Source organism: Phocoena sinus, chromosome 2 (genome assembly GCF_008692025.1).
Source record: "Phocoena sinus isolate mPhoSin1 chromosome 2, mPhoSin1.pri, whole genome shotgun sequence".
Classification (NCBI taxonomy): Eukaryota; Metazoa; Chordata; class Mammalia; order Artiodactyla; family Phocoenidae; genus Phocoena; species Phocoena sinus.
The window spans coordinates 165,699,341-165,766,556 of record NC_045764.1 but is presented as its reverse complement, the minus strand read 5'-3'; the positions used below and the strand labels follow the sequence as shown (position 1 = coordinate 165,766,556).

General features: G+C 37.6%; 1 protein-coding gene across 2 annotated transcripts; it reads left to right on the top strand.

Moving 5' to 3' along the window:
- Window positions 1-27,668: 27,668 nt before the first annotated feature.
- PPP4R3A (protein phosphatase 4 regulatory subunit 3A) lies at window positions 27,669-66,834 on the top strand. Of its 2 annotated transcripts, none has more exons than XM_032621129.1 (15): window positions 27,669-28,414; window positions 40,332-40,387; window positions 43,425-43,523; window positions 47,475-48,092; window positions 51,320-51,397; window positions 51,479-51,595; window positions 52,039-52,155; window positions 54,310-54,441; window positions 54,543-54,645; window positions 55,931-56,089; window positions 61,232-61,401; window positions 62,263-62,405; window positions 63,083-63,273; window positions 63,702-63,928; window positions 64,955-66,834. In XM_032621129.1, exons 1-15 carry the CDS (start codon window positions 28,273-28,275, stop codon window positions 65,063-65,065), a joined length of 2,463 nt encoding a protein of 820 aa, XP_032477020.1. In that variant the 5' UTR covers window positions 27,669-28,272; the 3' UTR covers window positions 65,066-66,834. The 2 variants fall into 2 exon arrangements, with proteins under 2 accessions (XP_032477020.1, XP_032477019.1); XM_032621128.1 differs by having other exon boundaries at window positions 52,039-52,194.
- Window positions 66,835-67,216: the final 382 nt, after the last annotated feature.

Genomic DNA, 67,216 nt, shown 5'->3' with positions numbered 1-67,216 from the left:
ACATACAAATGGCCAAGAAGCACATGAAAAGCTGCTCAACGTCACTAATTATTAGAGAAATGCAAATCAAAACTACAATGAGGTATCACTTCACACTGGTCAGAATGGCTATCATCAGAAAATCTACAAACAATAAATGCTGAAGATGGTGTGGAGAAAAGGGAACACTCTTGCACTGTTGGTAGGAATGTAAATCAATACAGCCACTATGGAGAACAGTATGGAGGTTCCTTAAAAAACTAAAAATAGAATTACCATATGACCCAGCAATCCCACTACTGGGCATATACCCAGAGAAAACCATAATTCAAAAGGACACATGCACCCTAATGTTCACTGCAGCACTATTTACAATAGCCAGGTCATGGAAGCAACGTAAATGCCTGTCAACAGATGAATGGATAAAGAAGATGTGGTACATATATACAATGGAATATTACTCAGCCATAAAAAGGGACGAAATTGGGTCATTTGTAGAGATGTGGCTGGACCTAGAGAGTGTCATACAGAGTGAAGTAAGTCAGAAAGAGAAAAACAAATATTGCATATTAACGTATATATGTGGAATCTAGAAAAGTGGTATGGATGACCCAGCTTGCAAGGCAGAAATAGAGACACAGATATAGAGAACAAACATATGGACACCTAGGGTGGAAAGTGTGGGGGTGGGGATGAACTGGGAGATTGGGATTGACATATATATATACTAATATGCATAAAATAGATAGCTACTAAGAACCTGCTGTATGAAAATAAAATATTTTTTTAAAAAGGAGAAGAAGAAATTCTGCCTATGGATAGCAGCTTCAGACTGTGCAGGAGAGCCCCAGCCTGCCCTTCCTGATGGCCTGCTCTATGTATTAGAAGAGACATGTCCTTTATATGAGAGAGAGAGAGAGAAAGAGTACTTACTTTCTCTTTCTTAGGAAAAGTGCTCTCACCAGAATCTGACCCTGCTGGCACTCTGCTCTGGACTTCCCAGCCTCCAGAACTGTGAATAATTAAAGTTTATTGTTTAAGAAAAAAAAAAAAAAGGGATATTTGAACATTTTGACTATATTAAAGTTAAAATCATGTTTAGGAAAAATACCATAATCAAAGTCTAATAATTTGGAAAAATACTTTTAAATCAGAAAACAAATTTAGGATTTCTGATATATTAGGAACTCTTATATTTCAACAAGAAGGGATTAGACAGAACAGTGGAAAATCAGGTTGTCCTCAGATAAGCAAATCCAAATGAAAACAAACAAAATCTCAGTGGTAGTCAAGGAAATACAAACTAAAATGATAATGAGATAGATTACTCTCTTACTAGCATCCTGGCAAAAATAAAAAAGACATATAACATCTATTCCTTATAGGGACGTGTGTTAAGAGTACTCTCATATGCTGCTGATGGAAATGTCAGCTGTTAGAGACATTTTGGAAAATAATCTGACAACAGCCAGCAGTCCCTTTCCTGATGACATAGCTGACAGAAATAAAGGAATATATGTCCTATGAACTTTATTGCAGCATTATTTGTTCTAGCAAAGTGAATGTTTATCAAGAAGGAAGTAGATACACCCCCCCAACTATGGAATATGACACAGCTATTGTAAAGATTGAAAGATTGGGTTAGAGACACACTAGTTGACTTGGATGAATTTCCATAAGATATTGATGAGTAAGAAAAGCAAGATGGAGATAAGAATGTTTAAGATTCTAGTTTTGTAAAACAATATATGTTTATGTGCATGTGGGTTTTTTAATATGATTAAATAAGCATAAGGAAAAGATGGAATGATGTCAATTAAGTTAGCAACATAAATTACCCTGGGGGAGGGGTGAAAATAGAGGAGTATGTAATAGAGGAGAGGAAGGAGGATGAAAAGGGGAAGGAACCAAAACACTAAAGGAAAAATTGCATTGAAAAAAAGGTACAGGGGCTTCCCTGGTGGCGCAGTGGTTGGGAGTCCGCCTGCCGGTGCAGGGGACACGGGTTCGTGCCCTGGTCCGGGGGGATCCCGCATGCCGCGGAGCGGCTGGGCCCGTGGGCCATGGCTACTGGGCCTGCGCGTCCGGAGCCTGTGCTCTGCAGCGGGAGAGGCCACAGCAGTGAGAGGCCCGCGTACTGCAAAAAAAAAAAAAAAAAAGTACATATGTATTTTTGTAAAATTATGTGTGTGCTTGTAAGTTTACATACAGCCAATCCTCATTATTTGCAGATTCTGTATTTTTTAATTTGCCTACTTACTAAAATTTATTTGTAACCACAAACCACTATTTAGAACACTTTCAGGTCATTCAGACACACAAATGCTCAGACTGGGGAAAATGTTTGAGTCACCGAATGTGCACCTTCCCAGCTAGGGCAGAACAAGGTGACCCTCTGCTTTCTGTGCCACCTCTCAAAATGTCAACAAATGTCCTTTTCACAATCTACTTAGTGCCATGGTTTTCACATTTTTGTGCTTTTCGTGGGTGATTTTGCTGTTTAAAATGGCCCTAAGCAGAAGTGCTGTCTAATATTCCTAAGTGGAAGGCTGTGATTACCTTACAGAGAAAATATGTGTTAGGGAAGCTTCCTACAGGCATGAGTGACAGCTTTTTTTTAAATTAAAAAATTTTTTTTATTTTGGCTGTGCCGGGTCTTAGTTGCAGTGCACGGGATCTTTGCTGTGGCATGTGGACTTCTTAGTTGCGGCGTGCAGGATCTAGTTCCCTGACCAGGGATTGAAACTGGGCCCACTGCATTGGGAGTGTGGAGGCTTAACCACTGCACCAGCAGGGAAGTCCCCTGAGTGACAGTGTTGTTGGCTGTGAGATCAGTGTTAGTGAGTCAACACTATATATTAAATAAAGTGTCTTTAAACAGAAACACACAAAAAGCAAGGTCATATATTGATCAGTCGACAAAAATGTTGTGACCAGAGGCTCACAGAAACCCATCCCTGTGTTCCCCCTAGAAGCAGTGGTTCAGTATTCACTAAGTCAGAGTTCGTGGCAACTTTATAGAACTTAGCTACCACACATAACAAGAACCAACTGTATTTAGCACACATTTTTAAAAAGATGAGGTGAAACTAACACAACGTTGTAAATCAACTATACTGCAATTAAAAAAATAAGATGAGGGGAGGGAGAAATTATCTTGCTGAAATACTAGAGCATTGTTAATAGCTACATTTATCGATTCACAGTCATTTTATTAAATCTTCTGATTAGTTCTGATAGTTTGCTAATTTATTTGGATTTTATACCCTACGATGATGTCACATTTTAGCTTCATCATTTCCAACAGCTGCTTCTTGGTATTTTTTTCATGCCTTCATATATTACCAATACTTTTTAAAAATAGGGGGAAATGGTGAAAATGAGCCTCCTTGTAATATTTCTGAATTGAAAAAGAATACCTGGAGCACAGGTCACAAACTCTAGTGCCCTGTAAGGCCAGGCATGTCATTTGACCCAGTCAAGTGTTCTGGAAGCGCCCCCTTGTGGAGGATGCGCTATAGTATTGCGATTTTCAGTGCTTGCAAATTCAAATTTTTTGAATACAGTGTGTGGGACAGATATAGTAGTAGGGCTACCAGTTTATGGCCTCTGCTCTAGAATTTTGCCACCGAGTATAATGTTGACTTTTTAAAGACGTAGTTTTTCATTATCTTGCCAGGGTAACGTTAATAGTTGTTCTTCGTCACAGCAGTGGTCGCCGACGTGTTGTATGTACCATTTATTCAAGTGTTAGTTGGAAATCTGAATGTGCTTGAAATAAAAATCAAAAATTATCGGGATGATACACACAGCTACACAGTGGAAATAATAGCTTCTAGTAAACTCCAAGCAGGCAACATGCCTGCGTGGTTCACAGTTCAGTATGTTAAATATATATATATATTATTAAGCACTTTAGAAAGAAAAAATAGCCTTGGTAAAGTTTTTATTAGTTTGGTTTAATTCGTAGTTTGTTACATTTTCCAATGTCTTTAGCAAAAGAAAGATAGATATATAGATGATAGATAGATAATAAATTAACTAATGAAAGAATTAAGGAACTTCAAAAGTGATATAAATCACATAACCTAGGGAAATCTTTCTTCTTTTTAAGTCTGTTGAATGTTTGGGACTTAATTTTCTTGCAGTTATACTAAACACACACACACACACACAAACTTTCAAAAACTGTTCCGCCGGCTCGTCTATATAAAATGTAGTTATCTGTCTCCTCGGCAGCAAGGCACTTGCTGATCTGCTAAGAACAGTCAGAGACGTAAGGACCTGCAGGAGCCAGGCATCAGTAAGGAAGCAGGAAAAGTAAAACCTGATGGGCACGGTACACATAGTAGCTGACTGGAGCTGGGATGTCCTCTCCAAAGCCAGTTTCTACTATGTATCACCAACACATTGTTGTCCTGTGGGAATGTAAGCAATGTGGTCAGATTTCCCAATCCCTCAAGAGAAGTCAGAAATCAAGATTTTTATGTAAGTTTTCCCAATTTTTAAACTATCCAGGCAAACTTAATAGGTCAGTGAACTGGATTTGACCCTCAGATTAGCAGTTTGCAACCTCTAATCAGAGGACAAAAAGTAAGGGACCTAAGAGGTTAAGTATGCAGAAATCAGAAGCATGTTGATTACGTGAACGTTAACTGATACTAGTGGTCCAACGCTATGAAATCTCTTTTCCTTTAGAACCATAAAGATAGTCCCAATTTCAAATGTCTTCTAGAAATGCAGCTCTCTGCCAAGCAGTCTCACATGTAGTTTATCAAATGAGCCAATATTCATTTAGTGCTTGTTATATTATTTAATGTTTTAAAATTCAAGAAGTCATTGCCATTATGAATTTTCAAAAAGCTGACTCCCTAATTCCGAAAGAGAACGCTGAACTTCCTGGGTCAGGAAGGGGCGGAGGGGTGACTACCCTAATGAGAACCACCTCCACCTTCTGGCTCAGATGGGAAATGCAACAGAAAACACTATGGAGCCACTTTGGTGCCAAAGCACTCAAGGACTGAAGGCTTTTTGAAATGACTATAAAATTGGAATTTTAGTATGTATACTTTTTGACTTACTGTATACATAAAATGTTCTTAGGTTCATATGTAGGGGACTTATTGTATGTGTATCCTTAGAACTCTATCCCTACTGTGGGAAAGAGGAAACTCTATAATTCATGTCCCACATGGTTCTAATGTTAGTTTGGTAAACACCCAAAAGAAGCAAGAAGAAAACATAAAGGATGGATGCTTGCAGTCTGTAACACGGGAGGGTACTCCATGTATTCTGAATGCATATCCAGTTCTCCCTAGAGCAATCACTGCTATCATTTCAGAGTTAATATGCCCAGTTTCCATGCAGCCTTAGATATTTTTGTATGGAAGACAAACACACATGTAACCACTTTCTTTTTTAGGTAACTGGATGTGAGAGGAGGATATGACTGTCATGACTTAAGTAAGAGACACTAAGGGAAGGTGGAAGAATGAAAAAAGAATAAGTTGGACACTCCAAATTTGACCTGGAGCAATATTCAGATTTATTTCTTAGCAACTATTATTCATCTTAACAAGATTTTATCACAACAATAGCTATATTTAATTTTGTTTTGCATCATAGCACCTGTAGTGGGCTCAGTGGTGGCCCTTAAAAAGATAATCCATGTCCTAATCCCTGGAACCTGTGAATGTGACCTTATGTAGGGAAAAACAAAAGCCTTTGCAGATGTAATTAAGTTAAGGATTTAGGGATGGGGAGATTATCCTAGATTACGTGAATGAGCCCTAATGCCATCACAAGTGTTTTTGTAAGAGAAAGGCAGAGGGAGATTTGATAGACACACAGAAGACTCAGAAGAGGAGGAAGCCACATGACCATGAGGGAGATTGGAGTGAGGCGGCCACAAGCCAGGGACACCTGCAGCCACTAGAAGCTAGAAAAGGCGAGGGACAGATTCTCTCCGGTAGAGCCTCTGGAGGGAGCACCACCCTGCTGACACCTTGATTCCAGACTTCTGGCCTCCAGAACTGTAAGAGATGAGTTTCTGTGGTTCTAAGCCACACAGTTTATGGTAATTTGTTCTTAGCAGCTCTAGGAAACTAATACCTTACCTTAGTTACACTAATTTCTGATGTGTTTCTAGAACTTCAGCTGCTTTTAAATTTTCTAGTCTTCCATTGTTGCTTATCTTTATTTGTTCTACTAATAGAAACTTAAAAGAGCACTCAAGAGAGGACTATTATGTTTTGGACCCAAAGATGTTTTAATCTACGAGGAGAAATCATAATGCTTCCTGATCTTATCAAATAAAGTTTTAATTATGGATTTTTTTTCTTCAGATCCCATTCTTTAACTTTAGAACTTTGTAGCTATTAAGAACTTTATATAACTGATAAAAGAAGATACCATATGTCACCCTGTCATTGAAGGCTAATTTATATGGTGAAAACAACAAAAAGTGTGGGTAAAACATTTTAAAAAATCTTAATAGCATAAAAAAATGATAATACAGTAAGAAATTATGAGGCCAAAAATGAAGAGAAACCATTTATCCAGGATAGAAGGACAGAATCAAGCCCAGGACATTAGCAGGGAGTCTAATAAGACAGGATGAACCAGAAGTACAACAGCCCTCACAGAATTATGGCCAGTTTTCAAATCGCCTGTCTTGACAAGGCTTAAACTTGCTTTAAAGTGATTCTGAATTAGTAGTAACCCAGGAATCTGGCAGAGGCAAGTGCAACTTTTCTCTGAAGTAAAGCCCCTCAAGTCTTGGCCTTAACGTATTTCTACAAATAATTTTTCAAATACAATGTCCAAACTGTAGCCAAAGAATATCAAGAACCTCCCCCCCCCCACATCAGACTCTATAAGCAAAAGGAAGGAGAAATAACAAACCAAACCAGACCCACAGCATCTGCAGGCATTGGATTTAACAGGTACATACTATAAAACAGCTGTGCAAAATAAGTTTAAATAAATGAGAAACAAGTGTGACGATATAGCTAGGAAAAGAAAGGTTTAGTTAACTGGATCATAGGTTGTTATAACTAAGCAATCCAGTTAGAAAGAAAATAGCGTCAGACTAGATTAGGAAGACAAAAAGATAGAAAATACAGAAGATATGGTAGACTTAGAAGAAGCAGTATGAAAATCTAAAATACAATCAGATGGAGTCCCCCAAGGGGAGGATAAGAGGGCAGAGGGCAATACTTGCAGAAAGGATGGTTGATGTTGTCAAGCAAATGATGAAAAACAGGAGTTCTGACTCAAGAAGCTCAACACATCCCAAGCAATACAAATAAAAGTGAAATAGCGAAACTAAAGAAAACCAAAAAATAAAGTGTTAAAAATTGGCCAGAGAAAATGAAATATATTATCCTCAAAAAGGCAACCATTAGTAGCAATAAGAAATTATCTGATTTCTTCATCAGAACAACAGAAGGCAGAAGACAATGGAAAAATACCTTTAATATAGTTAAAAGAAAATAACCATCAACCTAGAATTCTACAGCAACCAAAAATATCTATCAGGGATCAGGAAAAAAATTTTTTTTCAGACAAAAACTAAGAGAGTTTGCCAAGAGCACAGTCTCACTATAGGAAATTATAAAAAGGTGCCTTTTAGGCAAAAAGAAAATGATCCCAGATGGAAAGTCCGAGTTGGGAGAAAAAATAAAGGGTAAAAAGCTAACACGTAGATGGGTAACTCCAAATGTATTAAATAATAAAATGAATGTCTTGTAGGGTTGTGAATAGATATACTATGCAAACGTTAACCGTAAGAAGGCTGTATTAATAGCCTGCTGTATTAATATCAGATGAAATTGACCTTAAGGCAAGAATCAATACTAAATTAATGACAGTCACTTTACAGTAATAAAAGTTCAATTGACCAGGAAGCTATAGCCAGTTAAAATGCGTAAGCCCTTAATAAGATGACCTCAAAAAAAGTGAAAGCTGAGAAATAGAGGAATCCACCAGCATAATGGGAGATTTTTAAGTCTCAGTAATTAAAAGAACAGCAGACAAAAATCTGTAAGAATATATGATTTGAATGGCAAAATGAGAAAAGTTGACCTAATGGTCATATATAAAATACTGACCATAACTACTACCATATTACAAATACTTTTAAAGCACATACAGATAAGTTATGAAAATTGACCATATACTGGCTATAAAGCATTCTCAGCAAATTTAAAAGGATTGTAATTAATCAGACTCTGTTCCCCCACCACACTGCAGTTAAATTAGAAATCAATTACAAAACAACAACATAAAAGTAAATTCTTGTGTGGGAGTCAAAAAAGAAATCATAGGGCTTCCCTAGTGGCGCAGTAGTTGACAGTCCACCTGCCGATGCAGGGGACACGGGTTCGTGCCCCGGTCTGGGAAGATCCCACATGCCGCGGAGCGGCTGGGCCTGTGAGCCATGGCTGCTGAGCCTGCGCGTCTGGAGCCTGTGCTCCGCAATGGGAGAGGCCACGGCAGTGAGAGGCCTGCGTACAGCAAAAAAAAAAAAAAAAATCATAGTGATCTTATAAGATGTTTTTAACACAGTGATAATGAAAATACTTCATATCAAACCTGGTTGGGGATGCAGCTAAAGCAGTATTTAGAGGAAAACATTTCATCTTAAAAGTGTATACTGGCCTTTGAAAAGGACAAAGTCTACAAATAAATGAGATAAGCATTCATCTCTTGAAGTTAGAGAGAGAACAACAATGTAAACTCAAATAAAATAGAAGGAATGAAAAAACTAAAAAATAAACAGAAATAAATAAGCTAGGAAGTAAGCATGCAGTAAACAGAAAAAAAAAAAAACACACAGGAAAAACTGCTATCTTGGAGGATGCAAACTTAGGTGGTAAAACTATAAACATAAGCCAGAAAGTTAGTACCATAAAAAGTCAAAACAGAGGTTACTTTTAGGGGAAGGAGTAATTTTGAATGGGATGAGGTGGGCAGAGGGCTTCTGAGATGCTGGCCAACTATATAGGGTGGTTACACAGTTGTTTGCTTCATAATAATACTATTATTAAAATTTTTATTTTGAGAACACTACGGATTTACATGTAGTTATTATAAATAATACAGAGGGATCCCAAGTACTTTTTACCCAGTTTCCTCTAAGGAAACAACTTGTAAAACTATATATAGTGCAATACCACAGTCGGGATATTGACACGGATACAGTTAAGATACAGAACATTTCCATCGCCACAAGGATGCCTCCTGTTGCTCTTTATAACCACACCCACTTCCTTCCAGCTCCACACATGCCCACCTCCTCAACCCCTGGCAACCACTAATCTGTTTTCCATTTCAATCATTTTATCATTTCAAGAATGTTATGTGAATGGAACCATAGGGTATGCATCCTTTGGCTTTTTTCACTCAGCATAATTCTCTGGATATTTATCCAGGTTGTTGTGTGTATCCACAGTCCATTCCTCTTTATTGTTGCATAGTATTCCATGGTATACCATGGAAGTTTCTAATTTTTCTAGGAAGTTTCTAATTTTGAAGTCCAATTTATAGATTTTTCTCCTATGTCTTTTGCTAGAAGTTTTATAGTTTTACATCTTACATTTAAGTCCCTGATCCATTTTTTTTAAATTTATTTATTTATTAATTTATTAACTTTTTGGCTGCGTTGGGTCTTCGTTGCTGTGTGCGGGCTTTCCCTAGTTGTGGTGAGCGGGGACTACTCCTGGTTGCAGTGTGTGGGCTTCTCATTGCGGTGGCTTCTCTTGTTGCGGAGCACAGGCTCCAGGCACACGGGCTTCAGTAGTTGCAGCACGTGGGCTCAGTAGTTGTGGCTCGCAGGCTCTAGAGCGCAGCTCAGTAGTTGTGGCACACGGGCCTAGTTGCTCCGTGGCATGTGGGATCTTCCCGGACCAAGGCTCGAACCCGTGTCTCCTGCTGCATTGGCAGGCAGATTCTTAACCACTGCGCCACCAGGGAAGTCCCCTGATCCATTTTGAGTTAATTTTTTAATAAGGTATGACTTGGTTTTTAGACAGATTTGAGGGTTTTTTTAAAACTATAGTTTGTTTAACCATTCACCCATAAAAGTTCATCAGGGTTGTTTGAAGTTTTTAGCTATTACAAAGAAACTTCTATAAATATTTGTGTACAGGTTTTGTGTGAACATAGGTTTTCAATTCTGTGGGATAAATGCCCAGGAGTGCAATTGCTGGGTCATATTTCATTTTAGTTTTTTAAGAAAATGGCAAACTATTTTCACTAGTAATATATGAGTGATCCTATTTCTCTGCATCCTCACTAGCATTTGGTGTTGTCACTATTTTTTAATATTAGTCACTGTTAGGTGCACATGATATCTCATTGTGGATTTAATTTGCATTTCCCTAATGGCTAATGGTGTTGAACATCTTTTCGTGTATTTGCCAGCTGTATATCCTCTTTGGTGAATGTCTGTTCATATCTTTGGTCATTTTCTAAGTGGACTGTGTGTGTGTTGTACTGTTGAGTTTTGAGCATTCTTTGTATATTCTAGAAAAAAATCTGTCAGATAACGTGGTATGCAAATAAATCCTCCCAGTCTGTTGCTTATCTTTTCATTCTGTTAACAGGATCTGTCACAGAGGAAGTTCTAATTTTGATAAAGTCTGATTTGTCCATTTTTCCTCTTATAAGCTGTGATTTCGGAGTTGAGTCCAAGAATTCTTTCCTTTCTCCTAGGTCCCAAATAATTTCTCCTATGTTTTTTTGCTAAAAGCTGCATAGTTTTACATTTTAAAGTACAGGATCCATTTTGAGTTAGTTTTTAATAAGATGTGAAACTTGGAGAGAGGTTCTTTTCTCCCCTCATGGATGTTCTAAATCTCCAGCGCTATTTGTTGAAGTGGTTTTCTTGCTTTTTGTATAACATCAGTTGAGCTCATTTGTGTGCATCTGTTTCTGGGTTTTCTGTTCTGTTTCATTGGTCTTTATGTTTATTTCTGCATCAATATCACACATCTTGATTACTATGGCTATAGGTAGTAGGCTGAATGGTGGCTCCTCAAAATATGGCCACATCCTAATCCCCAGAACCCATGAATATCACTTTATATGGCAAAAGGGTGAATATTATCTTATATGCCAAAAGTTGTGATTAAGTTAAGGCTCTTGAGAGGAAGTTTCCAGTGAACCCCTAGTTTCTTGGGTTGAAGATTTCTTTTTGAGGAGATTTTAATTACAAGTTCATAGGGCTTAATAATCATAGAGCTATTCCAATGATCTGTTTCATATTGGGTGACTTTCTACTTTTTCACTTGTACAAGTATGTTTGTAATTGCTAGTTCAGGCATTTTTATGACGGTTACTCTATAATCTTTCTCAGATAATTCTAACATCTCTATCACCTTGGTGTTAGCATCTGTTGAATGTACTTTTTCATTCAACTGGAGCTCTACCTGGTTCTTGGGATGACAATGACTTTTCAATTTAATTTGGGACATTTTGGTTAACATGTTATAGGACTCTGGATATTCTTTAGGCCTTCCCTTTGGCTGCTTTTTTCTGACTCCACTCCGGGAGAAGGAAGGAGTGGTGCCTTGTTACTACCAGGTGGAGGTAAAAGTCCAGGTTCCCACTTGGCCTCCTCTGACATCCAAGCTGGGGTACTCCTCATTACTGCTGGGTGGAGATGGGAGTTCCAGCCTCCCTACAGGCCTCCACTCATACCTTCCTTCCTGGGAGTGATAGGAGTACCTGAAATCTATTCCTTCCCCTCTATATTCACTAGAACTGCTTTAATTCTATAATTTGCCATTTCTTGTCTGGTCTGGGACAGTTACTTTATAAATAGGACCCCCCTTTGGAATTCTTTCATAAGTCCCTGTACCCTTCAGAATAAAATCCAAAACAAATAGAGGCCTTCAGGATTTGGGTCCAACTGAGTTTTCCGGCACCATCTCAGTCCACTATATATCTCTGTACTCCATCCGCAACAAACCATTTTTTCCTGGGATGTGGGCCCTGACAGAACTGAGGCCACGAGGCAATAAGAAAACAAGAGAAAAAATAACACATTCACTTTTGCCTCGCATCTCCTCCCCCTCAACAGTCTCTTGCCATTCCTCCTGCAGACTGAATCCAACCAGAAGCAAGAAGCCAGAGGGCAAGAGAGCCTGGTAAAAAAACTCCATGGAGATCGGCCCCCCAGGCCACAGAGCAGGGAAGGGAAGGGTAAAGAACGGATGTGGCTGGGAGGAGCAGCCAGGTGCAGAGTAACCAGCACACTGGACTTCAAGTCAATCTAAGTTTTAGAGCAGCTATGAGCCAAAAGTCTCAAATTGCCAAAGGCCATTCTTATCCCTCAAGATCATAAAAGTTTCTAACAGAGTTCATCAGTGTGTAAATACCAGCATCCCAGGTCTCAATTCAAATGTAAGGGCTCTATGCAAAATTCCCCTTTCATCATTATTTTGCTCTCTATGCTTTCAAAATTCTTCATATCTCAAAAAAGAATTAAATAATTATACCCATAATCATAATCTGGTTAATATAATACAGTTGGTTAAATATATACCCAACTATTCTCACTGACCAAAACATCTTCTCATGCCGCTTACAATAGCCACTTCCTAGGATGTAGAATGTTTTTTTTATTTTCAGGGAAAACATTATTCTTCAGCAGAATCACTTAAATCCACCCAATGGACTTTTAAACAAATAGATAATCTTGTCATTATATGTGGTTAAATGCTGCACAATAGCTGCTAGAATCCATAAGTAGAACAACTTGTACTACATATTTTGGATACTAAGTGAATATTAAAAATGAATTTTTAAAATGAACTTTAATATTTTAAGAGTGAAGATTAAGCACTTACACTGTCAATAAACTTGAAAGCAATATTTCTTAGACTAATCACAATTGAATAACAGGGGATTCCACCAAATAGACATTTAGTAAATAACTTCACGGGTAATTTCAGATGCCCATTTCTTTTCCCTTAGAGGCAACCACATAAAATTCTTTTAGCTGTGTGAATATTTACCCCCTGTATTTCTAAAAAACCTGCTTTTATTGCCACTGTTTTGTTTTTTTTGACTGCACCCGCAGCTTGTGGGATCTTAGTTCCCTGACCAGGGATTGAACCCAGGCCCTCAGTAGGGAAAGCGCCACGTCCTAACCATGGGACCACCAGGGAATTCCCTATTTCCACTTTTTAAAAAGTTATAATCTATTAACTTTCCACCAGTGGAAAAGGGGGTTTAGCTTTCTCATGAGCCCCACCATGACCACCATATATTAACACTCACCCTTCCCACCCCCCACTATAGTTGTATCAAAATTTAGTCAGATCATTATTCACTGTTTACATTACTTGAACAATGTAAACCACTTTCACAACTAAGCCATGTTTCTTTTCCTTCTCTGAAAATCTTTTTGTTTTTCTTGCTTTTAGTTTTCTTATTTTTTAAGATTTTTTAAAAATTAATTTATTTAATTTATTTTTTATTTTTGGCTGCATTGGGTCTTTGTTGCCGCACACGGGCTTTCTCTAGTTGTGGCGAGTGGGGGCTACTCTTCATTGTGGTGCGCGGGCTTCTCATTGTGGTGGCTTCTTTTGTTGCGGAACACGGGCTGTAGGTGCGCAGGCTTCAGTAGTTGTAGCACATGGGCTCAGTAGTTGTGGCTCGTGGGCTCTAGAGCACAGGCTCAGTAGCTGTGGCACACCGGCTTAGTTGCTCCACTGCCTGTGGGATCTTCCTGGACCAGGGCTTGAACCCATGTCCCCTGCATTGGCAGGCTGATTCTTAACTACTGCACCACCAGGGAAGCCCCTGCTTTTAGTTTTCGATGCACGTTTCACTATTTTATCCCCATAACCTCCCTTTGCTGGATCTTCTGTTTCCTGGCTCCCATATATTCCGCTTTATTAGTTTAATACCTCTTTTTGGTGGGGCACATCTTCCAGTAGCTTCCAGAGAAAAAATATATGGGTGGCCAATTTTCTGAGATCTTGCATGTCTGCAAGTGTCTTTATTTACTTTCCACTTGATTGGCTAGGTATAGTATTCTATATTAGAAACCATTTTTCCTCCAAATTTTGAAAGCATTGCTCTATTTTTCCCCAGTTTGCTGTATTGCTGTTGAGAAGTCGAATGCCATTATTTTTCCTGATTCTTTTGCGTGGGAAGATTTAAATATCTTTCTGTTGTCCCGAGGGCTCTGATATTTTGTAATGATGTCCTTTGGTTTTGCTCTATATGCATGTTATGGGTCAGACACCGTGGTGGGCCTTTCAGTCTGGACACTCATGTCTGTCAATTCTGGGAAATCTTTTTGAATCAATAATCTTAATAATTATTTTCCTTCCATTTTCTCTGTTCTCTCTGTAACTCCTAATATTCACGCTTTGTTCTTTCTGGAAGCTCCTCCGATTTTCTTATCATTTCTTCCTATACACGTTCTTTTGATCTACTTTCAGGAGATAGTCGTAATTTTCTTTCCCACTCATCTATTGAATTTTTGTTATTATACTTTGTTCTCTGAATGTTCCTTTTTAAAAGCACCCGATTTTTGTTTCATAGGTGCCACATCCTCTATCTCTGAGGATATTAATAGGTTTTTAGAAATTTCCTGTTCTAAGAATAGTTCCTGTTTCCTCCAAGTTGCTTTTCCCTGCTTGCTTGTTGCGTCAGCATCCGTATGCCATGTTATGAGCTTTTCTCTTGTGGGCCTAAGATCTCTACTCATATTTAAGAGTAAGAAACTAAAAAGCTGTTTGGAAATTATGCGAATGGGTTGGGTTTGTCAACTGTGGATGCATTGTGGAATGACCTAGCTAGACCATTTTGTTGAAAATCCCAGTGATTTAGCATCTTTAAAATGTTTCCCTTTATGATCAGATTGTGCACAGAAGTCTGCCACCTCTTGCCTAGAAAGGGGGAAAGTCTTCTCAGGGGTCTCATGATTCAATATGAAAACTTCCACTTATTAACTATGTTTTCAGGTTAGTTCCCCCTCCCCCCCGCATACTCTCATACTCACCTCTCTCTTATTTCAGGCACTACTGTGGTGACCAGTGCTGCTTGGGCACTCATCACATTCCCACAGATGCAACTTAACAGCCTCACCATAGCCCTGTATCATATGCTTCTCACCTCCCTCCCCGGGCCTCTCTGATGCTGTAATGTGGGGATGTCTTGATGACCTACTCTATGCTCATGTAGGCAAAACCCAGAAGTGTAGGGGAATTAACACTCCATGGGGTAACGTTTTGACTGAGGGACATGGGAGCTAATGAATAAATGCTTTCCATCTCTCCCCTCAGACTAATGGCCCTGTAGGATCAAGCAATCATCCACGCACAGCAGTGGCCATGTTGGCTAACACCTCCCCATATTGGCTTCTCCTCCTTTTCTGCCTTCATTGCTTTTCTCCGTGAGATCACACTTCCCAACAAAATACTCATTCCCAAGTCTTTGTCTCAGACTCTGCTTTCTGAGATACCTCAGCTAAGACACCTCAGCTTCAACTATCCTTCAACTCTCCCCTTTCCCACACTGATCTTGCTAGCCCGGGCTCTCAGTTTTAATCAGCCTGAGAAAGTAACACTGACTCTTAACTGCCATTCAGAGAAAACACAGTGTTCTCGTTTAGTCATTGATCACAGGAAAGTCCTATTCTCATTCTTTATCATATTTACTCCCTTCATTTTTTTCCTTTGATCCAACTTCAAATAGAAATATAATAATAATACCTGTATAAATAAAAGTTTAACTAAACAAATTTTGAGACCACCTAAGGGGGGAAAAAGATACCACAGAATTTCAGTATAGTATAAAATATCTATACAGTCCCTATAAGGTTGGTTTAATCAGATCTGATCCATATTTCCCAAATCAAATCTCGGAACCAGAGTCAGACGTTTGAGATACAGACTGTGCTCAAAAGTCCGTTTCATACAGTGATTGTATCTACTTAAGTAAAGAGTTCTTCCATAAGAGATAAGAAACATCAGAAGAAAGTTTTTTAAAAATGCAAAACTATTTCAATCCCATCTATTCTATCCTTGGAAAATATACTACTACCCCCATCTCTTTGAGCTTAGAATCCATTACCCAAGCAAATACATGTCCTAGTTACTATTGCTATGTAGCACATTACCTCAAAACTTAGTTGTGCTTCCAGAGAGAAAAAAATACAAAGCATTAGGAATCAAAATGGCTCCAGACTTTGCAACAGTTGCACCAGAAACAAGAAGGCAATGGTGAAACACTCAAAATTCTGAAAGAAAATTACCTCCAACTTGGAATTCGATACTGAACTAAACCTTCAAGTAATATTGAGTCAGATATGCAAAAGTTTCAAAAAAGATTCCCTTCCCATGAACTTTTTCCAAGAAGCTACCAAAGAATATGGTCTACCAAAACCAGAGGGTAAAACAAGAAAGAGAGGGCATGGATACAGGAGGACTAGAGCTAGACCATAGTCTACTTACGAGCAGAAAATGACTGTGCTCATGTCAGGCATCAGTACCTGGCCCCTGCTAAGCCCCACCAGATGCCCCCCAAATGGAAATCTTTCATTTCCCGGAATCATTCACAGCCTTGCTCCCTGAATTCCCCAAAAGGGCCCTTCTGAATTTTCAGGAAACCTGAATGCATTTAATGCCCGCAGACTATGATGACCTTAGTCTGCTCGGGCTGCTGTAACAAAATGCTATAGACTGGGTGGCTTCAACAACAAACATTTATTGCTCACACTTCAGGAGGCTGAGAACTCCAAGATCAAGGTGCCAACAGATCCCTGTCTGGTGAGAGCCTCCTTCCTGGTTTGCAGATGTCTGGTTGTGTCCTCACATGACAGAGAACAGAGAGAGAAAGCAAGCTCTCTCTTGTGTCTTCTTATAATGGCACTAATCCCACCATGAAAGCCTCACTTTAACTACCTAATTACCTCCCAAAGGCCCCAATCTCCAAATACTGTCACACTGTGGAGGTCAGGACTTCAACGTATGAATTTGGGGGGAACACATTTAGTCCATGGCAACGACTGAGTCTAACAGTGGCACTTTTGTCCTCTTTCTTTGCACAGCTAAATTTGCGCTTCTTGCTCAGTTTTCAAATCTAAACAGCATATTGCTTAGAAATCCGTACATTGGAGGTAAAACTAAAAAGAAAAGCAAAGGGACAAGTGATCCTCCTGAGGGAAGATGGAGGGGGAAGGTGACACAGTATTTCTGAGATCATTTTAGGTGGTGGTACAGTTTTTCATTTTATTATTACTCAATAAACTGTATATTATGTTTATACACTTTTCTGTATGTATGATTATCTCATAATTTAAGTAATATAGAATTTAGACTCGTCTGATAAAGCTCTTATCTCTTGTACCTCAGATGTCATGAAATTTAGTGATAGAAAGAACAAAACGTGGCAAAATGCAGTCCAAATCTGGAACCTGGCTCTTAGCCACATTAACGAGCGTTGGTAGTACAAATAAACCAGAACAGAAAGAGTTGACCACACTGCATCTAGATAAAGGGGCAAATGATTGCTTTATATTCCTTTAATTTAAATTGATTTCATATTTTATAAATGACACAAATACCTATCAAATTTTCTCCTGCAATCCCTTTCCTATCTTCTTATTGTCATATGACCTAGAAACCTTGATAATCCATAACTCATCTCCACCTCAGTATTCAGTTAGTGTCTAACTCCTATTGATTGTACATCTAAAATAGCCCTTGTAACTACCCTTCTCTTTCCATTACTCTGCCCTGATGCTGATGTAGACCCTCCTGAGAAACTCTGTTTGTTATTATATAATCTGCAAGCAGGCCTCCCAGACTCCAGTTTTTACCTTCTTCAATCTATCTTCAACAGTGCCACCAGAATTCAGCTTCTAAACTGTAGACTTTTTTTATTGTGGTAAAATAGAGTATCGTAAAATTTTACTATTTTAATCATTTTTAAGCATACGGTTCAGTGGCATTAAGTACATTAATTGTTGTGCAACCATCACCACCATCCATCTCCAGAAATTCTTCATCATCACAAACTGAAACTCTGTACCCAATAAACAATAACTCCCCATTCCCACCTTCCCCAGCCCCTAGTAACCACTACTCTACTTTCCACCTCTATGAATTTGACTATTCTGGGTACCTCATACAAGTGGAATCATACAATATTTGTCCTTTTGTGTTTGGTTTCTTTCACCTAGTATGATGTCCTCAAGGTTCATCTATGTTGTAGCACATGACAAAATTTCTTTCCTTTTTAAGGCTGAATAGTAGTCCATCGTATGTGTACACCACATTTTGTTTATCCATTTATCTGTCAATAGACTTTTGGGTTGTTTCTACCTTTCGGCTATTGTGAATAATGCTGCAACAAACAAGGATGTATAAATAGTTGTTCAAGTCCCTGCTTTCAATTCTCTTGGGTATATACCTAAAGTAGAATTGCTGGATCATATGGTAAATTCTTTGTTTAATTTTTTGAAGGACATGCCATTCTGTTTTCCATAGCAGCTGCACCATTTCATAGTTCCACCAGCAATGCACAAAAGAGTTCCAATTTCTTCACATCCTGGCCAACAATAGCCCTCCTAACGTGTGTGAAGTTGTATCTGATTGTGGTGTTTTTTTTTTTTAACATCTTTATTGGGGTATAATTGTTTTACAATGGTGTGTTAGTTTCTGCTTTATAACAAAGTGAATCAGTTATACATATACATATGTTCCCATATCTCTTCCCTCTTGCATCCCCCTCCCTCCCACCCCCCCATCCCACCCCTCCAGGCGGTCACAAAGCACCGAGCTGATCTCCCTGTGCTATGCAGCTGCTTCCCACTAGCTATCTACCTTACGTTTTGTAGTGTATATATGTCCATACCTCTCTCTCGCTTTGTCACAGCTCACCCTTCCCCCTCCCCATATCCTCAAGTCTGTTCTCCAGTAGGTCTGTGTCTTTATTCCTGTCTTACCCCTAGGTTCTTCATGACATTTTTTTTTTCTTAAATTCCATATATATGTGTTAGCATACGGTATTTGTCTTTCTCTTTCTGACTTACTTCACTCTGTATGAGAGACTCTAGGTCTATCCACCTCATTACAAATAGCTCAATTTCATTTCTTTTTTTGGCTGAGTAATATTCCATTGTATATATGTGCCACATCTTCTTTATCCATTCATCCGATGATGGGCACTTAGGTTGTTTCCATCTCCGGGCTATTGTAAATAGAGCTGCAATGATTTCCAGTTCCCTAATGATTAGTGATGTTAAGCATCTTTTCGTGTGCTTATTGGCCATTTACATATCTTCCTTGGAGAAATATCTGTTCAAACCCTTGCCCATTTTTTTTAATAGCATGTTTTTTGTTATTGTCGTTGAGTTGTAGGAGTTCTTTACATATTTTGGACATTAATCCCTTATCAGATATGATTTGCAAATACTTTGTTTCATTCTATGGGTTGCCTTTTCACTCTCTTGATAGTATCCTTTGCACAAAAGTTTTAAATTTTTATTAAGTCTGATGTATCTATTTTTTCTTTTGTTGTCTATGCTGTCTATGCTTTTGATGTCCCAGAAATCATTGTCAAATCCAACATGTCCTAAGTTCTTTTCCAGGAGTTTCATAGTTTTAGCTCTTATGTTTAGTCTTTGATCTATTTTGAGGTAATTTTTGCATATGGTGTAAGGTAAGGGTCCAACTTCATTCTTTTTACATGTGGATATCTTTTTACATGTCCAACTTCATTCTTCTTCATTTGTTGAAAAGACTGTCTCCCACCCTGCCATCCCCCCAGCCCCCCATTGAATGGTCTTGGCATCCTTGTTGAAAATCACTTGATCATATGTGCAAGAGGTTATTTCTGGGCTCTCTATTCTATTCCGTTGGTCTGGATGTCTGTCTTATGCCAGTACTACACTGTTTTGATTACTGTAGCTTTGTAGTTAGTTTTGAAATAAGGAAGTGTGAATCCTCCTACTTTATTCTTTCTTAAGACTGTTTTGGCTATTCAGAGTCCCTTCAGCTTCCCTATGAATTTTAGGATGGATATTTCAATTTCTGCAACAACAAAAAAGGCATTAGAATTTTGATAGGGCTTGCATTGGATCTGTAGATTGCTTTGGGTAGTATTGTCATATTAACAATATTAAGTCTTCCAACCAATGAACATGAGATATCTTTCCATTTATTTATGTATTTTAAAATTTCTTTCAGTAATATTTTGTAGTTTTCAGTGTACAAGTCTTTCTCCTCCTTGGCTAAGTTTATTCCTATTTTATTCTTTTCAATGCTACTCTAAATGTACTTGTTTTTTCAAAGTGTAGATTTTTATCCTGTCACTTTTCTGCCCCAGAAACTTTTCATGTCTCTCCATTCATCTTCAGAATGGCATCCAAACAAATATCCAAATGACATTTCAGGCTTTCACAATCTTGGCCCAAACTCCCTTTTCTGCCTAATTTCCTACTTTCCCTCAGTTTGGGCTCCCCAGCCATGCTGATCTGCTTACAGTTTCCTGAATTTCCATACATGTTCATATCTCCTTGCTGTAAATATTTTTTCTCTTAATCCTGCAGCCTCAGATGCTATTTTCCCCATTCTTTTGACATCAAACTCTTCAAATCTCATCCCAATGCTGCCTCTCCCACAAAACTCTTCTCTGACCCCTGCAATCATCAATTTTACCACAACTCCTGTGTTCATTCAGCATGACCTTTGCCTTAGTTTAACACTTATTTTCTTGTAGCTAATCTGTGCTCAATTACTAGGTGACCTTCCTAATTAGACAGTTTAGCATTCAGTTCAACAAATATCTACTGAACATTAACCAAATTCCAGGCAATGTACTTGACATTGAGATACATAAGAATAAGAGAAAGTCCTGCCTTCAAGGAGCTTCACAAGCTAGTAGAAGAATCAAGCATGTTAATAAACCAATAGTGCACAGGTGATAGTTTAAATATTGAAAAGACACAGAGTGTTATAAAAGAGAGCATGGCTAAGGCTGTCTGGGATGGAAGCTGTCAGGGGAGGTCTAACAGAGTAGGTGATACCTACACAGGATTGAAAAGGAAACAAGATGGAAAGAACATTCTAGACAGAGGCACAAGGCTTAAGACACAAAACAAAAACTAGTATTTAGGGAACTAGAAGGAGTCAACATCCCTGGAGTGGTGTTAAAATTCAAGGGGCAAGTAACAGATCATGAAGGGAGATGCTGACTCTTTCATCCTTTGAACTTTTAGGCAAAATAGTAACCTGCTGAAGAGTTTCCAGCATATCCCATATCAGCGGTCCCCAACCTTTTTGGCACCAAGGACCGGTTTTGTGGAAGACAGGTTTTCCACGGGCAGGGGTGGGGGAGGGGGGGATGGTTCAGGCGGTAATGCCAGCGATGGGGAGCGACGGGGAGTGGCAGACGAAGTTTCGCTCACTCACCCGCCGCTCACCTCCTGCTGTGCAGCCCGGTTCTATACCGGTCCGCGGCCCAGGGGCTGGGGACCCCTGTTATATATCACTGTATATAGGGATATGTATATCAAACATGTAATTCTGGTAGCAGGGCATTCCCTGGATTGAAGGGGGAAGCTTTGAAATTAAAAAGTACCCAGGACTTCCCTGGTGGCCCAGTAGTTAAGAATCCGCCTGCCAATGCAGGGGACGTGAGTTTGAGCCCTGGTCCGGGAAGATCCCACATGCCGCGGAGCAACTAAGCCTGTGCGCCACAACTACTGAGCCTGCACTCTAGAGCCTGTGTGCCGCAACTACTGAAGCCCGCGCACCTAGAGCTCTTGCTCCATGACAAGAGAAGCCACCACAATGAGAAGCCCGCGTACCACAATGAAGAGTAGCCCCCACTCGCTGCAACTAGATAAAGCCTGCGTGCAGCAACGAAGACCCAACACAGCCAATAAATAGAAATATAAAATTAAAAAAATAAAACGTACCCAAATATTTAAGCTACCCACCTGTTCATTTTAATATACATCATTAGTAAAATAATGACTTCTATTTATCCTGCTTATATTATTATTCACTGGGGCACACACATAAATGACTATTTCTAGGACTAGACTGATACATTTATTGACAATTGAACATGAATGAAGCTCTTGGTTGGTTAATAAAAATTAAGCAACATCACAGATTTTTGCTCCTTTTATTACAGATCTACGTCAATGAAGTACCAATTGGGTTTCCAGCAGGAAAGCTTATCTTGCTACAACAGCTGTACTCCTGGGAGGGCTTGTCTTTATCAAATTTTTGATGGAAAGGAATAACACACACATATGGAATTCATGTTAAAAGCTTTTCAAGAGAGAGGACAAACTACCTTCCTCTTTCTTTCAAGATTTTTTAAGTGATCCCCAAGCATGCTAATTGAATGACAGACTTAGGGAATTTTGTTTTCGATTTAACTTGTTCTTTGTTAATAAATTTAACACTTGTTTTGCTTGTTGTTAACCCATGAAGAGTTGCTATTCAGTATTTTGTAAGGTAGTTTTTATATTTAAAGAAATGAATTGTGGGTGGTAGTGAGTTCTCAGCTGGTCAAAGTCTGTTGTTGCTACAGGGTTTATCTAAAATTACCTTCATTTTCTGATTTGTTCATGATCACATTATGTTGAGGGTAGGATACGAGAAACTAATTTTTTTTCAGAAGTATATAGCAAATTAAATATTTATCTAACTTATGAAAATAGAACAAAAATGGATGACTGATGGAACATTTTTCTGCTGAGTGTTTTTTCTGATTATTTTCAGCTGTTTATATTACATGGTGCTATGTAATAAAATGCTCATGAATGTCATGAAAATGCTTATGTATGCTCATATGAGTATCTGCATTTATGGGGAGAATTTTTAAAAAATTTATTGAAGTATAGTGGATTTATATATTGTATTAATTTCTACTGTACAGCAAAGTGATTCAGTTATATATATATTATTTTTTGTATTCCTTTCCATTATGGTTTAGTACAGGATACTGAATATAGTTCCCTTGTGTTATACAGTAGGACCTTGTTCTTTATCCATTCTATACATAATAGTTTGCATCTGCTAATCCCAGACTCCCAGTCCTTCCCTGTCCCCCCCCCCCCCTTGGTGAACACAAGTCTGTTCTCTATATCTGAGTTGGTTTCTGTTTCATAGGTAAGTTCATTTGTGTCATATTTTAGATTACACATATAAATATCATATGGTATTTGTCTTTCTCTTTCTGACTTACTTCATTTAGTATGATAATCTCTAGGTCCATCCAAGTTGCTGCAAATGACATTATTTCATTCTTTTTTATGGCCGAGTAGTATTCCACTATATATATATATATATACACACACACACACACACACACACACACACACACACACACACACACCACATCTTCTTATTGCCTTTATGCGGAGAATTTAATAATTTCTATTATTCTTACCATCATTGCTCCACACTTATGGAATTTGAAAGCTAGAAGTATCCTTAAAGATCTTCTCATCGGAATTAGAAAACTGAGGCCCAAGGAGGTTAAGTATCTTATCCTAGGCCACCAGTTTATTGGCTGAACCACAATTAGGGTTCAACAATTCCAGCATTGGTGCTGTGCCCTTCCCCCCATACAGACACCATTATCTTCATGGCCTAACATGGGGGTCATCTATAGGGATGGAGCATTCTGGAGTTGGGCAGTGCATAATCCAGCATCCTTGTCCCTGTTCTCTCCAGGGTTTTTAGTTTAAAGGAAGTAACACTATAAAACTAATGACTGTGACATGGATAAAGGTAAGTAACATAGAGCAGGTATAAATATTGTACAATGAATAGACTCCACTGCATATTTTATAAGTTTATGTTATGTATGTAGGTGAAGGTACAGGGTTCAGGGGAAAAGCTTTATATTTAGAGCACAGGAGGAGTCAGTATCTTATTTAATCCATACAACAACCTTAAAAGTTATTATTATTCCTATTTTACAGGTGAAGAAAAGGAGGTAGAGAGGTTTAGAAACTTGCAAATATCACATTGCTACTAACAGGCAGGACCTGGACTCACAACCCAACACCCACATCCTTGACCACTATGATAATGTATCTCAACCTTTTGTGATCTGCAACCTCCCATTAGGAATTTTCTTAAATTGTATCACCATTTGCGCATGGCATATGATTAAGTGATTATAAATTAAGGTATTTATTTATTACTGTGATGGTTAGTTTTGCTGTCAATTTGGCTAGGCTATGGTACCCAGTTATTCAGTCAAACACTAATCTAGGTGTTGCTGTGAGGGTATTTTGTAGAGTGATTAACATCTACAATTAGTCGACTTTAAGTAAAAGAGATTATCCTCAGTAATCTGGGTGAGCCTCATCCAAATCAGTGGAAAGGCCTTAACACCAAAACTGAGGGTTCCCTGAGGAAGAAATTCTGTGGTTTGCACTTGTCAGCTCCTGCCCAAGAACTTCCAGCCTGCTGCTGACCTGCCCTACGTACCTCCAGACTTGCCTAACCAGATCCCACCACCATATAAGCAAATTCCTCGAAATCTCTTTCTCCCTGTAGATGTATCCTACTGGTTGTTTCTCTGGTAGAACCCTAATACAACTCAACTGTTACTTAAGATTATATTAAAAAGTTCATTTAAACATAATTATTATTAGTTGTATATATAATTAAAAATGTTTGCCATTTAATAAACCCTGCTGTTTAATTTACCTTAAAAAGATATTATAAAATAAAGTATGTTTTTTTCCCCCCACAAATTACTTCATGTTTGGTTTGGGGATCGAATAAGTAATAACATGTGAATACATTTAAAGATGTCTGTGTCAAAAGTAGACATAATTGCTGTCATGCCCATATGCTTGAAATTATTGCATCTTACTTTTTAGAAAAAAACAATTACTCTGTTTTTATAATTTTCCAGTTTTTTTTGTAAATGATGAAAGCCTCAGGCTGTTCTTTGTAAGCATTTCTTTGTATTTGACGTAGTAGGGGAGGAAGGTTCCAACTTCTGTCTGAATAGATGGGTATAATTCAAAATACTGTACATTGCAGGTTTGGTGAGATTTATGATAATATTAAGCACGAGAACCTGCCAAAATGGTAGCCAGTAGCCACATGTGGGTAATGATGCCAAAAACTCAGTCTCTGTGCACTGGTGCCGAATCAAATTTCAGAGACAGAGTTTTGAGTGAAGTAGAAAAGGATAGCTTTGTTATTTTGCCAGGCAAAAGGGGACACAGTAGGCTCCTCCCCTCGAAAGCTGTGTGTCCCAACCCGGGAGGATTTGGTGAGGAGTTTTATAGCAATGGTTCAAAGATGGGGTTGCTGATAAGATTAGGGTGTGTGCAGGAACTGCACTCCTTTCATCTGGTCTCAGGTAATCTCTTGATGAGCTTTTCTGGTTCCTTTAATCTGGCCTCAGGTGGTCTTCCGTGGAATGAAGAATCCTGACATCTTCCATTTGTTAGGGGTTTTAGATCTATAAAGAGCTTAAAGATATTGTTATGTGCATCCCTTGAAGAACCAGGATCCTGCCCCAAGGCTGCACTATTCTTTCTTGGCTGTTCTTCCCTTGTCTCTGCATCCCCTCCCTTCCCTGATTAGCAACTGTTTGAATCTGCCCTTTGGGACTCAGGGAAGATCATAGAAGCTGGGGTCTGTTCCTTACAAACAAGGAACGGGGGACACAGAAAGGCTTCTGTGCCCAGGAGCCCCATAGGGTCCTGCTCGGTTTCAGTACTAAGGCCTGGAAATGTGGCTAGTGGGACTGAGGAACTGAATTTTAAACCTTACTTAATTTTAATTAAAGTTTAAAAATAGTCGATTTATTTTTGGAAAAAAGGTAAGTATATTTTTGGAAAAAAAGGTAATATGTGAATCTACTTTTTCAAGTGTAAATTTAGTGAAACCTAAATACGCATCAGGTATTTCCAATGAAAATTCAGCATCCAAATAGAAATTTACACTAAAGGTAAAATACACATCACAGTTTGAATTTAGTATGAAAAAAAGTAATTCAAAATATCTCATTCATTTTATATTGAAGATATCGCATTAAACTGTCAACTGAAATAAAGAGGCAAAATGTAAAAGTTGTGAGTTAAGTTCTGTTCTGGGACCTTACTGAGGGCTATAGCCTAGGAGACAGCCTCTCGGATAGCTCTGAGGAACCGCTCCATAGAGGTCAGGGAGGAGCCAGGAATATATACGAACTTTTTTGCTGTGAAAAACATTTGTAGTCAAGCATGAAAAGGTTACTGCTAATCACAAAGAACAGACATCTCAATGATTTTAGTGCTTTTCTACGTTTGGGAAGATGTTAGAATCTCGGGGTCACTGAAATTTTTCCTTAGCTATGTTTCTTACTTTTCCAGGGGCCAGTTTATCCAAAGTACAGAATGCTTCCTGTTTTTCTCCTTCCTGAATTCCCCTCAGGGTGCACTGTCCGTGAGCCACTGCAGTGGCTAATGGCTGGAATCTTGTAGAAGTGGAACGGCAGGCAACATTTTTTTCTTAAGACAACAAAATACATTATAAAAACAAATTTCAGCAGTTTCTTCAAACATTTTAAAGAAGCGGCTACCATAAACGTAAAATTACATACGCGGCTCACATTTTATTTCCAGTGGCCAGCAATGACCTAGACAGCGTGGCAAAGAGTAAAAGCCCCCCAAATGGTGGCTATCATTTGTGTGATAGGAATGGGAACGACATTCCTTTGTGAAGACTAACAGTGCTTAACAGTGAACGTTGAGAATTTATACAGTACCCCGTTGGTTTTTGTAAGCCCCTCAAGTTCTTTCTGCAACAGGAAGAGCTAGAAAATAACAATTCTGGAGGAAAAAGAGGTAGCAGCTATTTTAAGGAGAGGTTTTAGATTCGTCACTTCAGGCTTGGTACCACGCTCAGAAATAGAAAACTGTGCCAAGTTTCCAGACTCCCATCTCGGTGCGTGCCCTATGGCAGCTCCCAGGACCTGCGGCCAAACCTGCGGTCTTTCCCGAAAACTTCTCAATTTCTTCCCAAAGAAGAAAGGCCTGAGTCTGCGAGGCTCCGGCGCCACCGACCTCCGCGCTCCGGGTGCCCAGTCCAGCCCCAAAGGCGGCTCGAACAGCACACTCGCGGAGGCGGGCGCGCCGCGGGAAAGCCCCAGGCCGATGCCGCCCGACGCCTGCAGGGAGCGGCGGCTGGACAGCAAGCCACCCGGGTAGGCGGCGGGCGGACCCACAGCCGGAGACGCCAAGCGCCCGGCGCGCAGTGACCAGCTCAGGGCTCAGCAGCCGGAGGCGGGCTCCACGCCCCTTTCGAATCCCGAACGGGGCTGATGACGAACACAGGGAGCGACGGACGTACACACGCCCCGTGCTCGCACGACAGTACCGTGCAGGGAGCGGGAAGGAGCCTCGGTCCGTCACCGGCGCGACCAGCGTTCCGCGTCCTCCACTCCCTGCGCTCCCGCCAGTTCGGCAACCCGACGCCCGCCTACCGCCTCCGTCCGAAACCTCCGCCGCTGCGAGGCTCGCGGCTTCCCTCCTGTCTCTTTAAATGGTGGGGCCAATGGGCCGCCCCTGCAGCTGCTACCGGGGTGGCCCCGCGCGCCGCTATTGAGGAGCGAACCAAGATGGCGGCGGCTTTGGCTCTGTGAGGAAGACGGAAGAGGCGACGGAAGAGGCGGCGGCGGCAGCGGAAGAGGCGGCGGCGGCGGCAGCGGCGGAGGGAGAGGGACTCCCAGTAGCCAAGAGCGCTCGTGCGCCAGGGGGCTCTCGGAGTCTCCCGCGTAGTGGTGGCAGCTGCAGCGGGACCAGCCGCCGGTCGGCTTCGGACATTTGAAGCAGGGGAGCGGAGCGCAGTCCCCGGCTGCGGTGGCAGGGCCAGGTATAAGGAAGGAAAACATGGCGGCGGCGGCCTGAGGAGGCGGCGGCGGCGGCGGCGGCGCGGGAAGCAGCTTCACGGAGATCATGGCGGAGGCGGGAGCAGGGCAGTGAACGGCGCCGCGAGTTCCTAGCGCGGCGGGGCGGGAGGCTGCGAAGCGCTGCGCGGCCCCCTCGGGGCGGCCGGCCTCGCCGGGCCTGGACAATAGCGCCGAGGAGCCGGAGGCGAGGAAAGGCGGGGGCCAGAGCTCAGGCCCGGCGGCGGGCCATGAGGGCGGCAGCGCGGCCCCGGGGCGGCCAGCGGAGGCAGTGAGGCCGGGGAGCCCTCCGCTCGTGGGCGTCCTCTCGCCTCGGCTCCCGCCTTCCCCGGACCCCCTTCCCGGGCGACTCCGGCGGGGCCTTTGCCCCGGCCCCCGGGCGGCACGATGACCGACACCCGGCGGCGGGTGAAGGTTTACACACTCAACGAGGACCGGCAGTGGGACGACCGGGGCACCGGGCATGTGTCGTCCGGCTACGTGGAGCGGCTGAAGGGCATGTCCCTGCTTGTCAGGGCCGAGAGTGACGGTGAGTGAACCCCTCGCGGCGGGACCCTCGCCTCGCCCGCGCGCCTGGGCCACCTGCCCGGTCCTGTGGGGCTAGCGGTCCTCTGCCTGAGAAGACGGAGGGGACGGAGGCGGTGGCTTAGGCCGCGGCGGCCGCCGCCTCGGGCAAGGACGGGCCCCCGGCCCCCCTGTGCTCCCGGAGCTGCCCGGAGAGCGCTCCAAGTGTTTCTTTCTCTGAGTGCCCCGTCGCACTTGTGCGGGCACGGGCGGAGCCAGGCGCGTCTGAGCGGTGCCGCCGGGGCGTGTGCAGAGGTCGGGGGCCTGGGAGCGGGAGCCCGGACCGTTCAGTTACTTTGCACAAGAGTGACCTTGAGAAAGCTACTGATCAAACCGATCTTCTGCCTTAGTTCAAGCGTCTGTAAAGCAGCCATGAAACTTTTCTCGGAGCTGAGAAAGTTCTTAGCTGTTTAACTTTTTGGAGCATAAACATTTTGTTGTGCTTTTCTTCTTTTTTTTTTTTGTTTTTTAACGTATCATTGCTGCATCTTTCCGATCCTGTTGCAGGTTGGCAACCCTGGTTCTGGATCTGGCAACTCTGCACTCGGCAGAGGAAGTGCTTCTTTGCCGTGAGAAGAGAGATTTGTGTTCCCGCAGCGTTAGTTGTCTTTTTCATTAGAAATGCAGAACTTTGTGTGTAGTTTCACTGGGTAAACACCCTGCAAGTTTGGAATCATTTTATCTGAGCATTTTATCTGTTGCTTAAATGTATATTCATAATTTGGTTCAGCTAACAGGTGGGGAGAAGTTGGCAGAAACCTTTAAAACCTTTCGAATCTGCCCTAGGGATGCATGTGTTTCACATATTTTGAAACAGCCCTTCAAGTTCAAAGACCACGTTGATTGAAGATAAGTGTTTCACATTTTTAAAGACTTAATGCAGTTTAGGGATTACCACTTCCTCCGGTGGCGTACCATGAATTTCCCTTAAAATGTTCACATCAGGTAAAACTTTTTTCAAAATAGTTCCTTCTGAATTTGAAAATCTGCCTTGTAACGATAGCCTATAATTTTATGGTAGCTAACTGAGTTTATTACGATTGTAGGTCTGTATCTAAATTATTACAAACTCATTTCAAGGAGCTTTAATTGGACTTCTACCCAGGAACTCCAGTTCCACGGAAAACAAATAAGACTCACCATTCTGTAATTGAAGACTGTAGGGACATTGCTTTTCAATTTGAATTGAAAGAAAAATGGTAACTTGGAGTATATTGCCCACAGATTACTTTATAAGCCTCCCCAAAATAACTTAAAACTGGAGAAAAATTATTTTTCCTTGGAGACATTTAAAGGGTTTTGAACACATTGGGTAAATTTTTCTGAGGCCTATATTATTTGTCTCTTAAAATACAAGTTTGAATGTGAAGTGTTAGTGTACTTTTCTGTATGACTATCATATAGTAACCAACTATTCTAACTTCTATGTTTTTGCTTGTTTGGAAAACTTTTTACATAGTGAGTTGGAAAGTATAGGCTTTATAGGTTCAGTTAATCATGTGTAGATGTGAGATGATTCTTTGAAACCTCATAATGATTTGAAATAAGACATAGCTTCACATCACGTGTTTAATTGGACTCATTATACAAAGTCCTTTGTTTAAAGTATTTTTAAGCATTAAGTCTTAACGTCATATTGTCATAGGGAATCATACTCTTCTAACACAATAATATAGGAATCCGGGTTTTTTCTATTTTTATCTAATAGGGAAAGAGCTGAAATAAACCGACTGTCCCCTTGTTAAATTTATAAGTTGTTAGGAAAACTAAATCCAAAGAGTAGGCTTAGAAAATTCCAGGATACTTGTAAAATACTTTGTAAATAATCTTTAATTTGACGATTTATGGGGGGTTTTTTTCCTAACAGGAAAACTCCAAGTAGGAATAATAGTCAAAATTTATTGAGTGTCTACTGTGTGCCGGAGATTCTTCACTTGTATCCTCTGGTGTCCTCTTGGTGTAGGTACTGTTATTAGCCATATTTATAGATCAGGAAACTGAGGCTCAAAGAAGCTAAATAACTTAAAATCACATAGCTAGGTTAAAAAGCAAGGAAGATCAGTGTTCGAACTGAGGTGGGGGAGAGGTGTCAGGGATTCTAGACTTCTAGACTATGACTTGAAACTAGTATTATGAATTATTTAATTAACATCATTAACTGTTAATAGTGTGTTTTTAAACCCCCATATTATTGTCTACTTGTATTTGCTGCTTTATACTTAGATTCAAGGTTCATTTCAAAGAAAGTGAAAACAATTTTTAGCCTAAAGATATTTAAAATTATAGTTTATCTCCAAGCCACATGTGGGAGTTTTGTATTGGCTGCTAGCTTGGATTATCCATTATTGGGTGCTTCCCTCATTTTCCATTACAGGATAATTGAGAATTTTCTTTTTATTGCGATGGGCAAAATGGAAAGTTGTTTCTGGTTTTCCATAAAATGAGTCATTTATCTTGTTAGAGGAGCATATACACTTATCTGAAAATCAGGAACGAAATTTCTGAATGGAAGTATTTGTGTCTTCCCTGTTACAGGGCATAGCTGTCTGGGTAAGTGTGCCCTTCCCCTCTGGAGCTGAGTGCTTCGCAAATCTGTAGCTCTCCTAGCCTTGGAGGAGAGATGTCCCACTAAGTTACTGAGCCCATTTTCTGGATTGCATCCTTATTCAGTAGGTTCCTACTGGCAGATACGTTGTAGGAACATATCTTTTTTTAAAAACGAAGGTAGATTACCTCATTACCTCATAGCCATGTACCTGCAAAGTTCCCATCCTCCAATAAAGATTACTTAGAATTGTTTTTTTTCTTCTCCCAGTTTATGCTGTCCCTGTTAGGTTGGTGAAGTGAGGGTAATGATGTCATCCTTTACTTATTCTCTCACTTTATGTTCAAATCATTCTATTTGTTTCCTCCATTATTATTTTTACCATCTCCACCTGCCAATTTTAGAATTGATAATGTAAAGAAATTGGAATTTCTCCACACACTGAAGGATGTCTTTGAACATAAAATCATGTCTATACTCTTTATTCTGGATTACTTTGCCAATCATCAAGAATAGTGTTCTTGGGGCTTCCCTGGTGGCGCAGTGGTTGAGAGTCCACCTGCCGATGCAGGGGACATGGGTTCGTGCCCCGGTCCGGGAAGATCCCACATGCCGTGGAGCAGCTAGGCCCGTGAGCCATGGCCGCTGAGCCTGCACGTCCAGAGCCTGTGCTCCGCAACGGGAGAGGCCACAACAGTGAGAGGCCTGCGTACTGCAAAAAAAAAAAAGAATAGTGTTTTTATATTTGGTTTTCACCTTAAGTTTTATAAAATATTTTTTACGTTTCATAATGGTTTTAATTCTGACTTGTCTAGTCAAAGTTAAAAAGATTTCATTTTCACTGTTATTTGAGGCATGAAGAAATGAGACATGGGGAAATGTTTTGTTCAAGGTAGTGCTGCTAGCTAATGGTAAAAACTGGAATTCTGTGCTTCTTCCTCTTGATAGAACTTGGTTGTAGGTAGATCTGCCTCTACTCCTACTATAAATAGAAAAGGAGGTCAACAGTTTGGGTAGGAGAGTCTGTTTTGTTTTGTTTTGGCTGCGGTGGTGAGAAATGAACAAATAGCATCAGCATTTTTTATGTTATTCTTATAAATCAGTAAGTAGTATATAATCTTGCATATAGTAAGCACTCCAAATTTAGCTACCAAGAAGAACCCAGTGTCAGTACTGGGAGAAATATTTCACTTTGAAAAGTTGATATAAATGTGCTTTTTTTCTCCTGTGTAGACCTACTTTGTGGAAAATTAATAGGCTTAGGATAACCAAACCCTTATTTTTCATCTGTTGCGTGTGATAGCTTTTGAAAGTTCGAGGGCCATTGGCTACACTGGGTATACCTGATGGGGTTGGAGTGTAGTGAAGGCTTGACACAGGGGTGGGACCTTTTAACATAATGCTACCAAGTTTTTTTTTTTCCCAGGCCTTCATTTTAGGTTTTAAATGCCATGTGTAATCTGTTGTCCACAAAATTGGGAGGGAGGGACCTGGAACACAGACCTGCTATAGGTTTGGAACATACACTAGTCTCCTATCATCATGAGATTTTGGACTTCCATTAATTCATTTTGATGGTGTTTTCTTTCTCCTAAGGAAGCATAGTACCTAAGCTCTTGCCCTTAGCTTTGACCGTTGATAATCTCAATATACTGGAAAAGCCAGTATATTGCCAGTAAGATTGAACTGCTTGCTTAAGAGCAGCAGACCTGGAAGCTCTTCATTCTGAAATCCTTAAATATTTATACAGATCTGAACTAAGGTCAGGATCTAAGTTTCTTAACCGCAAACCAGATACTCCCATATTACCCGAATCTGATTGATTGGTTGGTATTGAAAATAAAGCCATAAAATTATAGAAACTATAGTATTATCATTTCTCCAGTGAAGGGAATTGATATCTTCTGAACAAGTGAATTTTCCAGCTAAGTTAACTGTGTAACAAGATTAAAAAATCTCAACAATTTTCATGGAATATTTCCTAAATACTATATATTAGAAGGTTTTTCTTAGGCAGTCTAATGAGCCTGTGTTGGTTAGCCTTTTATTTGTAATGTGTTTCTGGATCATTGTTATCAGTACTAATTTTTCTACTATTCAAGATTATAGTGATGCCAGGGAAATGATATTCTGATCATGCTGTTAAAGAAAAGTATTGAGTGCTGGTTATGTGATAGGTTCTGGGGTAGGCGCTTTAATATAAAAGTTCAGTTAATACTCAAAAGCAACCCTAAGAGGTATTATTTTTTTCTAACCATAAATCTTGGTGCATTGATTCTTTGATTGGATAGTTCTGGGGTCTTTTTTTCCTGTACCCAGCCAGAAATCTAGACCTTTTTTTTTTTTCCAATGTAAAATCTTTCCATTATAAAAGATTTGCATGAATTTAGTGTTTGAGTATGTTTGTTAGAACTAGGAATCAAACAAGCTGTCTGCTGGCTGGATCTATACTACGGACACTAGTTTTAAGTTCTCTGATTTCAACTCTTCAGATGAGACTTCATTCTGCGTGTACTAACTACCCTCCCCCTATCCCTGGAGGTGTTTGTTTTGTTTTGATAGGGGTGTATTGGGGGGTTGCAGCAGGATACTAGAAAAGTTCAAGAGGAACCAAGATGTGAAGTAGGGAGGGAACATTTATAATGACCTAATTGTTTATACTCATAATTGTACTGTTTGTTTTATGGTCACTTTTTCTTGCTATCAGTCTATGACAGCTTTACCTGTAGTTGTCTTGGTGATGTTATGAGTAGCATTTCCCCTTCTTTACCATTGTCCCCCCATTTCCTGAGTGTACAGATCTCCTTGTTATCAGTATATTTGGGGCCTCTGTTTGTGTCAGGATATACAGATCTATCTCATCTAAAACTAGCATAGTATTCCACTGTATATATTGAATTCACACAGTACAGTGTTGGTGGCATAGAGTAACATTTCTCAGATTTTTTTCCCTCAGGATACCTTTATAGTACTAAAATTGAGGATCCCTGATAGCTTTTGTTTATGTTTAAATAAAAAATATCTATTGATATTTAGCATATTAGAAATTAAAATAAGACTTCAAAAATCTTTTCTAAAGCAAGAATTCAGTGACAAGAATGTCACTGTTTTACAGTTTTACAAATCTCTTTATAATGTCTGGTTCCATTTTTTTTTAAGTGTTCTTTTCTGCTTCTGCATTCAGTCTGTTGCACTATCAGTGTAGACACTGTGAGAAAAATCAGAATGAAAATGGCAAATAATCTCTTAGTAATATTATGAAAATAGTTTTGATTTTTCTAGGCCTCTTGAGATCCCCACACTCTCCAGCTGGCTCATATATTGTTTCTAGGGTTTTTTTGCCTTTACAAACACTGCTAATGACATCTGTATTCATATACTTGGCACCTGTATGAGGGTGTAGGATAATTTCCTAGGATTGTTGGACCAAAGAGTAGTATGTGTTTAGAAGCTTTGTAGATAAAGGCAAATGACCTTCCAAAAAGGTTGTGCTGATGTTCAGTTTGGGTAATAGTAAATGAGAATTAAGGACCCTCTTTATTTTTTGAAGAAGTATATGTGCAAATATGGCCTTGCACGCCTGTCAGAATCTTGGGGATGGACTCTGACAAGCATTTGCTGTGCAGGAGTATTCTTTAGTTCACCTGAGCGTGGCTGATTTTGCTAGTGGTCTGAATGATAGATTCTGCAGTGACAAACTTAATTACATGTATTGATGCATTCCCCTTAGCTACGTCAATCTCTCGATTTTTGTGTTTCCATATTTCCTTCCCAGTCATTCAGGTGGGAAGTGGGAAGGCCTTTCTCAAGTCTTGATATTGGGGTTTGCTATGTAGGCTTGTCTTTCTCTTGTCTGTGTGAGTGTCTTTCTCAGACGTGTGAGGAGATGGTGTCATGGTGGGGGGTGGGGGTGAGAATGAATTCCTCTTGGAGGATAAAGGCATCTATTTCATTGGATAGGATGAATGTGTTCCTCAAATAAATTGGGATGGGGGGCTGTTTTACGTATGTGTTTCAGCTACTAAGATATACTGGATCTACCCATTATCAAAAGCATTGTGTTCCCCTTAATGAGAACTTTAACTCCCTTGATGTCATTTAAGGTCTCCTATTGAGGAACATTTTCCTCATTTCTCCCCTTGTTATCTCTGCTACCATGATAAATGCCTCACACCTACAGTTGAACTCTACATCCCCTTCCATACCCACTTATTACTGGGATGGAACTACAGCTCCCAGTACTGTAGCTGTAGCAATTGATGGGGAAGGATTGTGTAAATGCATATTAACACTCAGCTGGATCTTTTTCAGTTGATTGGATAAGTGCTTATAACTTTATTCAGTAGAAACTATGAGATGGGGGTGGGGAACCTAATAGATGGACTAGGAATAAAACTAGAAATGTGTATTTTCATTATTATCTTACTTAGCCCCCCAGTTAAAAGGCTGTTTCCCATATTCCAGCCTCTACAGCCTACTGACATCTTGGGGAACATGGTATTTGGGGACCAGAGCTGGACTTCCTAAAGTTATATCTTAAGACTAAAACCATTGGATATGGCTGAAATGGTTTCAGGAGAGATGCTTCCCCCTGACATCTTGAATGGCACAGGAAAAAGAAAAACTTACCAGAAGCTTCTAGTATGTGCTTATTCTTGTTTTAGCCAGCATTTCAAAAGGGAACACTTCATACTTTGAATTTGTGATTGATTTTTCCTTTCTAGTCATCCTAACACTTAAACACTACCGAGTTTTGAAACAAATGCAAAAAAAAAAGGCAAAAAAACTTGTACTCAAAAAATAATAGTTGGTGTTGGTGTTTTGTTTTAGCAGTTGCCAAGTCAGGTGTGTGGGTTTTTTTGTTTTATTTTTAAATTATTTATTTTTGGCTGTGTTGGGTCTTCGTTGGAGTGCGCGTGCTTCTCATTGCCGTGGCTTCTCTTGTTGCAGAGCACGGGCTCTAGAGTGCAGGCTCAGTAGTTGTGGCGCACGGGCTTAGTTGCTCTGCAGCATGTGGGATCTTCCCGGGCCAGGAATTGAACCTGTATCACCTGCATTGACGGGCAGATTCTTAACCACTGCATCACCAGGGAAGTCCCAGGTGTGTGTTTCTTGAAATCACAACTTGAAGTGATAGCTCCAGCCCCATGCTGTGTGTCATTTTACCCCTTCTCTTAAACTTAAAAAAAAAAAAAAAAAACTTTTAAAGTATAATACATCAAAAAGGTACACAAATCATAAGGATTCAGCTTGATGAATTTTTCACAAAATAACCAGCACAAAGATGAAGAAACAACATAACCAGCACTCCGGAAACCTGCTTTATGTCTCTCTTCAGTCACTATCTCTCCCCTTCCCCTCAACAACCTAACTTCTAACACCATAGATTAATTTTTGCCACTTTTTGAACTTCATGTAAATGGACTTATGGTATATACTTTTGTCTGAGGCTTCTTTCATTTATGTTTGTAAGATTCATACACATTTTTGCATTTACATATATTTGGTTCATGCATTAACATGGCTGTATGGTATTCCATTGTATGAATATTTACACTTTAGCTTTTTTTTAACAGAATTCACATGCCATCTCATTCAAAGTGTATATAGTTCCGTATTGTCTAGTATATTCACAGGGTTATGCAACCATCACCACAATGAGAGACCATTTTGTCCTCTAAAAGAAATCGTGTACCCATTAGCAATCACTACCCATTTGTTCCCCCTTCCTCGCAGTCCTAAACAGCCACTAATCTACAAATCCTCTAAATTTGCAAATTCTGGACCATTCATATAAATGCAGTCCTAAAACATGTGGTTCTTTGTAACTGGCTTCTTTAACTTATGTTTTCAAGGTTCAGTTACAGCATGGATCAGAACTTCATATCTTTGTATAGCCGAATAGTATTTCATTTTATTTACCCGTTCATCAGTTTTTGGACATTTGGATTGTTTCCACTTTTTTGCTGTGTGTACACAAATTTGTGTGGGCAGATGTTTTCATTTCTCTTGTATGTACCTAGGAGTGGAATTGCCCGTAACTCTCTCTTTTTGAGGAACTGCCAAATTTTTCCAAAGTAGATGTCTTTTTATATACCTACAAGAAAAATGTATGAGGGTTCCAATTTCTCCACATGGTTGCCAGCTCACGTCATTGTGTGTCTTTGATTATAGGCTTCCTAGCTGGTGTAAAATGGTTATCTTTTTGTGGTTTTGGTTCGCATTTCCCTAATGACTAAAGGCGGTGAGCTTCTTTTCATGTTTATTTTCCATTTGTATATCTTTTTTGGAGAAATATCTATTCGGATCCATTGCCCATTTTTAAATTGGGTTATCTTTTTATTATTGAGTTGTAAGAGTTCTGGATGTAAGTCCCTTATCAGATACATGATTTCCAAATAATTTTGCACATTCTGTGGGTTCTTTTCACATTCTTAATGGTATTGTTTGTAGAATTTTTTATTTTTGTTTTTAATTTTGATTATGTCCAGTTAGCATCATTTATCAATGATGTCTGATGTTTTTCCTTTGTGCTTTTGTGCAGTTTGACTTTTAAGGTGGCATTACTTACTTAGTTTGGTTCTATGACATTAGATCTCTTGCATCTTCTGAAATATGTTATAAAGTAATCCATTTGTTTCACTCTATTATTTATGTAGTTTTCTGCGGATTGATTGTTTTTTGAGGACATGATATATTTCAAAGTAGGGTTTTTGGAATGTATTTTCTCATAGAAACATGTTTTGAATATGATTATATGCCATGACTCATCTTTTAAAAGTTTGATCCATAATGTACTTGACATACTTTATGATTTCATTGGGAAATAATAGGGTGCAATTTTTGTTTTAGTAATTAAACAAATTATTTACAATAATTATTTACAAATAATTAAACAAAATATTTACAGAGATAGTTGGAAATTTTAATACTTTTAAGGGACTCTAGACATTGAGTTCATTTGCTTGCTGCTTTTTCTTCTGGTAAATATATCACTAGACAGCTTAGTAATTACCGAAATAAAAATTCGATGATTGTGCATAAAGAAAATTAAGGGGCACTGGAAAATTTATTTTGATTATTGTGGCAAAAGTTGGAAAAATGGGAAGAAGAGTCATCAGGCTTCCTCCAGAATGTGAGAATATTTGTCTGAACCTCAGTGAGCCAAAAACAGTAAAAAGAAAAGAGCTTAAAGAAATGGGGTGTTGGGAGTACAGGAGGAGAAAATAGGGAGACTGTTTAGTTACCTTAAGTACAGAAAGGGTAAGAGACAGATTTTGGATTAAGCAGTTCACCTGTGCTATACACTGGAAAGATTCAAGTAAAGTGGGAAGCTTTCTTGTGCACAAGGTGTTTGCAAATTAAGTCACTGCAGCTTGGCAAATGCTGGTATTTTACTATATATATTCAATATCACTGAGCATCATTACCAGCACATGGTAGTGAATGATCAGTAAATTACTAACACGGGGCAGTATCATAAACTTAGTAAACAAATTTTAAGGTAAAGGCAAAACTAGTCAAATTTGGAAATGTTAAGAGTGCCCTTTTCTCAAGTGTCTAGCCACTATTTGGAATGGATAAAGCAACTGTTAAATGTAATATGAGAAGAGTTGAAAGCTTTGGATGAGAGACAGCTGCAGAGAAAATGCTTTTTCTCAAGTATTTTGGGTCAGAACTTGGCTTTAAACTGGAATTGGTTGAGGAGGGGAGAGGTATACATTTAGTCTTAAAATTTGCTCATTGTAGAGACATACAGATGGCCAACAGGCACATGAAAAGATGCTCAACATTGCTAATTATTAGAGAAATGCAAATCAAAACCACAGTGAGGTATCACCTCACACCAGTGAGAATGGCCATCATCAAAAAATCTAGACACAATAAATGCTGGAGAGGGTGTGGAGAAAAGGGAACCCTCCTGCACTGTTGGTGGGAATGTAAATTGATACAGCCACTATGGAAGACAGTATGGAGGTTCCTTAAAAAACTAAAAACAGAGTTGCTATATGATCCTGCAATAGCTGGAGAAAACTAATTTGAAAGGATACATGCCCCCCAGTGTGCATAGCAGCACTGTTTACAATAGCCAAGACATGGAAACAACCTGTCCATTGACAGGTGAATGTATAAAGATGTGGTACCTGTATGCAATGGAATACTACTCAGCTGTAAAAAAAAAGAGTGAAACAATGCCATTTGCAGCAACATGGATTGACCTAGAGATTATCATACTAAGTGAAGTAAGTCCGACAGAGAAAGACAAATACCATATGATATCACTTATATGTGGAATCTAAAATATGACACAAATGAACTTATCTATAAAACAAACAGACTAACAGATATAGAGAACAGACTTGTGGTTGCCAAGGGGGAGACAGGGTAGGGGAGGGAATGGATTGGGAGTTTGGGGTTAGCAGGTACGAACTATTACATACAGAATGGATAAACAACAAGGTCCTACTGTATAGCACAGGGAACTATATTCAGTATCCTGTGATTAAACCATAATGGAAAAGAATATGAAAAATGTGTGTGTGTGTGTGTATATATATATATATATATATATATATATATATATATGTATAACTGAGTCACTTGGTTGTACAGTAGAAATTTAACACAACATTGTAAATCAACTATACTTAAATAAATTTTTTTTTTTTTTATTTTGCTCTTTGCCACAAAGCAGTAGTTATTTTCTAATACCTTGAGTCTTACAATACTGCCGGGGAAAAACAGAAATGTGCAAATTAGCTTATTCTGAGAAGTAAATTGATAATTTGAAGATGGAGAAGTGTGATTTCTGTATTAAACAGAAATATAAGACTTTCTGAAGGTGAATCATAATGTGGGGATGTACTTGGGCAATGGATCATATCCTTGATGTGTTCAGACTTTTACCAGTGAATTCTTATTTTCAGTCTTGAGAGAGACCAGATTTTATTTATAATGCTTATTTGCATGTTTTAAGTTATTTCTCTAAATAATACTGTATATTAGAGATTTAATCCCAGATCATCTGGCTTCACACTGTGCTGTTTCACTACCTTCTGCTGCCCAGGAGTTGTTAGATTTCTCTTACCATCTAGTGCTCACTCTTTAGATGATCGTGTCTGTTTTGTTAAAAGTAAACATGTATAAAGCAAGCATTTCTTAGGTTACAGGCTATTATATTTAAATTTGTATTGTTTTAAAATAATATTTCCTCAACTGAAGTTGTATGTGCATCAATCCTTCAAAAAAGGAAATGTGTGTGTATGTAAGGGAATATAATTTTGCTGCTTTACTGTTACATAATGGAATGTGTTTGTTTTTTTTTCCTCTTTCCTAGGTTCTCTACTTTTAGAGTCCAAAATAAATCCTAATACTGCATACCAGAAACAACAGGTAAAATTTTGAAGATGTTCTTTATCTTGCATATTATCCTCTCAATTTGGTGATTAAATGAAAATTTGCCATCTGATTCCTTACAATGAAAATTTTGGAGTAGATTATAAGATGCTTTGCCAGTCTAATTCTAAAATCCAGTTCTACCAATCTCTGTATGTATAAAGCAATCATTTTTAATTAAAAAAAGAAAAACTTGCCTCAAGTTAAGCTAAGTTCTAGATATTTGACTAACTGAGCCTTATTCTCAAAAGTTAAAACCTAAAACGACACAGTTTTCTTGTTTCTACCTAAAGAGAATTTAAAAAGTGACCACTGATGGAATAATCAGCTACTAACACAACTAAATGATAGAAACTCCTTCCTTCACTGTTGTAAATGCTAGTGCAGGAGGAACATTCATATCTCTATACAGCAGCTCAGTATAAATACGAATCTGATTTCTTATATAGCCTGAGTGGGACCTTATAATGATGTAAGTTTTTTAAGAACTTTCAATTCGAGTACACTCTCTTTCTTGTACCCTTCTGACGCAAGAGATATCTGAAAGTAAATCTCTCACTTAATACTTGCAAGCACTGTCATCAAAATTGGTATTTATTCAGAATATACCCATGTAGATAATACTGAGTGCTTTACAAAGCCAATGAAATCAGTATCAGTTCCCTCACTGCCCTGAAGATGCATATATAAAATAAAGTAAAATACACTACCAACACATTTATATAACTTTATAAATATATAAATAACTTTATAAATAAATTATAAAGTGCTTTGCTTCATCATTGACCATTAAAATACTACTAGAGGCAAGTTAGTTTTATTTTGCACATAAGATGATGCTTAAAGATTGTGGCTTGCTTGAGGTCACACAGATACTGCATAGGAAATCGGATATTTACTCCTAAATTTATATAATGGTGATTTATTTGTCCAACAGGTATTGGTACAATATGAAATATTTTCTTGATGGTTCAGTGGTCTGTTAAATACACTTTGTTGCATTTGGTGTTCTTAAGAAAACTCTCAGGTTAGATTGCAATGGCTGGAGACTAGAGTATTATTTGGTTTTGATATTCTATACGTAAATTAACATTTTGAGTTTTCAGTCAGCTGAAGAGTAAAAGCACATCCTAAGAAAAAGAAAAGATCAAGTCTATTTTGAGGATGAATGAACAAATCTATATGTCTTAACCTATAGGCTGTTGGATGATAAGCAAGCAGGATGATTTGGTGAAAATTAGGCTCTTCAAGGAAAACAGAAGAGTAATTCCTAAAAATTTTCAAACTTATGAATTTGTCAAATGGATAATTAAGAGCGTATTTCTATCTGTGCCCTGATTTAAGCCTCCAAATGATTCTGAATATACATTGTAACAGAGTAGTTGCTTACAATTGTCTTAAACTTATTACTAATGTGATAGTGGTTTTAGACTTCTTCCAATAGATCTTACCTTATTACTGGTTTTCAAAACAGTGTGATCCCATTTATTTAAAGATGAAACTGAGGCCAACGGACTAATTTCTGACATGTTGATCTTACAGTGTTCATGTAAATTATTTTGAGCTGAAACAGCTGCTCAGTCACTGGAACAGATTGCTTGCCTGGAATCTATGATCTCTTGAAGTTCTTGAAGATAATAAAAAGGGGTCTTTGAGCTCTTTTTTAGAATTCTGAGTAAGATTTGCGGATTTATCCTCTTAGTAATGCTGCACAGCCTAATCAGAGGATTGTTTATTTACTTCTGGCGGGCATCACTTTTGTTCAGTAAGAGACTATTGGTCTCATGATTGACAGTTAAATAATTGACTGAACAGAGTAAATATGCAATTTAGCAGACAGATTTTTAAACATGGGATCCATTTGTGTACAATAAGCGGTATCCTTACGAGGTACTGAAAAGTATTAGAAATTACATAGATCTTTTAAGATACCTTAAAATATAGTCATGTTTCCTCCTCAATACAGGAACTTCTATCATTTCAATAGATGCTCAGCCAGCCTTGGCTTGGCTCCTTTCAGTTACTTATTAGATTAAATTATTTTTCTTTATATTGTGTTCACATCTAATTTCTACTCCTAATTCGTCTCTTTGGACCAGTTTGAAAAAGGCTACATGGTAGCTGTTACATTAGGCTTCGTTTTCAAATGTAACTCTCCCTAGTGCCATTCAGAAATTCTTAATATGATTCATAGATCCCTCTGGAAGGCTCTTTTTTGAAATGGTTAATTGCTGTGAAACAGTGTATGTGTTTATTTATAGTCAGTAATTTCAAAAAGATACCTTAGACCCTATAAATATACCATGCATATTGTAGAATACAGACTATTTGTACTACAGGAAATATAAAGTGGTCTTGGTATTATAATTGTAGTGTCTTGCTGAGATTACATCTTAGTAAAAACTGTTGAACTGTTTATTAAACTATCATTAAAAAAACAAAAATTGGTATGAAATGAATAAAAGGGTGGTAGGTGGTAGGAGCATCTTGCTTCTTGAACTTTGGTCAAAGTTACAAAACCTCTGTCCAGGTAAATGCTCACGTTACAAATTTAGCCAATAATTTCAAGGGCGTCATGGGCCTCAAGTGCCCCAGGTAAAGAACACCCGATACTGAAAGTTAGAGAGGAGGAGGAGCAGCTATGTTTATTAATCACATCCTCCTGACACGCCCTTGCTACTGAATACTCAGGACTTCCTCTTTGAGCATTTTGACTAGAGCATAAAATGTAACTTAATGTGCAAGCAAAGGATTGATATAATGTTTAGTTTGTATCTTTTGATATATTTAGATTATGTGCTCAATTTGTAGTGCTTTTCATATATTGGATCAACTTCTCCTTAAGGAGAATGTTTTCATTTTATAGATTGGATAAAGTGAAGTGCAAAAAGGCATTGGAAATTACTGACATCAGTGTTACAAAAAGTAAAAATGAGTACTGTTCTCAATTCCCTATTGCTTTGTTCATTTGCCTTATACTTTGAAGTAGTTTGTGATAATATATGTTAATCATTCAGACTTCTTTTCTCTCAAGGACACTTTGATTGTGTGGTCTGAAGCAGAAAATTATGACTTGGCCCTTAGCTTTCAAGAAAAAGCTGGATGTGATGAAATTTGGGAGAAAATATGTCAGGTAATTTTAAAAATCAGAAAATCAACATGCTTTCTTTTTAAGCATTTTGTTTTTTGCTGTACTTTATGCTAATGCCCCAAATTTTAAATAGAGACACATTTCATATAGATCTTCTAAATTCACTGCTGTCTGTGAAAAAGCTTGATTAATAGGAAAGTACAGTTTATTGACATTAATCTACCCAGCCCAGACCTTTTCTGAACTCCAGAGTTTTATATCCAGCTGCCTTTGAGAGCTCCTCCATGAGTGCTAACTAGCATCTCAAATTTAATAGTCTTAAGACTGAACGTAATCTCACCGAGATTTGTTCATTCTCCTAGCTATCTCTCTCATCTCAGTAAATGCCACCCAGTTGCTGAAGCCAGAAATGTGTTTATCCTTCCCTCATCTTCTGTATCCATTCAGTCCCTCAATTGTAAGTCTTAAATGCATTCACTTATCTTCATTTTCATTGCTATTAGTTTACTAAGCCACCATCATTGCTTGCCTGGTTTATTGCTTTCATTCCCAAATCTGTACCACAGCTGGAGTGATCTTTTTAAAAATGCAAGCCTGATTGTGTTACCCCTTGTTCAGTAACTTCTTATGGCTCTTGACTATCTCTTCAATGTCATCATGCATGTTCTCAATTGATTCTGGAATTCCCTAGTGGTTCTAGTACCTCAGTCTAGTGATAAAATCTCCACAGTCTTTTGAGAATGGTCATTTTTTATGTGCTCTGATGGCTAAAGCCACTGGTTCTTGTTATGGACTTATTTAGACCATTACATCCTAAGGATGCTTTCTCTATCTTCATGTTTATTTTATCTGGAGAATAAATAACTTTCAGGAGATTCTTTAATTCATTGGTTCTCAAGGTGTGGTCCTCAGACCAGCAGGATGAGCATGACCTGGGATCTGATAGAAATGCAAATTCTGAGACCCCCATCCCAGATCTACTGAATCAGAAACTATGAGTAGGTACCAGGAATTCTATTTTAACAAGCCCTCTAGGTCAGATTTTCTCTGTAAAGGGCAAGATGGTAAATATTTTAGGGTTTGTGGACCATACAGTTTAACAGCTATTCTGTTCTGCTGTTGTACTGTGAAAGTAGCCATAGATAACACATAAATAAATGCACATCGTTCTCTTCCAGTAAAATTTTATTTATAAAAACAAGTGGTGGTCCAGGTTTGGCTCATTTGTCAACGCCTGCTTCAGGTGATTCTGATGCACCCTGAAGTTTAAGAGCCGCTGCCTTAGGAGAAGCCACAGTGCTCTTGAGGCACAGTTTCTCCTTAACTTGTAGAATTTATTTCTGCTATATAATTCTACTTAGCTGTGTTTTTCATAAATTAACCTGCCTGTTAAGCTGTCCCTTTCCTTCTCTTAACATGTGAAAAGCTAACATTTGTTTTTATGCTTTCTTCATGTTTTCTTTGCTTTCTGTCTCATACAGTTGTTTTTACAGCATGTTCCTCTAGATTTTTGTCATGTGGAGTTCTTCCATAGAAAGAGAAGAGATTAATGAGCTCAGGGTGGTGCTGAAAGCACCTGTTACTAAGAAAAATCTTGTTCTCTTTCACCTTTCTAAGATGAACAGTCCCACCCTGGACACAGTCTTATTGGGTCAGTATTTAACTCAGACCTGGACTCAATCTGTTAACCGTCATGCCTGGCTCTCCTTTAAAATTGTTGGGGCTTTATTATGCTTCTCCTTAGTCTGTAACACCATAAATTTTTCCGTCATTTTCTCTTGGGGCACAAGTAGTAGTACTTGTATACTTTGCTCTACAATAACTTTCCTGGGAATCACTGCCTACTTTGTTGTTCCTTTCTGATCTTCCCCTCCCAACTTTTACATAGTTTATGTTCAAGATGTCATTTCTCAATGACTCTTATGATCCCGATTGTACTTCTCAATTAATTCTGTATCCTGGCTTATTTTAGGGAATTTACTGTATTTTGTTCTCTGAGATCTTATGTTTCTCTATTTCTTGAACTCATCATTTTTTGATCTAGAAACAACTAAAAAATCTCCACATTATCTAGTACTCTCCTTGATAGCAGTTATGTCTGGGTGCATCTCTTTTTCCTTTTTATATCTTTATGATCTTCACATTCTCATTTGCTTCCTATCTGTCCAGATTGACTTCTGAGATTTATCCTTTCTCATAAGGAAAGCTCTCTCTTCTAGCTTAGTCTACTTTCCTTTTTAAATTTTCATCCTTCTATTGCTCCTCTTCTGAAAGTAAGACTGAAACATATTTGTCAGATTATTACAGTTTCACCATGTTTCCCTGAGAAGATCAAATTCCTAAACACAGGTCTTTTTGATTACCTGTTCAGCCTTCGTATTTGCAAATTAATTCCAGGAGATGGCATTTTTCATTATAATAAGGGCTCTCATCCCTTATCATTGGTTTTGTAACAAACCCCTACCATTTTTCTGTAGGTAGAGCCATAGCTTGAATACTAGGAGTCTAAAGCTCTGATGAGATCTTACGTAATTTAAAAAAATCCAGGGCCAACTCGAGACCATGCCAGGTAAAAGCTGTGAATGTGCCTAGCCTCCTTTTAGTGGTGCTGTCCACTGGGTTAAGGTCAAGACGGTACTGCCTTGCAGCATTTTTCTAGACTTAGTCCAGGACTTCTTCCCTTCTAGCATCCATCAACATCTCTTAACCATGCTAAGCAATTTAAGTTTGTTGGTCATTTCATATAAGGCCTAAGTTTTCCATCCCTTTGCCATTCATCTTGGCCTTTTGGGCTGGTTTAGTGGCAGTGTCTCAAATTACAGGGCCAGGATAGCAAAACTCATTTCATTCCAAAATACGTCTTTGACCTTTTGTAAAAATTTTCTTTTACCTTAAAATGTATTTAATTGTGAAGACGTATAAGTTATCTTTTTATAATTAGAGCCCCTACACTGACATACAGTTGGGGTTTATGACAAACTTTAGAGCTTCTAGGGGATCATGAGAGGTATAGGTTTGGGTGTGTAGAAAGGAGAACTTCCATGGTTTGGTTACTTAACTTTAAGCAGGTATTCCTAGGGGATAGCTCTGCTACACATAGGTTGCAGTTACTTTTTATGTGGTTTTATTTTTGTGTGGGTGCACTTGTTTCCCGCTCAGTTTTTCTTAATCATCATTTTGGGCTACCAACCAACATTTTCATACCAAATCAGTGACCTACTTTGGTCCAAAGCCAATTTGTAAATGCTCTTGGCCCTTGGTTTCTAAATTAACTAATATTTTTCTTATTGCTTACAATTATATATATTTTCTATGGTCACAGCATTTGTTTGAATTTTACTTAAACTTTGAAGAGTTTTGTGGCTCTACCAGAGCATAGTGCTAGGGGTGTTTCTGAGATTTGCCCTGGTCTGTTGGAAAAGAGGGCCATGGATATAAAATGTGTGTGGATGTTTTACCACTCTATATGTTATGCGTCTGCAGGGCACTGTAAGTCACAGTCACAATTACTTTAGTGCATCTTTAGAATGTTTCCGTTGCTGGTAAACCTTGTACTTACAAGAAAGCTTATTCCATTTCTGAACTTTGAACTTCCTTCCTTAAAATTGAAAGTGTATGTTATTTGTAGAAATGTGTAGAAATGTGTTTAGAAAAGTAGGCAGTTGTGTCGAGCTTTGTTTTTTTTTTTAACATCTTTATTGGAATATAAATTGCTTTACAATGGTGTGTTAGTTTCTGCTGTATCACAAAGTGAATCAGCTATACATATATCCCCATATCCCCTCCCTCTTGCATCTCGCTCCCACCCTACCTATCCCACCCCTCTAGGTGGTCACAAAGCACCGGTGTCAAGTTTGAAGACTTAAAGTTTGTCTAGTCTTAAACTTGAAAATTACCATTAATAGTTTTCTTATAACATCTCTTGTATCTAAGAATACCATTTAGATTTGCTTTGATTATACTTTGTCAGCTATCATAAATCTTGTTTACTAGGTTCAAGGAAAGGACCCATCAGTGGACATCACTCAGGACCTTGTAGATGAGTCTGAAGAGGAGCGTTTTGATGATATGTCATCGCCAGGTTTAGAATTGCCATCTTGTGAATTAAGTCGCCTTGAGGAAATTGCAGAACTTGTGGCATCATCTTTACCTTCCCCCCTGCGTCGTGAAAAACTTGCACTAGCACTGGAAAATGAGGGTTACATTAAAAAGCTCTTAGAGCTTTTTCATGTGTGTGAGGATTTGGAAAATATTGAAGGACTGCACCACTTGTATGAAATTATCAAAGGCATCTTCCTCTTGAATCGAACTGCTCTTTTTGAAGTTATGTTCTCTGAGGAATGTATAATGGACGTCATTGGATGCTTAGAATATGATCCTGCTTTATCACAACCACGAAAACATAGGGAATTTCTAACAAAAACAGCCAAATTTAAAGAAGTGATTCCCATATCAGATCCTGAGCTGAAACAAAAAATTCATCAGACATACCGAGTTCAGTATATACAAGACATGGTTCTGCCTACCCCTTCAGTCTTTGAAGAAAATATGTTATCAACACTTCACTCATTTATCTTTTTCAATAAGGTAGAAATTGTTGGTATGTTACAGGTGAGTTAGATCATTCTTTTTTTTCCTACTTAAAAAGATACTGATTGCCTTCAGCAGAAATAATTTTCTGTTCCTTTTAGGCACACATTGAATTTTTAATTTTTGTCTAAAGGTATGTATTTTGGTGATATTACAAGAGATTATAATATATAATACTGTGGGACCAGAAGGTTGTGTTGGATTAGGGGTGATAAATGTAATTTTAAAAAAAAAATCTAGCTTGAAGAAATAGGAAAAGGATCTTAATGAAACACTTGAGTGTGGAATTTTAGGAATATTAATCTATCAGTTATGCATAGAACAGAATAGATTGGAAGATGAAAAAAAAATAAAAGAGAAGCCAAGAAATATGTCATTAAATATAGAATACAAATTCTATAGCATTTATACAACTCCCAGGTAATTATTTATTAGAGGTACAGCAGATGTTGGCAAGTTATAGCTGCATGTCTCCCTACCAAAAGGCATGCTTTTGTAATGGATGAGAGTGTGGGGAGGTTAGGCTTGAGTATGAGTTTCAGCTCTGCCTGTCACTTAATAGCTATGTGGCTTGGGCAACTTTCTTAATCTCTTAAAGCTTCAGCTTCCTGATCTTAAGGTTGGTGATATTAGTACCTACCCTATAAGGTCATCTGAAGATTAGATCAGATGCATGCCTATAAAGCATTGAACATGATACAAGACTCCTGAGTATTATTTTAAAGTATCTATTAATAATTGCCTATTAAACTCCAGATTTTCTTTTTATAGTATGCCCAGTCTCTCGGGTGTGGTGTGTTAGGGTGCTTGCATCAGAACTGCCTAGGATGCATCCTGGGTTCTGCACATAGCACACAATCCAAATGTCTGAGCTGGCTGCACACAATCCAAATGTCTGAGCTGGCTGGTAATCTGCGTTTGTAACACCCCCAAAGTCAGAGAATCTCTCAGTAATTTATCCCATGGTGCATGAATTAGTCTAGTCCAGTTGAAATATAAGTTTGCATAGTGCAAAGATTTGTGAGTTGCACACTTCCTGTGTGTTTTGTTTCTTTATGCTCAAGATGTAACAATAACAGCTGTGTGATATGATTTGAAAGCTATTGTAAGACCTTACCTCAGATCTACAAATAAAATAATTATTTGAAACCTGGATTTGAATTTAAAAAAAAGAGGCAAATAAATGTCAGTAAGAGCTGCTTGGTAGCACATGTTATGAGTAAAACAGTAAATTTAATTTTTGTCTATTCCTTTTTAGAAAATTGCTGTATTTTCAGTGACCCTGGTTTTATCACCTTAATATATATATATATATATATATATGTGTGTGTATATATATATATGAATTCAGATAGAAAAGTCAATTTTACCAAAACTGCTTTCCTGAAGCTAGTGATAAGTCCAGTTCACGTTGATTAATTTGACATGTTTTCCATTCATTTAAGACAGACAAATAACATAGGCAATACAGTCTGGTAAGTACAACAGTATTCCTTGACATAGTGTATTGTGATTGATAATGGAAGAAGAAGGGTGTTCTGGTACCAATTTTCATTTGTTCTTTGCTAAGGAACTAGTTTTTGCTAGCTACCTAATAGATCCTCTGTTCTGGTCTAGTTCTGATTCCTGGTCTCCTTGGATAGTCCTAAGCACTGCTGGTCCCTTTCTTCAGCTCCACATGGTTCTCATTTTGTTACACAGGGATTTGTCATTTCTTTGTTTTCTTGGTCTTCAGACCTGTAAAATGCCAGTTTTACTCATTAAGTATGAATAATTTCAAGTTGTTAAGTCTTTGTTTCCCTACAATACGCTCTGTAAAATGCAGGCTGCCAATGCTGTAGGTCTTTCTGTTTCTCTTGATGCTGAGCATTTATATTGAAAGTGCTGCTATGAAGGAAGGTGAGTTTTACACATTTTTTGACAAGGAGTAATTAAAGCAGGTTCTTACTCACCTTGTACAGTCGTAACCCTTACTGTTGACTGATTCTTTGTAATACTGTTGAACCTTCTTAATTCTCTGTACTTCACAGCAGTTCAGAGAATCTTTTTTAATCATTTGATTTGCATTTGGTGGATATATTATGTCTGAGATGGATCTTGATATTGGATGCCATTTGAGGTGTGGCCTATTTGTACACTGCAGAAAAAGTAAAGGTGGGAATAGCCAAACTAATTTAGTGTCACAGAAAATGTTTCTTGAGCACCTGCAGCAGTGAATAAGGGGTTTATAAACTAGTGGGAGATACATACATACATACGTACACATACATATACATGTATATGTATATATATATATATATATATATATATATACACACACACACGCATACATATATACATTTAGACTTAGGCATGTCTGTAGGGCATGTAGTGTTGAATTTATTTCTACTAGCTGAGGTAGTATGGAATTAAAATCTTAACTTAAAAATAGTGACAAAAAATTGAACAGGCAGTCAGGAAGGCTCTACCACCTACCTGCTAACTGTGATTGGGCATTGGGTAAATTTCTTAATCTGTCTCAATTATAAAATAAGGAGGTAAGATAAGATAACATATGAGGTTATTTCCAAGTTCTATACTCTAACTTTTACATGCCCAGATGAGTATCCTATGAGAGATCTTTTGAATCATTTCTAAAATAATTTAATACATTTTAATTTAACATAGAATAATTTAATAATTATTGTTATATGTCTGTAGGTGGATAGCTTCAAATAATAGATGTTTCTTTAAAAGTTCTGAATTTAGCTTTTTACATAATTGAATCATTTCTGGTTTTAAAACATGAAGGAAGTTTTATCTTTATTTGAGTGGTTGTAGAACCTTAACTTCTAAAGTTAAGATTATGAAACCCTATGAAAATCATGGGTCTACAGACCATGTTTGTTTTTGTAAATAAAGTTTTATCTGAACAGAGCCATACTTGTTCATTGACATTGCCTGTGGCTGCTTCCTACTATAACAGCAGAATTGAGTAGCTGTGGTGGAGTCCGCAAAGCCTAAAGTGTTTATAATGTGGCCCTTAACTAGACTTAAGAAATAGAGCCTTGCCGAAATATAAAGGATAATCTTTGTATAAATCCCCAGTTTATCCTTTCATAGTTTTTTCCTTCTCTTTTAAAAAACAGCATTGCCAATACCAACTTCCCCTTTTCCAGTTATTGCGATTTATATCTTCTGTATTAGCGTTTTGAAAATATATTACACTCTTACTATTAGCATAATTAATTTATCCTTTGATTTCACAGGAAGATGAAAAATTTCTGACAGATTTGTTTGCACAGCTAACAGATGAAGCAACAGATGAGGAAAAAAGACAGGAATTGGTAAGAAATTTGATATTATGGAGGGCATGAAGCTAAAACAACACACCTTTTATATTCACTTATCCTTTTTCCTAATTTCAGGTTAACTTTTTAAAAGAATTTTGTGCGTTCTCCCAAACGCTACAACCTCAAAACAGAGATGCTTTTTTCAAGACTTTGTCAAACATGGGTATATTACCAGCTTTAGAAGTCATCCTTGTAAGTTTGTTTCTCCTTATACTTAATTACCATCATATTTTTAATCCACAAAATAGTATATTTCTTATGTAGCATGCAACTGTTTGATTATAGCCAATATTTAGTATCAGTTGTGTATTACATAAAGTTAAAAAGCTATAAAATTCTAGTATTAGTCCTTACAGAGAGTACTGAAAGGACACATACAGGAATTTTCCATATTTTTAATATCAATAATTTGTTAACTTGGCAGCCTATTAGTTGAAATGTTAAAGTAGAAAAAAACAGGAGTAAAAGAAAGTATAACTTTATCCATAGAAAAAGAATTTTACATAAGCAGAGTTTCCTTGACCTCTCTTCTTTTATTCAAATGTTTTCTTATAATTTGTTAGGTTTTGGATTTATATAGCTTCAAGTTCCATATTTTTGTTATTATAGGAGAAATAAGTGCTTTTTATCTGCAGGGCATGGATGATACACAGGTGCGAAGTGCTGCTACTGATATATTCTCATACTTGGTTGAATATAATCCATCCATGGTACGAGAGTTTGTCATGCAGGAGGCACAACAGAATGATGATGTAAGTAAGAAGTTAACAGAGCAAAAAATAACCAACAAGGTAAATATTATTTGCACTAACAGTAAGTATTTATACATGGGAAGCTATAACTGTATTTATTATTCATTTCTTAAAGATTTAAATAGTTGATGTTTGAGAAAAGTGTAGCCATAATATCATGGCTTATTCTTCCCCTAACTGGCTCCTGTCTCAGTTTATAAATTATCTTACAGCAGTTGTTAATGCTCAACTTAAATTTCTTTAAAAATTTTTGAGATCGGGCTTCCCTGGTGGCGCAGTGGTTCAGAGTCCGCCTGCCAGTGCAGGGGACGCGGGTTCGTGCCCCGGTCCGGGAAGATCCCACATGCCGCGGAGCGGCTGGGCCCGTGAGCCATGGCCGCTGACCCTGAATGTCCGGAGCCTGTGCTCTGCAACGGGAGAGGCCACAACAGTGAGAGGCCTGTGTACTGCAAAAAAAAAAAAATTGAGATTAAGTTTCTTAATTCAGAAGTTAATGTGCTGTGTAGTGTTGTTTAAATCATTTAATCAATAAATTGTTCTTCTATATGTGGAATTATGAATAACTTCCCTAGGAAAACATTGGCTTTGCTAGGGATAGAGTCTCAAAATCATCAAGAATGATGAAGCACATTCCTTTGGAAAGTGTTTAGGGTGCTTTCTTTACTGCCTAACCATAGGGAACAAGCTGTTGTGTTGTGTACACACACACACACTCACACACTCACATTCACTCACTCGCTCACTTACCCATCAATTTCAGAGTCGGTGAGAGAATGTATCCTGGTGATGTGAAAGGTTCTCCCAGAGTCAGTGGTACATGGCGTATGTGGAAACCGTAATTGTTTGTGCTGTTTTCTTTTCAGATAATTAAACCAACCATCCTGAATTTTTATTTTCTCGTTCCCCCATAAAATCTTGGAAGTAACTTTTTACTTAAGAATAAACTAAGATATTCTGCCCTCAAACAGAGGGTAAAAAGACAATCTCTTAGAAAAAAATGTATGTAGAATTCCAGCCTATCATATTTTTACAAAATGAGGAAATAGACTTTTTAAAGAGATCATAATGTGTTGTGATGTCAAAATGAAGTGGAATGCCTAGTAACTTCTATATTTAACACTTGTTTACAAAATTGTAATGTCAGGGTAGGTGCAGGAAGTGCCAGTTTGAACTGTTGAATATTATGTCACATTTTGCTTTTATGAAATAGTCCTATCTTGAAAACCTGTGTGTGTGTGTGTGTGTGTGTATGTATGTATGTATGTGTGTGTGTGTATATATATATATATATAAATATATATATATATATATAAAATAAAGGCTATTCTTGTTGGCGCTGTAACCCACTAGTTGAACATACCTTGATGTACTTCATTCATACGCAGTCGTCTTGATTCCCAGTCTGATTGTTATTTCCATGTATGTCTGCATTTTCTCTGTCTATCCTACCATTGCATATATAGGCAAGAGCAGGGGTTTTTCTCACTGAATGCCTCTCAATTTTTCCTCTTCAGCCAGGAAAACCAGTCATAGCAGAGCATCAGGAAAACTAAGTCAATTTTGTATGTCATTTGGAATATCTATAATATATTTATTCTCCTGTGTGCTCTCTAAATACCGTAATCTTGTTTCCCCCAATTTCAGACATTCAGGTACCAACTAATTTTTCCTTAAATTAATTTTAAATGGAAACTTTATATCATTTCCATAAATGGAGAATAGGTGCAGTTATCATCTGCCATAAATAGAAGGAATCTATAAAAATGCAGTGAAAGAACAATGTTATAAATTTCAGCTAAACATTCTTACTGTTAAAGCCCGTTAGCTTTCTTCAGAAGGGAGATTTTGTTATTCAGAGGTGTAAAAGATCTGTTAGCACCAAACTGAAACTTTGTTTTTATTTTAATCGGGATTTAAAGATAAAATCCCCTTGATTAAAGATAAATTCTTTTTGGTACTATTTGTGTAATGTGCCTATACCATACTTTTGGAAAACTGCTCTGTATCCATTAAAGAAGTCAGTCAAGCATTTCATTTTGTTTGCAGTTAAGAAAGCCATAGCTAGGTATAATGCTGTAGCATGTCTCATAGTATATGCTTTTTCCATTCCCTCCTATAATAAGTGATCCTTACTATGTGTATTTTTCTCACCAGGATATTTTGCTCATCAACCTCATTATAGAACATATGATTTGTGATACAGACCCTGAACTTGGAGGAGCAGTCCAGCTTATGGGCCTCCTTCGAACATTAGTTGACCCAGAAAACATGTTAGCTACTGCCAATGTAAGCTACGGGCATTTTTCTCTTTTTCATACTAGTATAATTTTTATTGCTGGTAGGAACCAATGCAGTTAAAGTTCATGGAAGTGTTTTCGATTCCTTAGAAAACAGAAAAGACTGAATTTCTGGGTTTCTTCTACAAGCACTGTATGCATGTCCTTACTGCTCCCTTACTGGCAAATACAACAGAAGACAAACCTAGCAAAGGTAAGGTAATACAGGTTGGTAGTTAATTCTTGGTTCTTGAATTCTGAAACTCAAAAAGTTGGGGTTAACCTAGAGGTCTACTAATATATTTTCAAAAGAGGTAATTTCAAGGTAAAATTTCTTTTAAAAGTGCTATAATCAGAGGTACTAGAACTGTGAAAGAATATACTAGAGATAATTTTTTGCTTTCAGAATTTTAAAACAATATATTCTGTTAAAGCAATATTTGTATTTAGTTTGCATTTACATGTATGAAACAAATAGAAGGAAGAAGCTATTAGAAGATTCATTTTATTTGTACTCCAGGTGTGTAGATACAGAGCAGAGCTTATGCTTAGTATTAAGCAGTTTTTCTTTGCATTGAGGATTATTCCAAGGTAGGATTATTTCTGCATTTTATTCCTTTAGCTTTGTGTGTGTGTGTTTGATTTAGAAAATAGTTTTAGGGTCTTCATTGGGAAATTCCTTATTGAAGCTTTGAGAATAGGTAAGTTATTTTGTCATATGAATTATCAATATAGTATACTTAACTTATGACACCACTTAGGAAAAAAATGTTAAATTTACCTTTTTTAATGACTCTAGAATCAAGTCTTGGAAATGTGATACTAATTTTTCTTGTCTACTTTATTCATAGTAGGTAAAGCTTGAGGCTTCTTTCCAGACCCACATGTTCAATTCATCAAACATTTATTGAGAACCCATTGTGTGGAAGGCACTGTGCTATATATATAATCTTTAGGGGTTAAATGGGAGAAATAAAAACAGTGAGTAAAATAGTTTTGGAGGCTTACTGCCTGGTGAGGAAGATAAGCCAGTAATTATAATTCAGCGTGGACTCATTATGTGTAGTAAAAGGAGGCACAAAGTACACGACTCAAAGGAGCAGAGAGAGTAGTTCCATCAAAGCCAGATGATGTGTGGTAGGAGGACCTCCTGTGATAGCTGTATATCCGTTGAGGGACATAAGACATGGTAGAGCATTCTTGCCCTCCGGAATGAAACAGATCTAATAGATTTGTATCCCAGTTTGCCTACTAATAACATTTCACACCTGGGTCTTGTGACCCTAATTCTTCACAGAGTTATTTAAATTAAATGTGAAAAAATGGAAAGCACAGTTCTTGGCACATGGTAGGCATTCAATAAATGTTAGTTCCTTTTTCCTTAACTTTAACATATTTGGGTTAATAGAAGGGATTTTACTTGATTAGAATTCGGATTCTTAATTTGGGGAGGAAAAGAATATAAGCCATTAAATATAATTGTGTTTTGTTTTGTTTAGATGACTTTCAGACTGCCCAGTTGTTGGCACTTGTACTGGAATTGTTAACATTTTGTGTGGAGCACCATACCTACCACATAAAGAACTACATTATTAATAAGGACATTCTCCGGAGAGTGTTAGTTCTTATGGCCTCAAAGCATGCTTTCTTGGCATTATGTAAGTGTTGCTTCTGGTAGAATTACTTATTGTCTGTATAATTACTATCTTTCGGTGTTATTGCCTGAGAAGAAAAGATCACTGATTGCAGGAGACCGAGGTTCTAATACTAAACTACACTGATAATGTACTTTTGCCACATTTTGAGCAGGTGACTTTCCTGACTCTTCTTTCTCAATATACAGTAAAGGGGTTAGAGTGTACCTACAAAATGTATTAAAGTATTATTAAAATGGCACCTTAAATCATTTTATTTGCCGTATTTATTTTTGACTTTATATAGCATGACAATCACAAATTGGACATTCTTGTGAGACCAGAGTCTCACACTGAGTCATGAAGAATATATTCGTAATTTGGAAAACATAGCTAATAGCACCAAGTTTCCAAAATACATTTTTTCTAAGTTACAGAATGCCTAGCACAAATGCCTGCAGATGGTCTGTTCATTAATTCCACAAATATTTTTCCCCCAGCTTTACTGAGACATATTTGACATATGACATTGTGTTACCTCAGATACTTTAGAGAAGGGGTGACAGACCACAGCTGTGGCCAAATCCAGTCCATGGTCTGTTTTTGCACAACCTGCAAAGTGAAAATAAGTTTCTGTGTTTTTAAAGCATTGTTCAAAAAAAAGCTACAGAGACCATATGTGGCCCACAAAGCCTAGAATATGTATTCTGTAGACCTTTATGGGAAAGGTTTGTCACCTCTCGTAGAGCAACAGATAGTCTTTTAACAAGGCTGTTCTTAGTTATACATGTTTTTCAAAAGTTGACTTTCACTGTATTCTTAAGACCCTAGTTTACAGAAGTAAAACATGTTTCTGAATTAGAAATAGGTTAACCCAGAATATTCTTGATCATGTAGCAGTCAGCCTTCTTTGGTAAGTTGGCACACCAGTTTTAGAGTACCCTAGAGGCTCAATAAGAAATGTCTGTTGGTAACTAACTCTTTTTGGCCTTTTGGTTTTTATGGGTAGGTTTGGTTTTGTTGTTGTATAAAGGCATCATAATCATCCAGTAATTAGAAGCCTGAACATATACATCCATTTTTGCTGTCTTTTTTTACTTCATTTTCAATCATTTTGCTTGGGAATTCCCTGGCCGTCCTCAGTCAGTGGTTAGGACTCTGCACTTTCACTGCCGAGGGCCTGAGTTCATTACCTGGTTGGGGAACTGAGATTCCACAAGCTGTGCAGCGCAGCCAAAAAAAAAATGTTTTGCTTAATTGACTTTTAAAATTATGAAAACATTGTTTATAAGGATATTTCTGACATTGATTTATTCTGTCAACATTTTATCTTTAAAATGGTATTCAAAATAGAAAGTTTAATGAATTTTTCTTAGAAGGAAACCTATTAGGGTGACACTTGTTATAGTTGAATTCGTTTTTCAGTCTGGTGTACACACTGCAGTATGAACTGAGAATACATGTGGTCAGATGCTTTTCAGCCAAAAGGAATAGTGCATATAAAGGGCTCTTAAACTCATATTCATTTTCCTTATAAACCTATCATAGCAAAAGTGAGAGTCCCAAAGCAAGTTGAGAGGAAGTTAATAATGAACACTTCTTTGATTTGTTCTTTCATGTCAACATAGAAGGTTTTGTTTGAGTGTAGGAAAGGGAGTTTGAGCAGATGGGACAGAACGGGAAAACTGAATAAATTTAAAAATTAATCAGTTTTATTTAACACCTACTACCATGTTTTATTGATTCTAAGATATGCATTTATCATCTCAAATCAAGGTGAGTCTTAAAATTAATGGCATGTCATTATGATTGGTAGCTTTTTTTCTTTGTTTTGTTTTCTTAGTAGTAGAAAGGAAGGTTTTTTGCGATCAGTGGCATCTTACATTTGATGAAGTATGATGCATACCTAGTATTAGGAAAAAGATGATTGACCTGAAGTCAGTTGTCAAGTGGCTCAGAGTTCATTAGGAGGAGATGGTCTGTAAATACCAAAACAACATCAAAAGCACTATATCGAGGTGTGTCTGGATGTATAGTGGAAATGAGTTATTCTCCCTGAATGAGGCAGATCAGGAAAACCTTGCAAAAAGAAGTAAAGTAAGTTGTGTCTTGATCATGGGAGTGTGTGAAATTCTTGGTTGAATACACAATTAAGATGAACAAATGTGAAAGTGTGGTATGTTAGAGGTTTGGTATAGGTAGAACACATGAGTCTAGTGGGAGAGTGGCAGGAAAGGGAAAGGCCTTTTCTTTAGTCCTTCATCTCATTTTGCTTACAGTATTGCAAAGAAAATTTCTCACAGTTCAGTGAGAACTCTGAAGAGAATCATGACAAATTAATGAGTTTATATTGTAGGAAATTAAGCATGCTAGCAAAAATCTTAGTTATGTTTTATTATTTTAATATTTTCCAAACTAAGTTAGGTTATCATTAATTAAACCTTACTCTTTCTCAAATGATTCTCAGTGTGTTTCTCTTCCCAGGATTGAGAATGAGTAGCTTCTGAAAGAAGATGCCAGTCATTAGGAATGCACTCTTTAGGACGGGCTATACAGTAGGGGTTTTAATCAAGGATTTCTAAAAGAACTAAGCATAAATTTGCAGAGATTTACTATCTCTTCAGTCTTAGGAAAGATCTTGTACATTAAAATATTAAGTATAGTTTTTTTTTTTAAGGGAGATTTTATAAGTAGATTTAGATGTCCACTTGTAAAGACAAAAGATTGGTTAAATGTACGCAGTTTGGGGACTTTGAATTTTTCATACCTGCTGGTTCTTAATTTTTATACTTGTATCATATTTAAAGACGACGTAGTCAAGCCTGTAAGTGAGAACAACAATCCTATTTAGTCTTTATAGGTTAGATATGTATGTGTATAAACACACAGACACACACACAGTTTTATCAGTCTTGGCCTTTACCAGATTCTTGGATCTTAAATTGTAGCTTTTTAGTTCATACCTATATGTTGTCTGGCTGTTTTTTAAAATATGGAAATCTATAAGAAGAATGAAGTAGAGAAAAATTTTGTGGTAGATGCTTTTTTTCAGCTATCATTAGTTACATATGCAGCAAAAAGTTTCAGACTTACATAAAATGTCATGTTGTGTAAGGTAAAGATTTATTATTTGTTTTAGAGATGATTGAAACTAAGCATAAGAGATTCCTGGCATGTTTAAATAAAGGTTAGAGATGTGAGTGGAAGCAGAGTGCACTTTTACATTGACAATCCTACATTTGTGCTAACTTGACCTATCGCAAAAGCTTTCTCTAACCTCCTTCAAGCAACTTGACTTCATTAGAACTCACTGGTAAATTTTTGAAAGTAACTTTATTCAACAGCAAGAATAGTGGTTGGACATTTTTCATGCAAGTTTCTTTTTGGGGAGAGGTTTGGGTGGAAATGACACGATTCTTGATATAAATAAAATGAGGGCAAATGAGGAGCAAAACAAAAAAAAAAAAGCCCATTAGAATTACCTTCTGTCTACCTTGGCAGTTTCTGAACAAAACTGCTCTTGAGGAGATGGCAGTGGTGCCAGCTGCATACTCTGGTCTTAGCGAGTTCTAGGAAGGGGGTTTTCTTTTCACTTACCCGGGAGCTGCTTGCAGACCATAGGGTTCAATTAGTGTGTGTTATGGTAGGACACAAGTCTTCACAAAGCCTGCAAAGTTGGAGTAACAATTTTTAAAATAACAGCACTTGCCTTAATTACTAAAAGCTTAAAATTTGGCCTATTAGCATGAGCTCTAAAGTATTGATTTTTATTCTGACAAGTGGAACTGCCTAAGTTCCTTTGTCAAGTAACATTAAAAAACAAACAAAAAACAACAACAAAAAACAAGCTCTCAAATCATTGTTTTGGGAAAATAAACCCTTATTAGGCTTTGACTTAATCACAAAGAAAGATGATGCTTATTGTTTAAAATGTCTTATTTCACCATGCCTATGTATTTGAAAATACTCAGTAGTTTAAAAAATAAAATGCAATTACTCTTCTATAAACTATTTTGAACTCCCTGCCCAGAGTGTCTCTTTAGTAAGAGACACTGTTAAATAAGTTGGATTGTTAAGGCAGTTTATAATCAACTGTACCTAATTGGGCATTCACTTGTGGACCTCTTTTTTGCCAACTAAAGAAAAATTGAGCTGCTTTACTCCTCTGCCTTCCTACCCAGAAACCGTGTCAGCATGGTTGCCTGGCTACCTGCTCATGAAGGACTTGATTAATAACAAATTGGCAATTTAACGAGCCACTTCCATGATCTCCAAAGAAACCAAAATACAAACACAATATTTAATCTTGCCAACCGAAGACGATGTGACTGCATGAAGTGAGTATGCTTTTTTGAACTGTTTACAGTAACTGGGGCATTAACTTACTGATAATTCCATTTAGGTAAAGAGGGCTTTGTTGAAGTCTAGCTGTCTGAGTATATTTGGATCTTGACGAATGGTGACTTAAGTAACTCCCCATACCTCAAGATGTAAATATACCTTTTAATCTGTAAGTTAAAGCCTAATTAATTGTAAAAAGGAAAACTAGGGAAAAAAAATAAAAAGCATACTCGCTGCAGTAAGCATAGAGGACCACATTTTAAACACATCCTCTAAATTGATTCCTAAACTCTGGGAAGGCAAATTTTGGGTCGTGCAGATTTCTGTGGGTTTATGGCATTTCTACAAACACATCCAAAAACAAATCAATGTAAACACCATTAACCCTGATAAGAGTGTCCAAAAATAAGGAAGATCAAATTATAGAGTGGATTGCCCTAATAAAACAACGTTTTTTCTATTGTTTTGAAGGTATATACAAAAGGATATATTTGGAATTTTCTCATCTTAAGTAGTATGATAGGTTAATTCATTTATTAGCCCTAGCTTAGCTCTAATTTCAGATGTAAAGTACATTTTGGTAATCAGTAACTTATTTCCAGAATTCTTCTGGCTGTCTAAGACTTGTGTTCTATGGTGACATACACTGCTTTTAGAATACATTTTTCTGATAACCTTTTTGTAATCCTTATCTTTAGGTTCATACTTCTGGAAGCAGTAACGTATTACTGCATGGAGAACTATGTTTATTTAACAGGTTTTTTTGTAATTCTAAAATATGAAGATATGGTATGTAATTTGATCAACAATGCCTCTGTGTTTCAGGTGCTCTTCGTTTTAAGAGAAAGATTATTGGATTAAAAGATGAGTTTTACAACCGCTATATAATGAAAAGTTTTTTGTTTGAACCAGTAGTCAAAGCATTTCTCAACAATGGATCCCGCTACAATCTGATGAACTCTGCCATAATAGAAATGTTTGAATTTATTAGAGTGGTAGGTTCTATACTTTTTAGTTAGAATTTTGGTTTTGTTTGAGCAAATCAAATATGCATTGTTGGTATTTTGGCTTATTTGAGATTATTATATTTGGAGAGAATTTTTGAAAGAAAACCAGTGTTACCAAAAGCTTATGAGAGATTCAATTTGAACTAACAAAAACCAAAATAATCTCTCTCAGCAGCTAGTTTCAAACTATCTCAGGATAGTTTGAAAACTGATTTAACACTGTCACGGTAGTCATTTTAAGAAAGTAAAAATATAGCTGACATAAGTATTCAGATGTGGTTTTTGTTTGTTTTTAACTTTGAGGCTTTTTGAATTTTTCTTGACATTCTTCCATATGTCTCTAAAGAGCAGATTTCATTCTTTAATGATACAGTAGGCTGGTAGTTCTCAAACATTGGTGTGTCTCAGAATTATCTGTGGCATGCTTTTTAAAAATTTCGGTAAAGTAAACGTAACAAAATTTGCCCTTTTAACCATTTTTTAAAGTGTACAGTTCACTGGCGTTAAGTGTATTCACATTGTTGGGCAATCATCACTGCCATCCATCTCTAGCACTTTTCTGTATATATGCCTAGGCACCACCCCAGACTTACTGAATGAGAATCATCTAGGGTAGGACCTGAGCATTTACTTTGGAAAGAGCCATGGATAATTCTGAGGTACACCAAAAGTCAGGGGCTGTTGAAGTAGCCAGTATTTGTTATGCCCATTTGCATTTTTTTGTCCCTAAGATTGGATAATAATTTTATGAAATTAAACCATTTCGGGCGGGTTTATGAGTTCACTACAATTAAGCCTCATATTTTGCTAATTTTTCCTATCATTTTTTATTATAATTCTTTTTTATAGGAAGATATAAAATCATTAACTGCTCATGTAATTGAAAATTACTGGAAAGCATTGGAAGATGTAGATTATGTACAGACATTTAAAGGATTGAAACTGAGATTTGAACAACAAAGAGAAAGGCAAGATAATCCCAAACTTGACAGGTAGATTACCACATATTTGAACCTATTCATTCAGCGACAAGTTTATGATGGTAGCTCTTTTTTGCTTGTTTATTATTTAGCTTGGCAACAGAGGGGGAAATAAGCAGATGGAGGTTGTAGTTTTCTCTAATGGTCAATGTAAATGTTTTCCTGACGGTGTTAGGTGGGTATCAGTATGATTTGTAGACTTTTCTCAGGCATATATCAAGTTAGATAATGCAAAAGAAAAAAAGCAAAACACTGATATGGCAATAAGCCTACTTTTGTGTCCAAAGTAAAATCAGAATATTATTGTATTTGCTTTGCTTTAAGGTTACAAATTATTTTAATGCAATTGTGTACATTTTTTTCTAAATACCTGAGTCCACATACTTGTGGTATATTTTAAAATCCATAAATTAAGACTTGTTAATTCGTAGTGTAAGCAAGTTTAATAACTGATCTGTAACAGTAGAATTTTGATAATGGGAATTTTGATTCCACTACTTAACACTAGATATGGTGGAGTGTAGTTTTTCGTTATATGCTAGGTAAAATCTGTTTTTTTTTTCCCCACCTCTGTGTGTATAAATCTGTATTATTCCATTTATCTATTAAGACGGTAATTTGGGATAATATTTGAAGACGAAAGTCTTTATATGAGTCTATTAATTCTACTTTCTTCTCTTTACTCATAGTATGCGTTCCATTTTGAGGAATCATAGATATCGAAGAGATGCCAGAACACTAGAAGATGAAGAGGAGATGTGGTTCAACACAGATGAAGATGACATGGAAGATGGAGAAGCTGTCGTGTCTCCATCTGACAAAACTAAGAATGATGATGACATTATGGATCCAATAAGTAAATTCATGGAGAGGAAGAAATGTATGTTGAAAAGATGGGCAAGGAAATATTGAAGGCTTTCTCACTCTAGGTTTATCCTTTTTTTCTTGACAGAATGATTAGTATCTACTTTGTGTCACAACAGATATTAAAAGACTTGCTTTAGAGTGTGAATTTAATAGCTCTGTTGTGAAGGTATAGGCTAAATTTTCCTAATTTGTCTTGAGTGAGATATTTCAGAAGGGTAGGAACACTGACTATAACACTGAAGGTCTCCTTCCTTCTCAATAGTAAAGTACTGTGGATAAGGATGCTTAGTATTTTGCTAAGCTTTGTTCATAAACTGAATTTCAGTGTCACTGTCTGGCAAAGGAGTAAGCTAGTTAATTGTGTTTTTAGTGCCACCTCACTTGGAGGTTTTTAAAAAGATGAGTATGGGTGACAATTATTGACAGTATTCTCATTTTTAGTAAAAGAAAGTGAGGAAAAGGAGGTGCTTCTGAAAACGAATCTTTCTGGTCGGCAGAGCCCAAGTTTCAAGCTTTCCCTCTCTAGTGGAACAAAGACTACCCTCTCCAGCCAGTCACCTGCAACAAATCTGCCTGGTTCTCCAGGCTCACCTGGATCCCCAGGATCTCCAGGCTCTCCTGGATCCATTCCTAAAAATACATCTCAGACGGCAGCTATTACTACCAAGGTATGTTTTTGACTCCCAGACCTACCTAATTTAAGCTTTCCCAACAGTAAAATTGTTGTGACTAGTAGTCCCTTTGGTTACTGTCTTTTGGAACTGATTTTAACATTTGTGAACTAGGGAATAATTCTCCCACCAGCAGTTGAGAAATTTCTGAAAGTTTTTATGACCAATTCAGAAGTTTGAATATATTCTTATTTTGGTTGTTTGCATTTTAGCACCTTAAGTTCACATTTGTATGTGTCAAAACATTTACAGAAATTTTAAAGTTAAATTATTATTTACTTTTATCAGCTTTCCCAATTAATACCCAGATAAAGACTTCATAGGAAGAATATAATCTGAATATCTGGACACTCCTAACTTAATTCTGTCAAGCCAGGTTTATAAAAAAGAATTAACTGTCTACTATCACTAACATTTCCTTTAGGAAGGATCACAATTTTACCACCAAAAATGTAGGAAAGACATAATCTCAGAAAAAACCAATTCTTTTGGCTGCCTTATGTTTCCCTGGACTAGCAGTTAACAGACTGGCATTTGGGATTCATTGATCTACATCAAGACTAAAGTGAGCTACAGTGGTTTCTGGTGAAGGAGCAGGGCTAAAAGGAAGAAGCCTGGATGAAATAATGAGGAAGGGACAGGGCAGAATCACTTTCCTAGCCTCTGATAGTCTGTCTACCCTCATTTCTAGTGGTCTATTTATTTTCTGTGGTTTTAATTTTGATGCTGTTTAGACTCTGTTAAAGAAAATTTTTTTAATGCATAAAGTCTTAAAACTTAAGTTTTGAATTTTAAATTCAGTAATTCGTATTTATCTACTGGGTGTTTTGCAAGGATCATAAACGCTTAAAATTTTATCATGGAAAACTTGGGAAATATGTAATGAATTTCAGCTGCGTACAATCTCGCCTCCCAGAAATAACCAGTTAGTATATTGGGGTGGGGGTATATCCTTTACCAGACTTAAGACATATGTATTGGAAAGTGTAGTGTTTTCTTAAAGTAATCCTTATTTCCGAACAGGGAGGCCTCGTGGGTCTGGTAGATTATCCTGATGATGATGAGGATGATGATGAGGACGAAGACAAGGAAGACACGCTCCCTTTGTCAAAGAAAGCAAAGTTTGAGTCATAATGGCAGCTGCCTGTGATCAGTACCTGTTGAGAAAACTGGTTCTCTACCCCTCCCCACTACAAATCTGTAACAAAGCAGTGGCCTGTTGTGAATGACTGACACAGCTCAGCTCGCACACTTGACTTCTGCTCATCAAGTGCCAATTCAGTGGAGCAGGAGGAGGGGATAATTATACATTTAGGGGGAAGACTTACACCTTCGAGGTCTAAGCTTGGACCACACATTGCCCTTTTCTCAGGGAAGGAAATGGAAACGAAAAGCCAACAGGGCAGGGGTTTTGTAAGTGGAACTCTGGATTGACTGGTCAGTTGCTACAATCAGAATATGCTTTCTCGGACCATGTTTGAGACTCAGAAGAATAGGCTTTTCTGCCCTAATTCTTCACTAGTTAAGAATGCCAGCAGTTTCTTTGTATAAAGAGACCTGCCTTTAAAATCGTACATTCTGAACATTTTAGTCAAGCTACAGCAGGTTTGGAAAAACCTCTTTGGGGGAGGGGCGAATATGAGGTTTCCTCTTTTTTATCTGTTCCCTTTGCCCTTCAAACTGCAGATTTTTTTTTTAAGTGGGGATTTGTCCCTACTTGATTAAAGATTGAGTGGAATTCTAGATGTGGTCATTTGTGTCAATTTTTTTTGTTTCATTTTGTTTTTGATTTTTTTTTTCTCCTGAGTGTATGCTTAGTTGTTGAGTATATATATTTGGGACCATTAAAAACTTTTTTGATGTAATATAACCTAACGTTGTGCTGGTACCTGTTTTACCATGTGTAATTTTTGTTCTCCATCACAGTTCTTAATTTGTTTAGAGTTTTATGAAAGATGGAATAGTTTTTATTGACAGAAGCAAAGTAATCTTACAACTATGTGCATACAAAAAGCAATACTATTTTGTGACTAAATATTTTATATTAAAATTTACATCAGCAACTGTCTTGAGAATTCAGGGAAATAGAGTGGAATTTAAAATTTCAGCAGTTTTGTTAAACCTAGAAACATGAAATTAGTATTCCAAAGAGATTCTGAAATTTCGTATCTTGGGAAAATGATGGTACATTAAATCAAAATTGAAGATGAATAATTTAAAAATAACGTATTTGACTTTTGAGTAATAAAAAAAGTGAAGAGTAAGAGAAATTGTATTAGTTGTATTTTTTTTTTCTTTTTTTTTTAATTACTCCCTTTGGAATACCAGTTGGAGTTGTAAGCGGTGGTTCCTAAATACCTGGCCAGAGGACCATCAGATACCACTTCATTAAAACAGTATGTTTAAATAGGTTCTGTTTATTGTCTTAGGTGTGCTAAAGTTCTTTTAAGCAAACAAACATAAATATCTCAATTCCACATATCTTCACTTTTTTAAAGTGAAGATTTTAGAACTTACTGAAGAATGTATTTGCAAATGTGAATAAAAATCCATATCTAGGAAAAGGATACTATTTTAAGTATCACATACTTTAACTGGATAATCTAGCAAGCACTGTGTGCTTCTACCTTAGCTCCTCTTTTGCTTAGCCCTCAGTACATTGTGATACCAAAAACAAGCTTATATGGAATAGTTGCATAGAAAACCAGAAAGCAACAACTTGCCACAGTCATGAAAAGTCTTATTGTTGGCTAATTTTTTTTTTAATGAAACTTTGGGTGCATTATTAACTGTAAGAGTTTATGTGTGTTTCACTACAGTACAGAGCTTCTTCTGGGCCACAAGTTCTGGCAATTAATCATTTTAATCAACTTATCTTGCAAATAAAGAGAACAGAAACTTAATAGGATGTAAGTTAATTATATTACGTCTTCCTTTATTACCTAGAAAGTCCCGTGTGAAATGTTTGTGCCTTAAACATACAGTTTAAACTGACCTTTCTGATTGACTCGTGGAACATGTATTTGTCTTGGTATTCTGGGGGTTCTTGGGTAGTGGGAAGAACCATCCCTTGTTTTTATGACGTGGTCCAGTATATTAAAAAAAAAAGATACTAACTATTGGCCTTCAACATTTAAGGGATGCCCTTCCATTGATGGACAGATGGGTTACTGAAGCGGAACTTCACACATGCTGCTACAATAGGAGAAAAGTCTAAACAGCTGCTTGTTTCATGGAGGAAGACTCTTAGCAATAAATTGCTAGAAACACAACACTTGAATTGAC

What these genes read in the sequence shown, in the direction of transcription:
- PPP4R3A (XM_032621128.1), top strand. Translation starts at nt 28,273, where the DNA reads ATGACCGACACCCGGCGGCGGGTGAAGGTTTACACACTCAACGAGGAC. An exon ending in CTGCATACCAGAAACAACAG is followed by an intron (nt 40,388 to 43,424) that starts GTAAAATTTTGA and finishes TTTTCTCTCAAG; the next exon opens with GACACTTTGATTGTGTGGTC. An exon ending in ATTCATGGAGAGGAAGAAAT is followed by an intron (nt 63,274 to 63,701) that starts GTATGTTGAAAA and finishes TCTCATTTTTAG; the next exon opens with TAAAAGAAAGTGAGGAAAAG.